At 31.5% G+C, this 52,124-nt stretch overlaps 2 protein-coding genes across 7 annotated transcripts; one reads left to right on the top strand and one right to left on the bottom strand.

Moving 5' to 3' along the window:
* The first annotated feature begins 1,826 nt into the window (after positions 1 to 1,826).
* Positions 1,827 to 38,699, top strand: LOC143240524 (uncharacterized). Of its 5 annotated transcripts, none has more exons than XM_076483081.1 (7): positions 1,827 to 1,953; positions 6,255 to 6,380; positions 10,433 to 10,596; positions 12,854 to 15,641; positions 24,749 to 27,967; positions 33,200 to 33,324; positions 35,350 to 38,699. In XM_076483081.1, exons 1-6 carry the CDS (start codon positions 1,938 to 1,940, stop codon positions 33,301 to 33,303), a joined length of 6,417 nt encoding a protein of 2,138 aa, XP_076339196.1. In that variant the 5' UTR covers positions 1,827 to 1,937; the 3' UTR covers positions 33,304 to 33,324; positions 35,350 to 38,699. The 5 variants fall into 5 exon arrangements, with proteins under 5 accessions (XP_076339196.1, XP_076339197.1, XP_076339198.1 ...); XM_076483082.1 differs by having other exon boundaries at positions 35,335 to 38,699; XM_076483083.1 differs by having other exon boundaries at positions 1,845 to 1,979.
* A 165-nt stretch (positions 38,700 to 38,864) lies between these two features.
* Positions 38,865 to 48,425, bottom strand: LOC143240525 (cytochrome c oxidase subunit 6C-1-like). 2 transcript variants are annotated; one of them, XM_076483087.1, is made up of 4 exons: positions 48,275 to 48,425; positions 43,184 to 43,351; positions 40,906 to 41,004; positions 38,865 to 39,031 (listed from the first exon to the last, which is right to left on the bottom strand). In XM_076483087.1, the coding sequence occupies exons 2-3, from the start codon at positions 43,348 to 43,350 to the stop codon at positions 40,926 to 40,928; spliced, it is 246 nt and encodes an 81-aa protein (XP_076339202.1). In that variant the 5' UTR covers position 43,351; positions 48,275 to 48,425; the 3' UTR covers positions 38,865 to 39,031; positions 40,906 to 40,925. The 2 variants fall into 2 exon arrangements, with proteins under 2 accessions (XP_076339202.1, XP_076339201.1); XM_076483086.1 differs by having other exon boundaries at positions 38,865 to 39,007.
* Positions 48,426 to 52,124: the final 3,699 nt, after the last annotated feature.

The following is a 52,124-nucleotide window of genomic DNA, read 5'->3' as shown; positions in this document are numbered from 1 at the left end:
ATATCCTTCTTTTCACAAACTGCTGATAATTCTTACAATGTTTTATACTATGTTATTTATAACAAATAGGAAGACAAAGTCTTAATCAATCAAATGACATATAATGTTATGTTGATTTCAGTGCAAAGTATTACCGGTTTTCTCTTCAAACTGAAAATTTATTTGGTGGATTCAGATCGAGCAGCAAAAGAAATTAATTTAAGCACCTCTTGTGATAGTTAAAAAGCCAGTTAGTTAGTTAGTCGCTGTCCGATTTAATAAGCTCGTTGAAGTTACAACAAAACTTGGCCTCCACTACTTTTTCGTATTTGTATTTCAAGTCTGCCTTTTTAATTTTCAATTTAATATTTTAGCTTTTTAACTGAAACATTATTCTGAGTTTTTATTTTATAGACTTTTATTTTTTATTAAAACTGTTTTATCGTGCTTGTTGTTGACAAAAACAAACAAGCAAATTAATGAACATAGACTGTTGTTTTTCACAAATAGTGTATATGGCTTTGCGACTTAAAATATTCAAATTATAACCCATGGAAACACTCTCTTTCTTTATTTCTGATGTTTCATACGCATGGATAGCAGTAGTTTAAGTATAATCCTATCAAAAAACATTTTTTCTCTGCGACATTGCTATTGGAGGTATAATATAGTCACCTAGACATTGTTATTTACCTTTTTTTCTGAAGACTTTATGATATTATCAACTTTTATGAGCTTTCTTTATTATGGTATGCCGAGGTGATTAAGGCGCTCGATTCGTAGGCTGAGGGTTACGGGTTCGAATCCCCCTCGCACCAAACATGCTCGCTCTTTTATCTGTGAGCAAATATTCTTCGTTAGTAAGAATAGCCCAATGGTTGGCGGTGGGTCGTCCCTCTAGTCTTACACTGCTGAATTAGGAACGGCTAGCGCAGATAACTCTCGTGCAGCTTTGCGCGAAATTCAACCAAACTGTTTATTATTATTGTTTATATCATTTTATAAGTTATTTATTACTGTTATTTTGTTGTTGTTTTAAAATGCTTTTAACATTTTAATACAATTAATCTTATCATTGTTTTATACCATTTTAGTGGGCATTATAATATTATTAAATGTTTACGAATTGTGTGTGTGTGTTTTCATTTAGCGGGGGACACGAGTTATGTTAAATACTATAGTTAATAACATTTGTTAATTTATATTGTTGTTGCTGTTTCAAAATGATTTTAACATTTCAATTTGTCTTTTTATGTCTTGTTTGCCTGCAACGGATCCAGGTTTTCTTGCGCCTTTAAACTTCAAAGTATTAGGGTTTTAATAAGCTGTTTAAGATTGAAATGAGGTTCTGCATATTTAAAACCGCGAATCAAACGTAGTGTTTCTCTTTATATGTCACATACCCTGTGGCTTAGCGGTAAGTGTGAAGGGTAATAACGTTGAAAATCGTGTTTCGATACACTTGGCGTGAAGAGATGAGTTAACCAATTGTGTAACTTTCTCTTAACAATAAACATTAGCTAATTGTGTTAATTGTAGGATTTGACAAATCGGTTAAAACCGTTATCACAGTATTTATTGTAATATGTACAAAATGTTTGATAAAGTAGGAGTAAAAGTGATAACACTGAAATTATATAACTATCCAAATATATTTCAATAATGCAAAGTTATAAAAGATAAGCTATTGTTAAAAATGAATATTTTAGGTATAAAAGTTTTGAAAATTGATAAAATTTTCTTATTAATTTCTATTAGTTGTTTTCATACAAATTGTTTATATATACATGGGGCGCTTTTTACGAAAATTGTTAGTAAACAATTTCTTCTTTGAGCATGCGTGTGAAGGCTTGAAGATTCAGAAACTAAGTTTGGGTGTAACGTTAACTCTTATGTGAGAGCGTGAAAAGGTTTTTAGAGCGAATTAAGATGTAAAAACATCACAGTTTAATTAGTACATGTATATTTATATTGGTAAGTTAAACTTTTTTTTCGTATAGGTAAGTTTGAGAAGTCTTCGAGCTATTGTTTTTTGATAATTTCATGCAATGAAGATGTGATTGAAACAACAATAATCACTTTTACTTTTTCACTTTCAGTCAGGTTACATTATGTTAGTGACGGTAGCGAGTCGTTTCGTTGCTTTGTAGGGTTTCTATAATAACTTAGTAATAGTAGTGCTATCTGATGTGTAAGCTAGTTAGGCCTAAAGGCTAAATTGTATTAAACATAAACCAAATATATTTATTTATTCATTTTGATAACTGTGGTTAAGAGAAAAAAAATCGACCCAATATAAAACCAAAAGATTGTTTAAGAAGACAGATTCGGAAGTGTGTCTTTGAATTTAATATTTAGATAAAAAAATACTTTTGTATTTAAATTTTAGTGCTACATATAGCATTGCTGTCGACAGCCTGTAGTATAACTGGTAAGGTTCATATGTATGGTCGTGTATACTGTGACTCAAATATGCTTTATATGTTTTATGCATAAAGTCTTCTTTTAACCCTAATACGAGCGTTTATTTATGTTACGTTGTTTACAATTCATACCCAGTGTAAAGGCTTAAGTATAAAAGTGTTAGGTCTTGTGATGTATTTTCCTGTTCAGTTAATATTGCTGTTACAATATTAGGTTAAAGATATGCAATAAACAGTGAGAATTTGTATTTTAAGCTGCATTTTTCTTCAGAGAAAAATTAGTTTCGTAAAGAGAATTATTTATTTAAAAAGAGTACAACTTGTGTTATGCTACATTAGAAAGTATTGCAAAATGATGGGATTCTTTCACAATAAAAAATAATGGTTTCTAGATTGCTGGAATCCTGTATTTGTTTTGCTTTGGATTTTGCATCCAATGACAACAAAAATAACCAAATGGTAATATGAATTTAAGAAGAAAAGAGCACAGTTTTACTCTGTGTGCTGGTAGTTGATTTGAGAATAATATATACTGTATATATTATTACATAGGAAAGATAATTTTCAATTATTCACATGCTATACTGAATTTAAATACCATAATATTGGAAAGTTGAGTAATGTATGTCAAGCATCAGTATTATTTCAGTAGCTGTACCTTGGTTAAATGTAATTATTTTCTGCTTAATTTGTTAAACTAACAACGTTTGCTCAAAAATAATATTTATGAGGAATTGTTCTGTTAAAAGTTGGGAAGAATCCACACCATTTTTTTTTAAAGTAACTTGTGTCTGTAGAATCCAGTAATGATTAATACTGTTTACTGTGCATAAAGTATTAAGGCAGGCGTGCATACAAGAAAGTGGTACTTAGAAGTTACAAACATGTACCCTTTATTATCTGTTTTTTTCATGACTTGTTTTTGAGCGAGTCTTAGGTTATGTTTGGAAATGTTCACAACTAGAAACACATACATACACTCTTATAATGCTTTTACTTTTCAAATACTAAATTGCAATCTGTGTCAGCTAGTTAGGCTGCATTTACATTTGAATCCTTGCCTTTAATAAAATATTTTTAAAAAACTAAGTAATTTTGTAATATGAAGCAATGTTGTACAGAATGTCAGTTATAAGGTAGTAAACATAGTCATACATTTTCTTTTCAATTCCTTAATTGAATATAAAGTAACAAAAATTGTATTTGTTTTCAGTGTACAGATTGCTATTATTACTTCAAAATGCAATACATATCATACACTTACAAGTAGGAAGGTCCTTATTTAAAAATTCTGAAGCTTTTACAGTGCATAAAAATTATCATAAAACATGCACTTAAAAATATAGATTCATATTTGTTATGTATAAAGAATGTTATTATTTTATTGCATGTATAATAGTGTAATTACATAATTATATGATTTTGGTGTTGTTAGTCAATTTTCTAATTTTTGTTTCCCTTTTGCTGTCAAGAAAGCAACTTCAGTGACAGGAAGATTTTAAAAAGTATTATTTATTTTTTATATTTATTTCTCTTCTCAATAGCTGCTAGTTTTGCTCAGTTGTGGACACCTGCTCGCAGACTTTAACAAGAAAGCAGAAGGGGATTTCTGTTCATCCCAGGCCTGTCATGGACAGGTGGTTAAGGCACTCAGCTCGTAATCAGAGGGTTATGGGTTTGAATCCCTGTCACACCAAACATGCTCATCCTTTCAGTCATGGTGGCATTATAATGTAATGGTCAATCCCACTATTCATTGGTAAAAGAGTAGCCCATGTGTTAATGGTGGGTGGTGATGACTAGCTGCCTTCCCTTTAGTCTTACATTGCTAAATTAGGGATAGCTAGTGCAGATAACCCTTGTGTAGCTTTGTGTGAAATTCAGAAAACAAAAAAACTGTCCATCCGTGCTGATCTGTTGATAGAATATATCAGGGATGATCTGTTTTTTAAAATAGATAAATGTGGACAGACATTTTACTTTTTCCAATGTGACATTGCTCTGGAGTCCCCACTGTATTTACTTCTTCATTTTCTGTAAGTGGAGCAAGAGAGTCCTTACTAGATGGTGAGGGACCATGGAGACTTTTTCCTGGTGCATTTTAGTTTTTTAACTTTTTATATCTCCACTCAATGTACCTTGGATGCTTATTCCTATATGAATAGTTGTCAGCTAGAGCAGGACCAGCACACATAGGATCCTCCTTGTAATATCTGGTTTTGAAAAATATTTCCCTGTTTCTACATTTGTGTGTAGTAGAGGTCTCCCTTCGTATTAATTTCCAAGTGGTTCCTTTCTTGTTGAGTTCAGAGGATGACTTCTCCCTTGTAATACCTGCAACAGGTCACATGTACACTGTTTCTATGTTTGAGCAAATTTTTCCTATCCACAATAAGGAAGAGGATGTCTCTTGCTAACATTTATTGTTGAGTGAGTCAAGATTTATGCTCTTACTATTGGGCCCCCTGCTAGTACAGCAGTAAGTCTACAGACTTACAACGCTAAAATCAGGGGTTTGATTCCCCTTGGTGGGTTCAGAAGATAGCCCGATTTGGCTTTGCTCTAAGAAAACATACACACACACACTCTTACTATTGGTTATAAATATTGCCCTGTTCTTGTGGTTGAGTTGAAGCAATAATGCAACTGTGTAATGTCAAGTTTGGTTTTTTTTAATACATCTTCCTCTGATGGTTTTGAGAATTTGTATAGTTTCGGTCACTTACTAACTTCCTCTTTGTAATTCTGTTTACTTGACATACAATACTGTTTACTTACAGTTGCAATTTCTATGTTTATGTTACACTTCAATTTTCTAATCTCAAGGATAAGTTGTGGAGCATCATCTGTATGACTGCGATTAGGTGTCTCCATAACTACTGCAGGATTGTTTTTTTGCTGTGGACTACACTTCTTGAAATGAAATACACTTGTGTACATCTTTTTTCATTACCCATGTCAGGTTCATTTCCTTCTTCAAAAGAAAAGGACTTACATGTTGCAGAAGTAATGCAGAAATCTTGTGTGCTTCAATTCATAATGGAGCACACCTCTTCATTTTAGGTGATTACTTTTGTCTTGCTTTCAGTGTTGTGCATCCAAACCAGCCCTCCACCTCTGTAGTGTGTGTGTGTGTGTGTGTGTGTGTGGAGGAAAGACTCTTGGAATTTAGCATTTTCTTACACTAAAAATGTTTTTACATAAGGAACTTATCTCCTCTCATACACTTCCCACTGTAGGTGTTAATTAGTTTGGATCCTGCCAATTCTTGAAAGTGAGAATTTTTTAAACTGGTCCCTCCATCATTTTATTGTGAGAATGCAGTTATTAAGTGAGCGAAGTTATCATATTGAAAGTTAACATTTTCCTACAGTGAAAATGTAATTTCAATATAAACATATCTTTTTTTCACACTTCCTATCCATTGTTCTCACTTCTAATGCATCTTTTTTTTGTCTAATCTTGAAGTGTTAATGATAAAGGAGTCTGCTGTGCTAGGAAGTTGTGTTGTGCTCCTATTGCTAGAGGGTTGTCATATGTTTATTTGCATACTTCATCACAACTACACCACATCTAAGCATGTTAGCACAAGTGGGAGAATCAAGGTTAGTGTCAAGCAAGAATTATGCATATAAAGGGCAGCATAAAAGAAAGGGCATTATACAAGGAAAATTAACTTTAAGAAATACAGTTTTAAGTGTAAGAATATGTTGACTCTAAATAACATGATAGATCTTTAACTTAAATATATTATTATTGTTAGATGGAACTTTTCTGGCAAAATCTTCATTGAGTACTAAGCTGGAGATGACTTTGGGTTTTCTGATAAAATATACATTTGCTTATTGCTAGGTATGGAGAAGAAGGAACAGACTTTGGTCAACACAGTTTTAACCTGTGAAGGAGATCTACATGCAGAGGATTTTCCTGTTAGACTAAATTACTTGATCAGCAAACTTAAAGCTCTTATCTGTAATGGTATGTACTGGTCTTGGAAGCTGGATATAATAGATAATCATATAATAAGTATGTGTTTCAATAAACTATATCACTCAGGTATGTAGTTCTTTCAGCATTCTTCATCTCATTTTGCTTTCAGGTAGAATTTTGGTGTAACTCTTTTCAGCTATTATCTCTTGCCACTATTAAAACATTTTTGTACATGCACGAAGCCTTTGGAGAAAACTCTCACCCCTACACGTAATAACATGTACAATGCAAGTCTGTGATGTTACTACCATTGCTTCAGGTTCTCCTCTATGTAGAACCATCCACACAACTGGTGTGTGTTTCTTTTGTCCTTATGCTGCATAAGGAGGATATATTGCCCTCCTCCCCTTCTCATGAAGAGCTATAGACTAATGCTGATTTCATCATATACTAGTACACTACGTATTTTTTAGTATAGGGGTGGGAGCTTCATTCAAAGACTTGTTGCAGGTAATGTAACAAATAGTTGTCTGTTCTGTGGAGTGATGATTGTCAATCTGAAATACATTTTCCAGTCAGAAAAATGTCAATTTTCTTAATTTAGTGTTCTGAATAACACATTTTGCATTTCATTGATTTAAATGAAAAAAACTTAATTTTTTTGTTTCCTAATTGGAAAATAATGTTTAAAAAAATGCACAAAAAACAACAGGTGTGACTTGTCCAATCAGTGATACAAGATTTTTTCAAGTTTATTGAATGGACTCATCATTATTCTTATATGGATGTAGAAATATTCCATCGTTTATCCGTTTTTTTCTATTTAGTAGCAAGAATAATCAAATACTGTTTGGAATTTAGCTGTAAACTCATTTCAAATAACATAATTATGCAAAGAAAATTCACAGATGAAATTATTAGGTAAATCATCAAATAACTGGTACTGAATAAATAAGACATACAAAAATTATTAATCATTTCTTCATCTAAATGCTTTCCTTATTTTGAGAGATGCTGTTAATCAAATATGAAGTGAGTAGCATTGCATGATGTATAATTGTTTGCTTGATATTTCTTGTAAAGTATAGTAAAACTGTGGAACGTAATCAGATTTGAAAATTGATATGCTTACCTTTAACAAATTTGATTAATAGGTTTCAACATACCTTTTCTTTTCTAAAGTTAAGTAATTAGGATAAAAAGCAGAACACGTGCTGTAGTGAAAACCATTATAAATTACAACGTCATGTTAAGAAATGCTCATTTCTGTGTGATGATCCAATACCTTGATGAAACAAAAATGAAGCTCATTCTTGGCTGATTGGAATGGACGTGACTTTCTTCATGCAAAAATTCTTTTACAAGATATATCAGATACAGTGTGAGGATGGATGATAATTGTCTATCAGCTAACTGGAAAGTTAATGTAAAGGGTGAGACACTTAAGTTTACAGTTATTGAAAGCTTCATTGGTATTTAATTTTTAAAGATACACTTAAATATAACTAATAATTTAAGTCTGACCAATTTATTTGTATTCTGTGTGTACCTATATGTGATTCATAGAAAAGAACTAAGCTACTTGTTGCTGTTTGATTGTTGGCTATGACATGTAGCCAATAACTCGTATATATTAACCTTTTCTGAATGGACTTGGTAGATACATGAGTTCATATACATATTTGCACACATTAAGTATTTATACTATAACTTTTGATGTAGTATATGTATTTTCACAAAATTTATTAGATTTTTAGTAAAGATTACATGTTCATTCAGATTTTTTTTAATAATGATTTGTTTGTAAAGATATTGATTCTGTTTCTTTTATAGTCTAAGTGAGAAGTAATTTTCCTGTTCATCCCAAAAATCTCAAATATTATTTGTAAAATCTCTAAAACCTCCTAAATACAATTTAAATGTTTAAGTTTTGTCTGTTATTTTCTCTAACCTGAGAGTTATGCTATTTTTTGTTCTAGAATAACTACAAATTATAACACAAAAATACAAATGCTTAGTCTAAGCAGTTTGAGTTTCATAACATTATATATTTATATTTATTTATTTATTATTATATTGACCTTCCAGACTTACTGGCTAGCATTACATAACTTGCATTGATGTAGTGCATATGCACTCATGTTATCATATCCAATAATAATAAACTGACCATTAGTCTTTCTTTACAAAGTGACCCTGTCTTGGCTGTGTTTTAATGGACTAGTATTTCATAATATACAGTCACATTTCAATAAGATTTATGTTGTATGTAGATTATTACATATAAATAAGTTATTAAACTTGTTATTCTTAAATATAGAACAATAAATAAAGAAGTAAAGCAAACAATTATTTCTTCTAGCTGCAACCTTTGATATAGGTTGCTAAGCCTTTAACACATTGGCTCCCACACTACCCATCAGTGGGTCATGATAGTCTTTCAGTAAGACCCACACAACCCACTGGTGAGTCATGCTGTTTTTTTTTTTTTTTTAAGGAACACTTATTGGCTGGGACATAATGGCTACATGTACACTCTTCCTGAAAAAAAGTAATTGTAAAATGACTAATGAGACCCTATAAAGTATCAGTAAAATAGGTGTGGGAACTAATTTGTTAAAACTTCACACATGGAAGATATGAACCTAAATATATTTTTAAGGTTTATATATACAGCTGAATAACCAAATAATCATAAGTTACTATATTGATACCATATAATTCCACTTTAATTTATCAAGTTTAGTAATTGTATTGTATTTAGGTCTAGAAAAACATGAAACTTTAGCAGTCCAAAGATAAGACCTACTTCCTTGAAATTTTGGTTCAAAAACACATGGTAGGCCTTTAACAGATTAAAATGACTGAGAAAACCACTAAGGGACATTCTAAGCTGTCAGTTGGCTAATCACATGTCATGTATCAAAGTAAAAGTATAAAAGGATCTGTTGAGGTGAAATATGCCACTGTGTTTGGTTCAGTACATAAGCCTTATCTCAGCAAAACACAAAGATGTATGATTCTTAATTTATATTTGTTCTTGTCAGTACTGGTAGTTTGTAATTCATACAAAATTCTAGACTTAATGTTTTGACATGACAAACATCTAATTTTAACCACGGCTGCATACAATGTACCACATCACTCACAAAAGTCAGTGTTTAGGTGTGTGCTTTGAACATTTATTTTAAAGTTAAGAAATTAAATAATTTATAATTATAAAGTTTGAATTATAGTTTGATACCAAAGTTATTGACACAAATTCATAATTACAGTTGAATAAAATTTTGAATGCAAGTCAACAAACACAATAACATGGCCTTTGATTTGTGACACATTGTAAAAGGGTTAAAGTACTTTTAAGCTGATAAACTGGTTCAGGTAAGCCATAGTTGTTATTCTTGGTATCCAAGCAAGTTAAACTAAACATTCAGCATAAAGAACCAAGTTTTATCACTTGTCTCAAGCATAATTTTTTATTAAGAAACCGATGCAAGTACTTAATAAAAATTGTTATCAGTGATTTTCAGGCATTATTATTTGTGATGAATCAACTTTTATCTGTTTTTGATAAAACATTTAATTAAAAAAAAACTTAAACAGTTACCAGTGAAAGAAATGTATCAATTTGTTTGAATCTCTTGCTGAGTATGCATACTAAGTAAATGAAATGTAAATCCAATAATTGTGAAAAGTTAATCCCATACTTGTATATAGGTATGAAAGATACTGAGAAAAAAGTAATATTTATTAACTAAGGCCAGCTTTATCAGATTTCAACTAAGAATCAATCACCAAGGATACAGAGGACATGAAGTCCCAATCATTTTTCAACACATCATTGTTCTGTTATAGCATATTGTTCTAAATTAGTATTACCTGAATTACCAGTTGAAACGATTTACACATCGCTTGTTATTAGAAACACTCATCACACAATTCTCCTAGCAAATAGATATAATAACCTGCAAACACACGATCATTAGTTCATATTCATTGTGATATCAGGAATTATTATTGTTCACATAAAATAAATTTTTAATAGATTTACTAATAATGTAAATGAAATACTAATTTATAGTTGGTTTTTTTTTATTCAGATGATAAACTGTTTAAAGTGAATATAGTGGAACCCTGGAACAGTGTTCGGGTAACTTTTAGTGTGCCTCAAGAAGCTGCACAGCGATTGCGTCAGTTAGTCGAGACAGAACCCCATGTTCTTCGAATGTTGGGCATTCTCTCAGTCCAGGTTGAGGGTAGTCAGGTATGTTCATTGAACAGATAAGTAAAATTAATTACACTTGAAAGTGTTAATGTTAGTTTTTATTTTATAATGCACAGAGTTCATACTGTCCTTTTCAGTGTGTTAGTGTTTATTAGAGGTAGTACTAACAGTGGCAACGTACACTGATATTAGTGAGATATTATAATTATTTGTAGTAAATACAAAGATATTTTCAGAATAAAGCATGTATTTTGTGCATGTTGATTATGGTGCTTATTCAGTGTATAAGTGAAAAAGGAAAAAAAAATCCTTTATTTGCAAACTGTCTTAATGGTACATATTATATTCCATGTTCATTAATACACGATTTACACAATTTGGTTATGATGTGTGTTATGTTAGCTAAGTATTTGCACCACATTCATCTGAAATAATGAATTTCACAATTTGGAATGAGGATGTTGAATGAATGTATTCATACACTTTCCAAATTCCATATCTACGCATAATGAAAGTAGGTTGTCTGGGTTATTGCTGTGATGAGTTATTTTCCATGTACTACTTCACTGTTAGGTTTTTTTCATATTTCCACATATGCCACATGATAGTAGTTTCCAATATCCTTAAAGTACCAGAAATCTGTCATTGCTATTATTATATAAGACTTACTTTTGAACCTTTAAAATTGCTTTATAAAGTCAAATATGGCTACTTGTTTGCTGCTGTAGAAGTTGCTTAACAAATGAATAATTTGACATATTATTAGTATTTGTATATTTATATTGTATTGCAACTTGTGCATGCTGCAATCTAATTCTCAGGAGAAGCCTTAACAACTTTTGAACTCTAACTAGAAATAATTAACAACAGTTGTGTTATTTAATGTATAGTTTCTACTAAACTTATTTTTCAGCCAACAGATAATGAATAATGTTAACAACTAGCTTACAGTTGGTTTAGCTACACAATTTTGTAACCAATTAATGTTTCATGTTGTTGAAGATATCAACTTTAATGCAGGCTTTTGGTGACTACACTTTACCATGATGAAAGGACTAGCTAGTTCTAGTTTTTCCATTATTTATGTCAGAGGCAGTACTAACGTTTCCTGCATTATTATACCACCAGTAAAAAAACAAGCAATTTATTTAAGTGGGGTATAATTTTTATGTCCTACCTTCATCTTTTTTAGATTTATTGGCATTTCCAAGTTTGCTTGTTTGTGAAAATTATGCATTGTCTTTTGTTCTATACCTACATTTTTAGATGGTAAATTGCTGTCATAATTTTGATCAGATTATCACATGTAGTGTTATCTGCAGTGGTTAAGTCCTTCCAGAACAAGTAAAATTAAATTTTAATTCTACTGGGTTTTTTGGGTTTTTTTTCCCAACAAAGTTAGTTGCACATTATCCAACCTAACAAATTTAAAAGTATGTTCATTTAGATGGATAGATTCCTTTACATCTTTTTGATTTTGCAATGATATATTACTAAACATAACTTCCTGTTTTAAATCTGGGATAGATTTGAAAATGAAAACACAAAACATAAATAGGTTAGGCACGACCTAGTGGTTAGTATGTCTAAAGGTTTGAGACTTGGAGCTGCTAAATATGTTTTGCACTTACATTAGTGGATGCATCATAAAAGTAGCTGTTTATCCCATTATTTGAGTCAAATAACTGGAAAAAGACCTACTTTGGTAGCAAATGCTGCTGGCTAGTTACCTTTCTTGTGGTTAGTTGTTTAAAATTGTGGATAGTTTTAAGAGAATCTTAAGGTTGTTTAGTCCACATTTGCAGAGTATGCTGTTTCAGTTGGAATTCAATTCCATAAGATAAATTGTATGTTACTGGCAAAAGATTTGGAGCAGTGCGGCATCAAAAGGTTATGTCGGTTTTTAACTAAAGTTCTTTTTAAAACTCATTTCAGATGTCAAGGTTATGAAATAAAAACTTGTAAAACCATGTCTGTAGAATTCAGTTTAGCAGCTTCAAAGTGCAATAACTGGATAGTTTTCTGTGTATAGGCCATTGAAAATTATAGACATATCAACTTCCTTAGAAGAACTAAAATAATCCTCATGAAATTTTGGAAAATCTTGTGGAATAGCTTAAACATGAATCAAAAATGGAAAAGTAGTATACTACCAATTATAAGGCTTAAGTTTTATTCAGTATATGAGACTTTTTAATCATTGTAATTTACAGAAACGTTTAAAAAGCTTTTAGGCCAAACTCATGATTCAAACAATAATGTGAACTGTAAAGTGATTTTTTTTTTTTTTTTTCAGCTAAATGCATTGAACTTGCCCATCCACTATAGAAATATGGTGGATCAGGTATCTGAACAGTCTCAAGTTTCATGTAGTGCACAGGCTGACCATAGTCTTACATCTTCTGCTGTTGTAACTTCAGCTAGTGATCTTTTAGCTTTAACCAGTTTTGACTCTGACATTGCTGATTACATACAGCAGCAACCATCTTCTACTGGGAAGATGTCATTGATGACATCAGAAACCTCTGTTACATGTCAGTCTCAAATTTTGGTGAATGCCCATACTATGTCTTGTACATCACCTTGTGAAAATGTGTTACCCTCAACAAGTTTACAGATTTCCAGAAACAATACAAACAACACCCTTCAGAGTTCAACTATCAACTCAAAATTAAATAATGATAGAGTTTTGGCTTCTTCTCAATCTCAGGTTTTCTTGAATGCCCAGACTTTCTCTTTTTCAAGTCCTTGTAACACTATTTTACCTTCAACAAATGGTCTTCATATTCCCATTTGTCATGTGAATAGTATAAACAATGTAAATCAGAGCTCCAGTTTTCCATCTTCTAGTTTTAGTGTAGTCACCACAACAGCATTAGCCACATCTCAGTCTTGTGAATTAGTGGATGCGTGGACTCACCTTTCTCCACCATCTACTAGTATTTTCTCCTCAGTTAGTGAGCCTCCAGTTTCAAGGTCAGAAAGAAATATTCAGTGTCTAAGTTGGCTATCAAGGTCCAATGTGAATACATTACAAACTACATCAACAGCATGTGGACCATCATCAAACCATAGTAGTATTGGTTCTTATTTGTCTACAAACTTGCAGACATTAACAACAACAACAGCAGTGGAAGGGAGTAAGAAATGGCAAAAACAGAATCCCATTGTTCATAGCAGTTTTTCATGTATAAACATGGATGTTTCAGAAATAGAATCACGTGTCAAGAATTACCAGAATATATATAATATTCCAGTTTGCACTTTTAACTCAACACATGCTTCACTTTCACAATGCCATCAAAATCCAGTTTGTCAGAATTCAAGTGCATTTTTAAATTCGTTCATTGATAGACCTTGCAGTCCTAAAATAAACATACTTTGTAGCCCTTCAGGTAACAGCTACTCCACTGCTATGACAACTCCAAGAACTTTTCAAGATCCAAGGTACCTAAATCAAGGCATTGCTGCATCCAGTCCATTGTTAGTTAGTCTCCTGCAAAATTCAAAAGCAAACTCATTAATGCCTCCACCAAATACTGTTCAACCTTTAAAACGCAAACGTAGGCAGAAACGAAATTCAAATGTTAATGTTGGAGCTGAAGTTTTTCCTCAGGAATTAAATTCTTCACCTACATTATCACTAAAACAGAAATCTCCTGTGTGTTCTAGAACACCTGAAACATCAACTGTTACAAGTTATGATTCTGATAACATTCATGGTTGTGTTGTAACTCCTTCACAGTTTCAAGTGCAGAATCATTCTCAGATACTTACCGAAAGTCTACATATTAAAGGAGGTCTCAACAATTATGCACAAATTGAAAATCACACTTGTGGTTCTTTTTCTTCAGTAGGTTTTAGAGGAATTATTGAAACATCAAATCAAGTTTCAAACACCCATTGTGATGTTTTGTCTAGTTTACCTCATATTCCTTCTACTTTAACACAGTCTGGTTTTCATAACAATTCACAATTTCTTAAACTGCAATCCACATGTGATAAAAACACTAGATGCCATATAAATCCTTGTACAGAGAAATTAGAAGCCATACCAAATGATGACAAAGGCTGTAAGAATTCTGTCAGTGAAAAATTAGATAGCATGCAGCCTAAACCTGACTTGTGCAAGGAATATCTACAGTCTATCCCCATAAATAAAAATGAAAATAATAAATCTGACACATCTATAACATCAAAAAATGTAGAGAAAATTACATTGGTACAAAGAGTAGGATGTCGTGAAAACATTTGCAGTAATCTAGATACCTGTGGAAATATGCAGGTGGATATATTAGATAAAGACAAAGGACAGTCTCTGAAATTCATGGAGCCATGTAATTTACAGGAGTATATGTTATGTGAAACAAGTACAGCTGTGTTAGAAGATCCCCAAAGGAATTGTGATACATATAGTATGTATAAGAAAAGTGATGCAGTTTCATTCTCTTCAAGTATGAGTAAAAATATTCAAGTTTTAGAAAGCACTGGAAATGTTAATAATATTTTAAGTGTTGTGAATAATGAAAAAGCAACCAAAGAAAAAGATATTCAGAACATAGAAAACCTAACAGCAAAAACTGAGAAAACTGTGAACAAAAACATGCACCTTCAATTATCTACTTCTAAAGCTGATGGCTGCAGTTTTCTTGGACAAGATAACTATAACAGCTGTAATAACTTTGTCACTAAACAAGACTGTCTTATATCAAGAAACCACAATGTTCTGTGTAATGATGCTGCAGCGAATGTGCTTTCTTACTCCAATTGTACAGCAAAAAAGGAAGTCAATACGTTTGAAAACGTAGAAATAACAGAGATAAAAGACAGTATTCGAAGAGCTGTTTTGAAATCGCACACTTCCCTGCTACAGTCCTCAGTATTGCTTCCAAAAACTATGCATGAGAGTTTATTACCACCTCAGGATCACTGGATTGTCAGTGAGAATGGTGGAGCATCTAGCAGATGCAAACAGCTATGTGATACAGAAAAAAATAAAAAACCTATCAACTTCAACCATCACGAAAATAGTCCTACTGAAAAGGAAAAGAACTTTTTGGGCACTGGTGGACTAACAAGTCACAGTAAGTATATGTTCTACAGTAGAAAAGCAACTAAACATCTGTTGTTGATATTTTGTGTTAATTACATTCTTGTAAATATTATTTTCAGAATAGAAGAGCCTCAGTAAAAATGATAAACTTTATATAATTCAGGACTTCATCAAGGAAAACAACACAATCTCAGATTACTTTTCAGGTATTATCTTACCCATAGAGCAATGGGAATCTAACATAAACAGAATATATAGATTTTATAATTGTATTTGTTGATTAATCTTTCTATTTCCTGTTTTATTTAATACATGATTTTGATTAATCAGCAAAATAAGAAGCTAACCTCATTAGCTGTGATTTTCTCCTTCAACAAGGAGAATCTTAGTGTAATGAGAGCCAGTCATATGTGATTCTCATGTTTGAGTTTTCAGTCCAACCAGATGAATTTTCTTTTTTTACATGTTCTTGTGACATCTTATTGGAGTGTTAACTCAGCCAAAGCAAGTTCCAACTTTTTCACTGTTTTTTAGTGGTATTTGCTATAACTGTGAGTTAGATCATTATTTTTGCCATTTTCTGGCACTTTAAGCTCTGAGTGCATAATAAAAGTGACAATAAATCTTGTTTCCCAAACAGCCAGACAAAGCATTCTGTTTTTTCCATGTAATTTATGTTTGTATAACTAAGGTGCCATTTAGTTGAAAATTCCAAACATTTTTCTCTACATCAAGGAATAAATTTATATTAAAGCTTATCAAAGTTTTAAGTACAGTGGTTCCTTGGTTCTCGAACTTAATTCGTTCCAGAAGGCTGTTTGAAAACCAAATAAATTTTTCCCATAAAAAATACTGTAAATTAAATTAGTCTGTGTTACAGACCTCCAAAAATTATGCATTATGAAGCATTTTAAGTAAAAATATTGCTTATTTATACCTGTATAATAATACTTACATGCATAAAGTCAACCACAAAAACTATAAACACAATAAAAAAACAATAAATGAAAATTTAACTGCACTTTACCTGTGCTGAGAAGAGCTGATGGCGTAAATGAAAGGTGGTGAGGAACGTGGTGAGTAGGAGGGTTATTACTGTTTGGAAGGTGAGTCACCTTCTATAAAAATGTCAGTTAACTCTCCTTCTGGGTTCTTTCTCTTTTCTGTCTCTTTGCACTGCTACAACCTGCTTGAGACTCACTGGACCTATTTCTCACTAAAAACTTGTCTAATGAGGTTTGTTTCTGCTTGGCACCCTCCCCATGTCTCACCACACTATGTTTGCCACTTCTCTTCCTAAATTTTTCAAACTACCCCCTACTAGCCTTAAAGGCATCACTTGTTCCAGGGGTGTTTTTCAGGAGGTCAGCATGCAACTGCTTTGCTTTCTTACAAATGATGGTCTCAGAAATGCTATCACCAGCTAACTATTTTTCATTTACCCAAATCAACAACAGTTTTTCTACCTCTTCCATTGTTTGTGATCTTTGTTTTGTAAGCACTGTCACTCATTTTGTAACATCAGTGCCTTTGATGACCTCTTTATTTTTCAGTATGGTGCAGACTGTAGACTTAACCATACCAAACTGTGTAGCAAGGTCAGACAAGTGAACTCCACTCATACTTTGCTATGAGATCTTTTTTCACCTCTATTGTGTCTCTAACAACTTTTTTTTTTGGTTTGCTGCTTTCATTATTCTTCTTTGACCCCATGGTGGCTTATTTAATCAGAATATTTAGAAAAACAACAACAACAAAACAAAAAATGAGAACGTTCACAGCAGATTTTAGCGGGGGTGTGGACAGGTGCGGGTAAAATGTTTTGGGCAAATTTAGCGTGGGCCAAAAATGGTCGAAGGGTCATTTGGGTCATCAGTTGGATTATTTCAGGGGTTTGGGCCATGGCAGCTTGGTTTGGGAACCGAGTTTATGTTCGACAACTGAGACATTGTTTTCTCAAACAATATGTTCAAAAACCGATTTGTTTGAGAAGGGAGTCGCTCGAGAACCAAGGTGCCACTGTATATTATATACAGCAATATTCATGATAATAAAGGATAGTACTCTACTTAACTAAGTTTTCAGTAATGAAGCAAAGTGTGAAAAATTATAACATTATGATCTAAAAGATGGAATTAAAATTGAGATGAAAAGGAAAGTTTAGCATATAAAATCATTATAAAAGTAGTTATAACAGTAGGATTAAGTATTACTATTGTAATGCTGGAAGTTCAAAGAATAAACTAGATGACTGATATAATTGGAGTAACTGAAACATGATTAATAGATGATTTTGATGGCAGAAATGTCTTTGAAATACATGATCATAGGTTATTTAATAGGGATAAAATAGTAAAGAGACTTTATATGTAATATGTGAGTTACATTCTGTTAAAGTTAAGAATATTAAGGAAAATAACAAGAGATTGAATCCATTTGTGTATCTGTTAGTGGATATCAAGGGAAAAAAGTCTTAGTAGGAATCTGTTATAGTCCACTGGGTGAAACTGAGAAACTTAACAGTGAGTTTAAGATTTGAGCTGTTGTTATGGGTGATTTTAATTTCAGATATATTGGTTGGGAAATGATAGTCAAACAATGAGAGAGAAAGGCTTCTGAAAACTGTTCAAGATGGATTTCTTCACTGATTATTAAAGAACCTACCAGAAATAATGCTATTTTAGATTTATTCTTAATGTGTAAATGGTTGAGAGGGTGGAAATTGGGGAACACCTAGGTACAAGTGATAATTGTTATATTAGGTTTGGTGTTTTGCTGCATATGGAAGTCAGGAATGATATTTTGATTCCAAATTAAAAAAAAAAGCAACTTTTGAAGGAAAGCAACAAAGATTATCTGTTGTGAATTGGGCAACTGAGTTATTTGAAGACATTGAGCAAATGTAAAAAATTTTCAGTACTCTGAACAAATATATTCCTCACAGAAAGAAAAGGGTAGCTGCAAGTAAAACAAAAGCAGATGGAATCACAAAGGGTATAAGAGATAAAATTAAAGTAACATAGATTTAAGAAATATAAATTGTCTCATAACATAGAAGATTATAAGAGATCAAGAAAGTGGTCAAACAGGAACATTCATAAAGATGTATGAAAAAAATTTGGCTTAAAACATAAAAATTAAGAGCAAATATTTTTTAACAACATTAATGGTAAACACAATGTTACAATGGGAATAGGACCCTTGAGGGATGACAAAGGAAGACTTGTATCTGATTATTATGAAATGGCTAGGTTATTAAATTCTGCTCTTTCTTCAGTTTTTATTAATGAAGATTTAAGCAGTATTCCTCATCTTGAATAATTAATAAATGAAAACAAAGATGAATTAGACAATTGGATAAATTTTGAGCTTGTTAAAATAAAATTGGAAATTTTCAAGAATGACAAGACTCCTGGGCCTGATAATATTTCAGGGTTTTAAATAAAATCAAGATTAGATATGTGAGCTACTTATGACAATATTTTGCAAGTCCATTTATAGTGGTAAAGTACCAACAATTTGAAAATTAGCTAATGTTACTACTGTCTTCAAGAGAGGTGATAGGTGTCCCAGTAACTATAAGCCTATCAGTCTGACATCAGTTGTGGGAAAAGTTTTTGAAAGACTGATAAAAAGTACTTTGCAAAGTTATTTAACACAGTTTAGAAGTTTACTGAATAGTCAACATAATTTCACTGAGAGAAAATCGTGTCTTAATAATATTTTGAAATGCTTTGAAAATGTTACTGCATAAGTAGATGAAAGTAAGGATTTAGATTTGGACTATCTGGATTTTCAGAAAGCATTTTACAAAGTGCCTCATAAAAGGCTTGTAAAGAAACTTATCTCTATAGGTGTGGTGGATAACTAATGGAACAGAAGAGTGGCTTGATAGAAGAAAGTAGAGGGTTGGTATATATGGAGTTCAGTCAAACTGAATTAATGTTGCAAATGGCATACCTCAGGGTCAGTCTTAGGACCATAGCTCTTTTTGATTTACGTTAATGACACAGATGAAGGACTGGTCAATAAATTACTTAAATTTGCTAATGATATCAAGGTCTTGGATATTGTTGGCTGTAAAGAGGATGCTGCTGATTTACCAAAGGATTTAGATCATTTAGTGAGTTGGGCAAATAAATAGCAGATGGGTCCTAATTGTAAATGCAAGGTATTGCATGTGAGTTATCATAATTTGAATTGTAAGTATAATTTGGATGAGAATAATCCAGGAAAGGATCTTGTTATGATGGTTAATTAGGTTTTGAAGACATCTGAGCAATGTGTTTTTGTTAGTTGTAAGGCAAATAGGAATTTGAATTATATCTACAGAAATACTGAATACAAATATAAAAAGGTTATATATACAGGCCTGGCATGGCCTAGAGCGTTAAGCATGCGCTTCATAATCTGAGGTTCGTGGGTTCGCACCCGAGTCGTGCCAAACATGCTTGCCCTCCCAGCCGTGGGGGTGTTATAATGTGATGGTCAATCCCACTATTCGTTGGTAAAAGAGTAGCCCAAGAGTTGGCGGTGGGTGGTGATGACTAGCTGCCTTCCCTCTAGTCTTACACTGCTAAATTAGGGACGGCTAGCACAGATAGCCCTCGAGTTGCTTTGTGCGAAATTCCAAAAAAACAAAACAAACAAACAAAAGGTTATAGTTTCATTGGTTAGGCCACATTTGGAGTATTGTGTTCTGTCTTGGGCTCCTTACCTTTGGAAAAACATTAAATTATTTGAAAGGGTTCAGAGGATGATTAATATAATGGTACCTGGGATGGAGAGGTTGTCATATGACGAGAGGTTATAATCCTTAGAATTGTTTTCTCTTGAATAAATGAATAAGAATAGTTACAGGGGATCTGATTGAAGTGTTTAAGATTGTAAAAGAAATTGATAATGTTGATGCATCAACATTTCTCATACTTAACAGCAAGAACTGTAGAACTAGAGTGCACAAAAATAGACTTGGGCAAGGTAGAAGCTGTATACAGCTAAAACAGTTTTATTTTTCAAATATGGTGGTTGGTCTATGGAATAGGTTGTCTTTAGATGTTGTGGAGGCAGTAAATTTGAATGAGTTTAAAAGAAAGCTTGCTAGATATATGAATGATAAAGACTGGACTTATTTTCATTTTTGAGTTTGTCTTAGCTGATGGGACAGTGAAGATAGACCAACAGGTCTCTTGTTCTTCCTGGATATTGTAGTTTTTTTCATTTTGGATACAAGTTTTAATTCATACAATAGAACATTAAACATAAGATATACTGTTAGAAACATTTTACCTCATTAAATAAATTAATGCTTTTCTTCCTTGAGCTATTTATTACACTTTTTCACCTTGTATTAATGAACAAGTCAATATTAATAAAAAAAAAGTTCTTAAAAGTCACTGTTATTCTGATTGAAATATGCTAATTTCACATAATTAATGTAATAACTGTGTTTGTCCTTGGTAGTGAATAGAAATAAACTATATTTCCTAGTTGTTGTAAGTTTAATTTAAAAAATAAACAGAAGTCTGTTTTTTTACACTTTTCCCAATACAACATTTTAAGATTAGACCTACAACTACTGTAGTTCACACTGTGATATGTTTAAGAGGTAAGTGTTGTCTTTTCCTGTTTCCTCTGATAATTGTAATCTTCAGTGTATGATGATTGTATCTAACCTAGTAAGTTTTTAATTTTATATTGAATCACTTGTGTAATAGTAGATTAAAAACTGTACATAAAAGAAATTAGTGTTTACAGTCTGGATTTGGTCTTTTTGTTGTCAACAGACTGAGTTATGTAGGCCACCTTTTCATAACAGTATTGGTGATCCAAAATATAATTAATTTTTATTTCAAATATACAAAAAATAGAAAGTTCTGAAACTATTTCTACTTAATTGGCTTTCTACCTAAGCTATATATAAGGTATATAATTCTGTTAGCTGGTAAAACCAAACACTACAAAAACAATGAAACTGGAGTCAAATATTCCAAACCTGGTACATTATACAACTAGCCTCATTAGTAATTTTTGTAAAGTAAAATCTAATTTGTCTGTGTGATTATAAATAATCCAATATGAACTGTTGGAGAGAATTATTGATATATATTTTTTCTTGAAAGACAAGATGGTATATAAAAGTTTTGGCATTATATTTTTGACTTTCTAACTTAACCCTTTCACAGTGGATCATGGGTCATGTCATCCCATTTGTTGACTCGCATTCAAAATTTTATTGAACTACTATTTTATCATTTATATCAATAAGTTTGGAATCAAATTGTAGGTTATATTTCAAACTTTAACATTGTATATATGAGTTAATTTCTTAATTTAAAAGTAAATATTAAAAGAACACATCCAAATATAGATTTTAGTGAGTCACATACGTTAAATGCAACATTGTTTAAAATTAGGTGTTTGTGATGTCAAAATATTAATTCTATAATTTTGTACAAATTAGGCACTGAAATTACTAATGTTGACAAGCTGTAATATAAAATAAGAACCTTGTATGTTTTTATTTTGCTGAGATATGGCTTATATACTGAATCAAACACAGTAGCCCTATTCACCTCTTTACATTTTTGAAAACAGTCCTTTATATGCAATTAATTCAATATATGACATTAATAACCAATCAATGACTTAAAGTGTTCCCAGAGTGGTTTTCTTAGTCATTTTAATCTGTGAAAAGGCTACCACACTCTTTCGATCAAAGATTTCAGTGAGGTAGGTTATGTCTTTAGTCTGCTTGAAGTTCCATATTTTTAAAAATCTAAATGCATCTCAGTTGCTAAGCTTGATAAATTATAGTGGAATTCTGTGGTATCAATGTCATTATTTATGATTTTTTTGGTTATTGAAATGTATACATGACACCTAAAAAAATTTGTTTGATATCCTCCATGTGTGAAATTTTAAAAGGATTAGCAACCTGTCAGGCAGTAACCTAGTGTAAAGGTCATAGGAAGAAGAGATAACTGTTTGCTTTACTTCTTGATTTATTGTTTTATATTTTAAGAAAAGTAAATTTAATAATTTATTTCTAAATGGTAATAATCTATATACATATATATAATAATAATGAAATGTGACTGTATATTACAAAATGCTAGTTCACTGAAACACAGCCAAGAAAGGAAAGACATCAGTTTTATAATGTTGGACATGTAACCTGAGTGCATGTACACCACATCAGTATAAATTATGTAATGTTAACTAGTTAGCTTGGCATGACTGCAAGGTCAATATAATAAAAAGTAATAATCATATAGCATTATGAGACTTAAGCTATTCAGACTAAACATTTGAATATTTGTATTATAATATGTAGTCATTCTATCACAAAAAGGGCAACATTTACATTTATTTCTTTTTTTCATGATCAAGTGACAGATGCACATAGATTACAGAAAATAACAAAATACGAAGTCTTACTGAAAACAAACATTTGAGATTTAATTACGAGGTCTATATAGAGATTATGCAAAAAATAAAGATTTTTGGAGCTAAGAATAGTTATTTAATCATAATGTGAAATCATTTTGCACTCAGATTAGTAATGAGACAGACTCTTATTTTCACAAACAAATATTTAGTAAAAATATTTCATTAAAAAATATGATTTTTTGTATACAAAATACTTGCAATCTTTACTAAAAGTCTGCCAGATTTTTTGAAGATACACTTACTGTATCAAAAGTTATAGTGCAGATACTTAATGTGTGCAAATGTGTAGACAAACTTGTGTATATTATACTGAGCCAATTGTGAAAGGGTTGAGTAAGGAGCTTGGAGGCTATAAATTTATACAGTGGCTTATCAGTATCAATAAATTGTGCAATTAATGGCACCCTTGCAGCAATGAAGCATCACCTTATATGGAGAAATAATGATTGTGAATTTTCTTGTATATTTCTATTTGAAATTAAGAAATTGAAACTTGTATTAAAATCTGTATTATGAACTAAATTTTAGTGCCTTGTTTGTTAACATGCATTAGATTTGGGTGAATCAAAGGTGTTATGCAGAAAAAAAAGTTTTAATTTTAGAATATTTTCATTATGCACTAGTTACAAAATTATTGTTAAAAACACTGAAATATATTTATTTTATAATTGTCCACCATTTGCCTAATTGTACAACTTTTTAAATGCAGTTTCCTTACAGTAAAAATTTTACCTTATGTACATAACTTTTATTTCTCTTCTTTCTAATAAAAAGTATTTCTTTGCTTTGCCTATTTATAAACATTCTTGTAATTTGTTGAGAAATTTGGCTGTTCTAACTATTAATAGTGTTTTATTGCTAAACAAAGTTTGTGTATTTGCAGTTGTTAAAATAGCAGTTTTATTGAAACATTGTCTATTGAAATTATATTATTGTGTATACTGATTCAGATAAATATGTGAAAGATCACAACATAAGCTAGTGCCTCAATTCAGCATGATACTTTAGTCATTAATACATCATATGTGTAGATGCATAATTTGTTTATTTTTTTAGCATAGAAAGTGTGTGATTTTGTCAATTGCAGTGCACTTCATGGTTATTTTTTCAGTCTGTTTTTATTGTTTGTAGAGTTATTAAGAAAGTACAATTTGCTGTTTATGTTACTGAAGAAGTATATTACCAAAGGAGTGACAAGGAGTTTTTCTTCCTTTATTTTTGTGTAAATGGAAGTTATGACTTCTTAGAGATTAATATAATTAGGTGACTTTCACATGTGAAAAATTTAACTGACAAAGAAGGTTGTGGAAAATTTCACTAAATCCTCGAAAGTTAATGTGTACCATATCTTCAAGATGTTACTTGAAATACAATACTTTAAACCCATTTTGTAATCTTAAAGCTTTGTTTGACTTTTAACTTCTGTTGTTACATCACTGTTTATCACTGCTCAATTGCCAACTAGTTTAGTGATGTGGCTTATTTTATAAGAGGAGAAAACCATAAAGCTACCCTCCTTGGTTAGTTTTTCTTCTTCTCAATCTCAATAGGTTTTGAAACTGAACTAAGGAATATGAAATTGATCCAGTGTATGAATTGTAATGTTTACATTCAACTAAGTATAAATGAATCAGTGTATAATCTTAGATTAATGTGATTTATTATTTTATTTTTTCCTCATTGCAGCAGACGAAACAAATTCAATGCAAACTAATGAGAATATCTGTGATACATTTGTGGAAGACCAAACTGATGAAGAGGATAATGGAGCAAGTAAGAAACTGAAAGTCAGCAATGATGCTACACTAACAATGGATGAAAAAAATATAATTGAAGATACCAAACCTCATCAAGATGATCTTAAGTTGCAAAGTAACCAACTCTCTAAAATGACAGAAATTGAAAAAATGGATGATATGGAATTTGTAAAGTCTGCAGAGCAGATTCAAAATAATTCAGCAGTAAAGAAGAAGCCTCAAGGTTATCCTTTAAAAAATGAAGAAAAAGAAGTGTCATGCTTGAATACTATTGTTAAACATTTTCTGGTTGAAAAAGAAGAAATAGGAGAAAATGGCTTGTTATCATCCAGTTCTCCTGCAATTGAAATGAGTGCTGAAAATGGCCAAGCATCAGGGTCTTGTGGAACTAGTCTTAGCAGTGATCCCAGTTCATTACTGCTATCAAGTACATTTTGTAAGAAGGATAGAGATGGACAAGGGCAAACAATGTCAGAATCACTAAACAAAGGATGCTCAGAAACCAAACTGAAAGATGATAAAAATAAGGCACTTTGTTTAGATTCCAAACCAAATTTCAATATTCATCAAGATATCTCAGATTTCTTTTTCATAAATCCATCATCTAAAAATAATACTTTCATTACTACAGAGACACCACTAAATACTGGCCACAAAAAGCAAGCCTGTGTAACTAAGAAGGTGAATAACTGTATTCCAGTGTTTGAAAATTCAGGTGGAGAGCAAGGTGTTTGTGTATTATGTATCAAAAGTAAAACCTCAACTCCATTGGTTGGAATTGTTTCACTGGATAGGTCTAGGTATAGAGAGGATGACAGTGAAATGACAAATACTTTTTCTGTAAGAAACACTGTTGATTTTTTCCCAGGTAAGGAACAGCAATTTGTTAAAGATCCAAGCATGCCATGTCTGATATCATCAAGTGGTGATGTACTTGGTTTAATCAAAACATCTGCTTCACTGTTCAATACAGAGTTTGATGCTAGTAAACCAGCAAATTCTCAAAAGGAGACATGTAAAGAGAAGTTTGAAGCATGTTGTGGAATAGGAAAGGCATGTTATTCTAAACCATCATCAGAAAGTAATATTAATAAAAAATGGCAGTTGCATAATGAAGATGGAAGTAGATTACCTATTATGGACTTGAGAATGAGCAACAGTCAGGATAAGAAGAAAGGTGCAACTTATGATTGCCATGCAGAGATGTTATCAGATGTTTCATATGGCCAGGAGGATGTACATACATATTCAACCCAGAACAGTATAATACCTACAGAACACCTACTAGATTCTGTAAATTCCACACTTCAGTATGCTCATAATGGAAACACAGAGAATTCAGATCACTTTGTTGTAAGCAGTGTGTCTAGTAGTAATAGTTGTAGCCCCAGTAAAGGTCATCAAGGATTTGAAAAGGACATGTACAGGGGCAGTGATATGACACAAAAAGTTGTTCATGCTGCTCTGTTTCAATCAGATATTAATTTAAGAGCCGAGTGCTGTGATAAAATATCAACAGATTGCAATGTTAAGAAATCACTAACTGATAAATTACAGTCTACATCAGCAGACCAAGGTAAATCAGTTAAGGTACACAAAGAAAGAAGCAATTGTACTGGTGAGGAAATGCATACAGAACAAAAAAGTGCTCTGACAAAAGTACAAGAAAATGTAATCCTTTCTGACCACAAGACACAACTGGCTATTCCAAACAAATCATTATATACTGCATTGAATAAATTTATTAATAAAGAAGCAAGAATTCCTAAATATGATTTATGTGTTTGGAAAAATGAGGTTATTTGTAATAACACTGCTCCTGTTGATTTATCAGGCCTCCCTAATACAGTGACTGAATATGGTACTAATGCATTAGTTAAAGATTACAGTAATATATTAAGCTTGCAAGACAGAGTAGCTGTATGTGATAATAATGTACCAGTGATTGATCAAAATTTATCTTGTTTACATGACAGTAAGACATCACAGTCCAAAGAAAGTTGTTTGTTAAACATACAAGGCAAGACTACTAAATGCGATAAACCTTATAACACATCAGTAATTAACTGGGTTGGTTTACCAAGCTCCTATGACAGTGTTACTATATGTGATTCTTCTCTACTGCTTTCTGACAAAGATAACTTTTCTATTATGCATGACAAGGTGTCTAATTGTAATGATGCATCACTTAACAAAGGAGGCAAATTTTCTGACAATCAGTTTTTAAATAACTGCCACTATAAAACAAATATTGTGAAAAATTTAATTGATACACATTTCACAAGAAAGATATATAATTCAGAAAACACTTCACTTATGAAAGAATCCAAAGAAGCAACACTTCTTCCAGTGTTGAAGACCACTACTAGGGATGAGCAACTCATCAGAAAGAACCAAAGTTTAATCTTCCAGAAAATGTTTAAAGAAAGTGATATTGGAGTTATACAACAAAAATTGGACATTAATAACTATTCTCACATAGCTATTACAAAGAAAGGGTCTAAAACAGACTGTGTGCAACAACACTGTGCTCAAAGCAAACAGTGTAATAGCATAAAGGAGTCTCTTACAAATTGTGATTGTGAAGCTCTTGATAATATAACGTCTAGCAAACTCCGTGCTATTGAAGAAACAAATAAAAAAGGTAAAGTGAATCATGTTGATATGGAGAAAAAATTCAGCCATGCCCAGGACATTGATTTTAGCCAAACCAGAAATAGTAAAAGGCATATAAGGGTTCTTAATAAAGAACAAGATAAATTTTTGGTGAGTGGTTCAAGGTCAGATTATCATCAAAATAGCTTACAAAAACAGAGTGGAGGAGAAACACAAATAGTCATTATGGAAGAGCATTATTTAAAGGATAAAAAAGATGCTTTGAGTTTTGGTCACAAATCTAAAAAAAAAGAGAGTTTTTGGAGTTATGCTTTGAATAAAAATATTCCATGTATAAAGCAAAGAACTGCCAAATTCCAAATGCCAGTCAGCGGTCATGAAAAACACCTACAATACCACAGAAAGCCAGTTATTAGATCAGCCAACTATAAACACTTTCTACAATGTAGTATGAAAAAAAGAACATTTTTCAGTTTTAAAAGAAAGGTATACCTTAGTAGCCCACAAGGTAGAAAGAAATGTACAAGGAAAAGTAAGTATGAAACTTTAATAGCAAGAGTAATATGGAAAATAAACATTGTATCTGCCCTTAAGATCTTGTTTATGTCTAATAAATGTATGTATTGTTTGTGTAGAATTATAACTACATAGCCAATAACTAAATGCACTGACTCGTTGTTTGAGCAATAATTGAATGTACAGATTAAAAATTGTGATAATAGATATCTAAGGTATTGTTTATATAGAAACAGTTATTTCTGAATCAGTGTCACTTCTAGGATTTTTTTCTCAAATGAGTCAAGTTCTCCACTGACTTCCAGAAAGTGGGTCATCCATGTAAAGAAGTAGTCATAAAAGCATGAAATGAACAAATAATCTTTATATGAAGAACAAGTAAATTGATTCCTTGCAGTTTCTTTCATTTATGTATGTACCAAGAATATCTACACATTCTTTACAAAACATAGATTGCAGTTATCTTCTCTGCACCTCTTTCCTTTATTTCTATTTTTACATTTTTTGATAGGAAAATGTATTAATTTTTGAAATGCTGCTAGAATATCTTTGTACCTTTTGTTTTTTCCTGTCGATTTTAATCCTCGATGTCCCATAAAACCAAGTAAAGTTGTAATGTGGTCAGTCACGTTCATTTTCATATCAGAATGAACCAACTAATGTTCAGAATTTTATGGTTAAGATTGAAATCTGTAATTATGAAATAATTCATAATACATTATAAAGGGTGAGCACACATGAAAAATTAAAATCCATACTTCTATTTTTTAGCATGAACTAGTATGCCTGCAAATGATTATTTTTCACCAGTGGCAATCAAAATAGTGTAAATATTTAAAGTACACAACCTAAAAGCAACATTGTGGCTGAACTGATCTGTTTTGTATAAGACTGTGATTTATTTTCTTTAACAACTAGATGTCTTTATTAGCAGGGTAAACTTATGTATTTAAACTCAAAATACTGTCTAATTTATTAAATAGCAAGATGAACTGCTTTCTTTTCACTAATAACAAAATATATTGACACTCATTTGCTGAGTTGATGGATATATTTATGTTTTATTATTTGGACTTGCTAATCTGTTAATTTTAATATAATAGCTAAACACAATGCTATTTTTCGTGACAAGCTACTGGATTATTGTAATCTGGCAGTCGGAAGTTAGAAATTATAAAGAAGTTACGTTAGTAATTTGATGTGATTTGTATATGTTGTAATTAAGGAGGTAAACATCTTATTGCCTACACAATTATAGCATGATCAGAAATGTCTTTTCAGTTTGTTTTCTTCTGGAGGTTAGAAGGATTGGTTTGTTTCACAAGTAAGTTATTTCTTTCTAACTGTATTTTCTCCTCTGTTGTACACTAGTAACTCCTCAAGTTTGTCCATGTTGGGTATATACTTTCAAGTTATATACTGACAACAAAATTTCAAATACTGACTGTTTTTGTGGAGTACACACTGTGATATTGGAAAGTCCTTCCCTTCTGCAAAATTATATAAAGCATGCAGTGATGTTTATGATTACAAGAGCTCCATAAAGCCGTGACATCAGCAGTGGTTCATTTAGTTGTGCTGACAGTAGTAGACAAAAATTGTTCGAGCTTGAGTGTAACTGTTTTACAGACAGACATTTTCAAAAATCAGTTTGTTTATGGTGCACTGAGAAAGGTAGGCCAAAAAACACAAACAAAAACTTCTACAAGTGCCTGGAAAAGTAAGTAGCTCCAAAAGGCTGGTGTTAAGACAGAGTTTAACAATAAACAGAGGTGAATTCAATGAGTTCCAGGCTGAGGTAGAGAAACAAGTAATACTCACCACATAATATTTTTTAAAAAGTCCAAGTTGCATTAATGGGAGGTTGCTGTGTGAGAAACCTCACGAGTCACAGGACCCAAGTTGTGTGGTATCCACTGCTTGGATGACAGGTGAAGATGCAATGGTTAAAAGGGACATTTTCCTTGACACATCATGAATCCCTGATCCCTTAGGAAGGCTGAGTGAATTCTAGGGATAACTTTTTATATTATGACTCCTTAGGTTCATTCACATTATATTCAATGTATATCTCAATAGCATTGGCTTTTTCCATGATGATATTGCCTAAATTAACTGTTTGAATAGCCTAGGATTGATTCCTGGAACATGATGCATTTGTTGGACATTTTTCCTGGGCATGCCAGTTGTTAGATCTCATTCCATTTTTTTAATACCACTTACGGATTCCTATACGTCGAAAATGGACCTTCCAGGAAATATTTTTGCGTATGCATCTGAATGTTTGTGTTCCATGCATTCATGTACATGTTTGCATTTCTTGTTTACCTATGAAAGGGAAGAGACAATATTAATAGTTGAGTATTGCTGTGGTCACTAACATACTACTTTGACCTTGAATTCCTCTGTACAGGAATTTCTGGGGAGATTCCACAAGGATAATTTTGCTGATAGTTGTGGCTAGAACAAGTGCCAGTGTGAGAGGTGTTTTGAACACTGTATCTGTTACTAGTGTTCAGATTGGTTGTCCATTAAACCTTTGCACTGTCCTCAAGATGTTGAGCTTTTTGCAGCATAACATGTCCTGTTGTAGGACTTTTTTTGGTAGATGAAGACAGTGTGCACCCAAAAGTTTTAATTTCTTTATGCATTAAAATAACTATATAACAATCAAGGAACACTGCAGAAATAGTTTTGTAAACCTTTTTTACTTGTATCTCAATTTTTGCTTCTCCAATTTTTTTATTAAAACAAAAAGATCTAGGGACCTTTGAAATATCAAGATGACAAAACAGTGAAGTTAAGGCTGTTGAAGGAATGAATAGCCATTGATATAATCTCCACAAAACTTTGCATTTCTCAAAAGGAGGTAATAGTTAAGAGGGATTTTCTTAAGATCCTCAAGATGTAGATTCCTGCTGAACTTCCCAATACAAAAAGTGTCAGCTCTCAGAAGAATCTCCACTCAAAATAATGAAATATTGAGCTGACTAGAATGACAATACTGACTTCACCACGACAGCCTTAGCAATGAATGATCACATAATATACTTCTAACCCTCATTGATGTTTTTACTACCTGTACTTTGGAAATTTTTAAATACACATTGTTGTTCTTTAACCCCTTCTGGACCAAAAGGGTACAATTGATATCCCTTGATTTTGTCTTTCTCACATTGGAAATATTTAACCAATATTTAAATTTTAAATATTGCATTAAACATAGGACAAACTTATCATACAGTATCTTGTTTTGGGTTTCAAAAAATAAATACATTTTATTTAATTTTTCTATCAGATTTTGTAAAAATTTGTTCTGAATCAGTTTGAGAGGAAAAAATTTGAAATGTTTCCTTTTGTCTTAAAATTTCTGTCTTTTTTAATGTTGATCAATTAACTTCTACTTAATTTATGTTTATTAGTATACTTCTTTTTCAACTTCATTTTGATTACTGAAGTAATCACCATTTCTGGCTATAAATTATGAAAAACTGAATAAATTGAAAAAGTTTTATTGATAGCTTAAGACTTTGCAAGGTCAGGATACTTGGCAGTATTTTTCATTTATAGTATTATTGGCCAGAATAAATTTATTTAATAAATGTGTACCTCCTTTTCAATAAATTGTAAGATATTTATATTCATTGAATGCATTAAAGTTAACAGTAATATCCAAGAAACAAGAATTTGAGTCATAAGAATATTTTGCCATCTTGACCTGATGTTTGGTCATAAAAGATTGTTATAACTTTCAAACAAATGAAATTTCCCATCTCAAAACGTGTTTGTAAGTCTTCTAAATATTACATTTTTCTTCTCTACAGGAACTTCATCTGATCACTTTCTCAGAAAACCATAAATTAGTTCTCAATCTACTTTTTTGTCTAATTATTTTCAAAGCTATTTATTAGTTATTTCCACACTTGTATGGTTTCAGAGCATGCAATATGAACATAACCTCCATCATAATGTTATAGAAAAGAAAAGGAATAATATGAGAGAAACAAGATGATGGGGATAATATTTTATTAGCTAATAAAAACCTATAATTTAGGAAAGGCAGAAAAATTCTGAAACAACCTATGTGCTTTGTTTATGGGTAAGATTTCTTGAAAGAATGCAGGATTGTATGTTTGAACTTTTTTTTTACAATTATATTTGTTAATTACACAAAATTAATATCACTAAGTAACAAAATATTTATTCTAATATTTTTTTGAGCAAAACAATATTTAAAATAGAATAATTACTTGCACATACATTTTGCAACCATTGGCATGTGAAAAATGCTTGTTGGTACTGAAAGGGTTAATTCTGAGCTAATTGCAGAGACAGAAAGCATTGAATGTTGGAAAGAATTACACTGCCTTTCTTATCTGATTCACACCTCTCTTGTTCTATACCATTCTCAAAATGGGTTGAAGAAAAATAGATACAGAGAATTGAGACTTGGTACATTAGGCCCTGGACTCAAAAATCTTCATAGTATTTACCAAGTAAAGGCCTTCTTAGTGATTCATGTACCACCTGGTTAACCTCAAAATAATAAAGTAGCTGAAATTTATTACAATTGTATTAGAGTGACTGTTTCCACAGTCTTTTCTACAGACTTATGGTCAAAATAAACATATGATTGTAGGCTGTTTTGTTTTGTTTTTTCCAACTTGGACATTTGTATTGCTTTTGGCATGAGGGAGTTTTTAACATTGCATGATAAGTACATGGCTAATGGCTAGAAATTTCTTGAATATTGGAAATGATTTGAAGAATATCAAATTTGAGTTTTGGATCAAACTACATTAGACAGTTCATACATTATTTGGTCAGCCAGTTTGTTTACCACTGTAAGTTTTGAATTTATTTTCAGTAAAGTCCTATAAATGTGAGAAATACTCCATGTTTTAAAACAATTTGTAAGCGGAATTTAAAATATCTTAGATATAACTTATTAATGTAGTTAGGCCAAATGTGAATGTTGGTTATGTTAAACATGGAGTTTGAAGTTGAAGAAATAAAATGGTTTAATTACTTTAACAGTATACTGGACTGTCAGTTATCCTTTATACTAAATAATCAAAAAGGACTTTCTTGACAACAGAAATCATTACAATAACAAATATGGTATTTTATAGAAAAATGAAAATATATTAAAACTACAGTTTTCAGAAACTTAAAAACGTTTTCCAATTATTACTGGGAAAGCATTTATTTTACTTGTCTGAGTCTGCTTTCTTTATTTAAAACTTAGAACAAAATGAAATTATCTGTGCTAAAGCAGATAATGAGAGGAAAAGTCAAGGACATGGTACTTCATCAGCAGTGTGGAAAACTACTGACTCATCAAAAATATGAAAACAGCTGTGATTCAAGTTGGTATGTATTTTTTATGTATTTGTTTACATATATACATGTTTTCTGTGTATGTATAGATACACAAATAGCCAAGGGAACTTTGATGAAAAAAGACAAAACATTTTGACAGTTGTACATAACTATGTAATTATTGTATACTGAAAGAAACTAAAAACTAATGTAACAAAGTGTATCATGTTTATTTGTCCCAAGGTGATTTAATATGTTGTACATTATATTTAAAAATAGTATTTCGACATAAAATAATCTCTGTCTCGTTATTTGAACCAAGGACTTGGACAATGTGGCAAAACAGAAAGTCTTATGTGTTATATAATTACGTACTCATGCACAAAGTACAGGTAGAACCCCCTTTATGTGTCCTCTGGTGACTCAGAGGGCTTGTAATACTGATAATTGTGTTTCTATACCCACAGTGGGCAGAGCATATATAGTTGTGTAGCTTTTTGCTTAAAAGCATGATCAGTCAATGCAGAGTTAGATTATTAGGCCCAAAATATGAAAGACAATTACCTCATCTAACTAACTATTCAATGACAATAAGTAAATTTTATAACTTTAATGAAAAATATTTTTAAAATAGAGTATAATTAACTGAATCTAATTTTGTAAAAGTGTAGAATTAAAATCAGGTTATTGTTGATTTTAAAAGGTTTAGTTTGTGTTTTTCCACTCCAACATGGTATATGTATTTGTACATATATATAGTGAGTTAACCTATATTTATACTTTTGTAAGAGCCATTAAGACCTATGGAAATGCTATTTTGTAATACAGATATAGATCCTGTGGTTTATATTGATAAATAAAAAATAGTTATACATACATATATTGGTAGAAATGAGCCAAAACTGCTCTTCTAAATGTTTCATTAGGTTACTTCTGCTACTAATGTACATTTTGGTCCAGTACCTTAAAATAATTATTTGAAAATTAATTATTAGGTGACTTTCATTTATTCACCACAAATGTATTACTTAAAAACAATCAAGTGATACATACATAAATCATTTGACTATATGTGTGTTTGGTACCATGGTAATAGGAGAGTCAGATTGTATTCACACATTGAACAAGCTGCACCAGAACATCTGAGAGCATGCCTTATGTACATGTGCATCATCAGTACTTGATTATTAAGATTCACTGTTTTTCTGCCTCCTAGAAGTTTTGTAAGTATAAATGTATGTAACTGTTTCGATATGTGACATCATTTTTTGTGCATTAAAACTGAAAACATTTTTAAAATGGGGTAAGCATATCATAGAAAAAAAACGTATCTATTTGTCAATCAAATAACTCAACTTAAGCATAACAGACATTAAAGTTTTGCTTCATTATTAATGCTAACCCCAACTTGTGCATAAGAAATGGAGACCATTTTTTCAAAATTCCCTCCTAATTTTTTTTGTAAAGGTTAGTATTTGTATGCTTACCAGTAGTAAAACTACTGATGGAAATTTCCTACCACAGCCCATATGGCTGTACAGAATTCTGGTTTATCCACCTTGTAGTTTGTTTGTTCCTCAATAAGATGTCTAACTTGTGTTTGCAAGGAAAGGAAAACGTTTGTGAAAATGGCAACTGAACATATTATTAATTGGACAGTAGAGACAATGCCATGGACTGTTAATTTGTAATCAAGCTGTTGAGAATCATTTTTAATAGAAACATGAATACAATAAAGTTAGTAAACAACAATCATTACTCTCCAGGTAATGATAATAAAATATTTATTTCAGTTAATGATTTGTCATTGCAACTTTGATGAAGCTAGTAATACAAGTTCTTGTACCACCATCACTGTTAAAGTTGTATATTTTTATTACTATTATTAAGAGAAGAATAAAGGTTGTTGTTGTACTTTTCTTTTTAACCTAAATGTCTGAATCTCTCCATTATACCTTAGAAATTTTGAAAGTGTCAGATATAGTAATTATGAAGTGTAAAAGGGTGTACAATAGTTTTTGTAATTTAATATTTTTGTCTCTAAGCATATTAACCTTTTAGCTTTGTACAATTTAGGCCAAGGTTTTCTCCAGCTAGCCAAGAAGAAGCCATCATCTATGCACTGTTAAAATATTATAGTACTTATGAAGACTGTTAAGTTTCTTGTACTTTATCATTATGCACATAATACGTCCATGTTTCATCCATTGATGTGGTAAGAAACTACTGTTTTTTTTAATGACCAAATAGGTGGTGCTCTTTTAAGGAAAGTAAGTATTGTTGTTAACCTCATGCATGATTTCATATCTGAGGTATGAGAGTAAAGAAAAATAAGTTTTTCATTTTATTTATGCAGAATATTTCAATACATTTTGGAGGATGATACTTAGAGAAAAGGAAGAGTATTCTTCAAATTGTTGCATATTCATGAAAGAGCTTTTTAAATATTCAGTTAGTTATTAATATACTGTGTAGAGAATGTATCTCATTTTAGCAATTGTCTCTAAGAATAATACCTAAATAGGCACAAATTTTAGAAAGATTAGTGACGTGGATTGAAGTGCATTATATTTAGTGCCTAATCCATACGAGTACCTGAAGCCACCTTTAATATCAGGTGCTTTATTTTAATAAGATTTTCTTAAGTGTTTCAGATTGTGCTTTACTTAATAAAGCCAAAATGGAAGGCTGTTTGAAATGTACATAAAAACATTATCATTAATTTACAATTTATTTTCTGTAAAATTAGATACATATTTTATTTGTGTTTTAAAATTGTTAAAAATTGCATTGAAAGTTCATATAACATCCCAAATCTAGAGTAACTTGAGTTCTGTATATGAAAGGTAAGAAACCAAAGTTTTTTTGGCACAGTGAAAGATACAACTGTTTCAAGAAGTTTGGTGATACAGTTACCATAATCAGAACTTGCTGGTTGAAACAACTAAAACACTATCTTTCGTTGTGCCAAAATTATTTTTAAGCTATCACTCTTAATTTAAAATAGCAAAATGTGCCTGAAGAGAAATTATACTATTATGTGTATTGGATTTTTTTCTCTGTGAAAAACAACAAATGCATATTACCAATAACAAAGTAAAAATTTACAGAAATGATTATAATAGCATTTGGACAATTTCAGTATTAGTATAACTTTTATGGTTTGGTCACCTTATTAAATAAAATCATTTTAAAACTTCTTACTTGAACCACTTGTGAATCTTCTGAGAAAAACTATATATATATATTTTAGGGAACTTATATAATTATATCTAAATGAAGTTAAATGAATAAACAAAATAATGAGGAAGGACTGTGTTAAAAACAGCAAATCCCAACCTCTTAGTAATTATACTATAACCATAAAATTTTCAAGCCATAAACCAAAACACATTAACATGAAATTAAAAAAAACAAAAAACAATTTTTCTTTTAAATACGCTGCACACTTTTAAAGAAAGGATCTTGGAGCACAAACTAAAATATGGGATTACAAAATGTATCTTAGGTTTTGGAGGTTGAATGCAGAAATAGGACCCACATTGCAGTGGGAATACACTGTCTATCAGTTTTAACTTCTGATTTGCTAGTCTCACATAAGAAAATTAGAAATTAGGACAACATCCCTCATCTATATCACCCTTCACTGCCTGCATACAGTTATGGAAAGGTGATTGCTCTACCAAGTTAGATAAATATAAAAAGAGATGAAAAATAATAAATAAAAAATCTGAAAATAAGGTTATACTATTTGGGGGTAAGCGAGATAAAAACCTCTTGAAGTTAGCATTCCTGCCCCCAATATGGTAGAGGCACTAATTAACACGACATCAGCAAAGTGATAAGTTACTGTGACTCATGCTTTTGTATGCAGCTTAAGGTGCACATCAGCATAAAGTAGTGCCAAGTTCTAAGATGACCTTAGTTTTAACTAAATTTTTTGTAATTTTTGATAGAATTTCTCTGATTTTACTTTATTTATTACAGAATTTACTAAAAATGTACAGAAGATATTTTATTTTTAATTTAATGTTAACGTGTTTGGGTTTATGGCTAAAAGTTTATGGCTAAATAAATGTGTGTGTATATATATATATGAATTACTGGCTGCTAGCACCTTATTTAAATTAAACAAGTTACCCAAGATTGGTTGCCACTTGTGTTCTTTTTTGTTTGTTTTATATAGTTAGATGTGATAAACTTAATGTTGTTATTGTTATTGACACTTTGAACAATCTTAATTATTTATCAGTGGTTTAAACCAAATTGAAGAGTAGGTCAAATTTAGTTAGTAGCTTTATCTTTGTTAATGTTTTTATATTTTAATGTAACAAGTCATGTATTATTTGTACATATGTTTATTCACAGGTTTGGTGTTTTTTTTTTTTAAACTGTGTACATTATTTTTCTCCCATCAGAATGGGAGGATTAATTTTTGTCAGAAACAGTTTGAAGTTATGGTAGTATGTATGTATGAATAAGCAGTGATTTCTATGTATCACCTACCTTAGCTATTAAACATTGTGTTAGTCTTATCTGAATACACGACATTATAAAGTCAGTGGACCAAAACTAAGAAGCTATATAATTTGTTATAACTCATAAGATTTTTAATTACTTGATTGAACGAGCATGTTTTGAAACAAATATTTGTATGTTTGAGTGATTATAGTTTTATTCCACTCCACATTATATATATATATAATTATATATATTGTCAAATGATAAGTTTTCATTTATTTACAAGATCCTTTCTATGTCATATATTGTTTTTATAAAAGATCCAAATCAAGAATATGGGATGTGTTTTTCTCATTGTTTGAGAAATACAAATTTTCATTTCGTTTTCATAGTGTATAATTGTTTTTAGGAAAGAAAGTGTGATTTACAAAACCATAATGAAAGTGGACTTGTTTTTAAACAGATACCTACATCAGTATTGGTCACTAAATTAAAAATGTCAAATATTTCCAGTCTTATTGTGATAACATTTATTTATTTTATCTGAGAATGCTCTTTCATAAACATAGCATTTTTAGCCCTATTTGACAACAGTTTTGTGATTTGAAAATGTCTATAATTAACAAGTAATTTCTAATCACTTTTCTTAACACTAACTTTTTTTGGGTTTTATTATATACTTAACACTTGAATTCTAGCCCTAATCATGAGCACAGTGATTTTACTTGTCTGTTAATATGTTTATTATAGATTGTGTGTGAAATTAATGTGAAGACACCTCTGAGGTAAAAATTTAAAATATTTGTAGTAAAAGATATTTTTCTAAACATTGCACTTCATGTTACTCATCAGGGTACTATGTAACTTTAAAACATTTTCATACATTAACCTCATTATCTAAGTTTTTCTTCTTGTCCTACATTTTGAGTAATTATAGAAGATTAAAAATGATTTGACTAGTAAAACAATGGAGTTTTTATTTAAAGTACAAAATGAACTATATAGAAACGATTACAAATAGTACATAATTTAGTTTTCACTCTTGTTGCCAACAATAAAGGTGTTGAGTGATTTTTCCACTAAACCTTCTCATAATGTTGAATCTCTGATAAATTCAAATATTCAAAACACACTGTGGAAGGTAATTTATTTTCAATTGATTTATCTACTGTACAACTAAAAATCAATAACTTAATTTAATATACATCTTTCTCAGCTACACTTTTCTTACTGGCTGCTTTCTCTTCCTTCTTCCTATGAACTAAGTCAGTGTCTGAAAAAACATTTTTACCAATACCTATTTTGAGATTACTTAAAGTATTTTATAAAAAAAACACCAAATTATTACTAATCTCTTGGTAAAATAGCCAGTGTCCAAAAATCACTTTACCTGTGTTCATAATAAAATAACAGAAAAAGCAGAGCTGGAGGGAAAATATCCAGGATGGTCTCAATATGTTTGTAAACTCCACAAAACTACTCACTAGTGTTAAGATGTTCATTTTTTACAACAACTAAAAATGGACAAAGTCAGGTTGAGCAAAACGTTTGGGAATGAACCAGATATGGGGTTACAAATATCTAGTCAACTCCAAAAATTATATGGGTAATAGATACACAAGTATTGCTTAAATGACAAAAAGTAGCGTGTCATTGGAATCAGCTTGCACTATACTTTCAACTGGTTGTATTTGATCACATAGCTGTTTGCATGGAGTTGAATCTTTATCAGTAGAGATTAGGTGAAATGGAGCAGCATAACCAATTTACATAATAGAAATAACAACACGCATGTCACGATTGTCTAATGATGAATATTTCTCAAGCTCTTAAACCAAAATTCCTAGTGGCTTAGAATTAAGTGTGCAGTAGTTAACCTTTCATTTGTTACTGTCAAAATGTCATATCTGTCAATACTGGTAGGAGTTACCAACAAGTCCAATCAAGACAAGTCAGTATTCCATGCTGAACTTTTCACTGTCTACAAAGTATAGCAAAACTGAAATACTTTTAGATTTAGTCACATCAGCTTAGTATGTTGTTAAAGGAACTGACTAAACAAGGAAGAGTTACCACATTTTTATATATGCTTTACTGTTTCACTGGTATTATGGGTTCATTTTACTATTCGTGTAACTTTAAGACATTTATTGTATTACAATTAGATAGATACACTCCAAGGTTTTTATTCAGTTAAATAATTATACACTAAAGGGGCTATGGCACTTACTATCAAAAATTAAAAGGTTTAAAATAGTTGTGACAGCAATTTGGCTTTTCAACACCGTTATATCACTAAAAAGTTTCTAGTTACTTTATAGTTCTTATTACTAAGGAATTTAAAAACCAGTAAAAAGCACAGTCATGAAACCAATTAAGTTACTTTTTTACACTACAGATAACTGTTATCAGCTATTTATAACATGATTAAAACATTCTGCCAACAGACTCCAGACTTGTCCATTTCCTTTTTGTCACCTTTGTCTCGCTCAGCATTCTCACTTTATTGCCTCAAATAAGCCAAATTAAAATACAAGAAAATTCTCAGGTACAGATAAATAATCTTCCATGAGCAGGGATGAAGAGGAACTACATCGTTCCCGAACACCCCTGTTGGGGAGAGAATTCCTCAGACTTCTCTCTAAACTAAACCCCTGCCAAGGTTTCGTCATCCTCAATGGTTATATTGAGGTTAAGATATTTATAACTTTTGTTTAATATATTTTCGAACTGTCCAGTAGTACTGTCCTAGTATTGTAGTAACTTTTTCAAAACTTTAACATTTTAAAATATTTTTAAATAGAAATGGGAGCAGGTTAACAAAACAGTGGCTACTAAAAAACTTGATAATGGGTTTAAATATGTTGACTAAACTTGTGATAGCCAATTACTTGACAGCAAAAGTAGCATAACTACTGTTAGAGGGGGAGAGTGAAATTATTCGTCTCTTGATAGAAGGAATCAAAAAAAGGAACACAAAAATGTGATTTTAACTAGAAATACAACTTCATTGTAAATATAACACTGTTAAAAACCATTACGAAGGAAGCACTTAACTATGAATAGTTCTACAATTTTTTTTTTAATGTTAGACTCATTAGTGTCAAGTCATAAGTAAACAACTAAGTTTTTCAAGTAGGCTAATGAATTAAGGTCAGAGGCAATACTTACATAAATACTACAGGGAGGAGTTATTCTCCATCGGGACGACATGACTGGAAAACTCCCGCTTGCCTCATCCTTTCAAAATCTTTTTCTGCATCATAGTTCCTACAGAGTATTATACAATTAAATTAAGTTCTTATAAGGGTATGTGGGTCAGTAGGTTACACAGTAAAATGTTTCATGAGTACGATCTAATCTCATTTTTTAAAAGTTCAAATTTTAAGTGGACACTTCCAGTAGTTATGATGATAACCAACTAGGTTGGTCCATGAGTGATGGAAAAGCTGTTATCTAATCATAACTTGTCGGTGCATAATTAAGATCATATGAAATGAAATTTTAGTTCCTAATGTTCAGAAAATCAACTCTGAGGCTACATAAGAAGTTAGTAAATTGGTGTAATGGATTAAAAGTATTATGGGAGGGTTTGGTTAGTTTTGAATTTCACAAAAAGCTACAGGAGGGCTATCTGCACTAGCTGTCCCTACTTTAGCAGTGTAAGACTAGAAGGAAGACAGCTAGTCATCACCACCCACTGCCAACTCTTGACTGCCACTTTATAATGCCCCCATCGCTGGAAGGGCGAGCTTGTTTGGTGTGACAGGGATTGCAACCCACAACCCTCAGATTATGAGTCAAGTGCCTTAACCACCTGGTCATACAGGGCCTATGGAGGGACTTAGGAAATTTTAAAAAATAAATTTAATTTTAAATCAGCATGCTGATATAACTAAAATGATAATGAAAGTTAACCTGATTCCAATTTGTACTGATTGAAATAAAATAAAAATTACAGTTTCCCAACTTCTTACATTTCACACAAAAACAGCTGTTTGAATAACTAATAAACATCTCAACCATAACTATCTGTTATATCCCAACCTGCCTGATGAATTCTGGAATTGAACACAAGATGTTTGGTGAACATACTGCATTTTGTTTACTTTCAGAACTATTAGAATTTAATGACACACAGGATGGAAAATTTAGAAAAATACAGAAGAACCAGGAAACTGTTTGAAAAGAAAGTATGAAATTGGAAAATGATTTATGAAACACAGTTGACTGATAATGTTAAAACTAACAGCAAAGAAGTTCCTGTTTTTATTAGCACAAAGCTACACAGTTAACTGTGTGCTCTCTCTAGAGTTTAGGGTTTTAAACTAAATGCTGACTCACTAGGGCACTTTAAGTGTGTTAAAGGTAACCAAAATGTTAAGTTAGATATTGGACCCTTAAAAGATGTTGATGGCAGGTGTTTTCTAGAAGAGCTTAAGTTGGTTGAGTTTTTAAATGTTCCCTTTATTAATAACAAATATTTCTAACTTTTAGCAATTTTATGTAAAACAAAGTAAATAATCTGGGTCATAAAGATATTAAACCCTTTAGTGGCAGGTGGGAAAGTGATTGAAAAAACAGAATCATACTTTTCCACAGGTTTTAAAAAGCAGTTTAAAATATAAGCCTCATCATTTTTGATAGGTTAATAGCCTGAGGATATAGAGTTGCTAATGTTATCACAATATTTAATGGTGACAAGAGTTGCCATTTAAGTTATAGGACAGTTGTACTTTCTTCTGTTGTGGGAAAAATTGATAAAATTCTGTTGAAGTGTAAGGGTACACCAAACTATGACAGTAAGTATGAAATACATAGGTTTGTGTGAATTGAAGCTTCTTATATATTCAACAATATATCGGGCTACTTTGTCATTTTGTTTGTACTTTTCAGTTACAATAGTCAACATTTCAGACTTCAGTTACTCTGTATGCCTATTATCTGTTGTAAATCTATTATAATATCAATAAGAAAGACTAGCAGCTGTTTATCTGCACAAAGGTTTGGAATACAGTTATGACTAGATGTTTTTAATTTAGGTTTGAAATCCATAAATCCAATTAACATTTTAAAAACATTTCTTCAGGTAATAAGACTATGGAACACTAGTTTAAGGTATAAAAACATCCTTTGACTCGAATCAAGACAATACTTTTCTAACAAAGTAATTAGTCTATGAAAGAGTTTGCCTTCACGATTGTTAGAAGGTAAAGCACTAAAGAAATAAGAAATTGGATATAATATTGGAAATTAGGGTTAGGTAAAAGAAAATGGTTGATGTATTTCAAAGCAAAACGGTTGTAGAAAAGTAGGAAGAACTAGCAGGGTAAAATGAGATAATGTTCTTCTGAAACAAAGTGAAATTAGAAGTATAAAAATGACTTTTTACAGTAAATTTCTACATCAGTGTTTGTACAAACTTACATGCATTTTACTCGGTACTTACTTGTAAAACTCAGCGTATCGTTTCTTTCTGGATTCTGCTACTGTATACTTCCATGCCAAAGCTGCACTAATTGACAAAACTCCTACAATAGCCAGGTGCTTACGTAGACTAGAACGGAGTAGGCCTCTTAACTGAGGTTTGGAAATCTTTTGTAATTCAGCAGACATACTGAGGAAATACAGATAATTATAAAATAATATATTTATGTTGTTTTACAGTGTCAAATACATGTGTCTTACAGCATTTGGCTTTCTACATCCAAATACTAAAAAATAGCACAAACAAAGGATGCCCCATTCACAACATAATTAAGAAAAACTTTCATGCAAAAAGCAAACATAAATCAAGACAATTAATAGTCAGTTTTATTACTTGTACATATTTTGTTTCACAAACTTCAAGGAAAACAAATTACAGTTGTTTGTTAATATCTTCAATATTAACAACTGTTTATTTTGTTGTTAAATAAACACAAAGCTACATGATGGATTATCTGTGCTGTGCCCACCGTGTGTGTTAAGCATATTGATAATATAAAAACAAGTTTCAAGAATAGCTGTGTTTTGAAAAATTTACTATAAATGAATGTGCTTTTCTTAGAAGTCTTGAGTATCTGATAAGAGTAACCATATTAAAAGTCTGTTCATATTCTGTTTATGATGATAGTTTGTAGGACAAGATTATTTTGTGAATATATTAGAAAACCCATAACACATTTTTAGTAACTAACACTTCTAATGAAAATGATGTCCTCAGTTCCATCTTATCAGTTAATACAAACTAAGCACTCTAGAGCAGTACTTTGTTGACATAAGCAGCCAAGTTGGAGAACTACAGCTCCCACTACGTGTAGCACATACACACACAACTTTCTATACAGGGTTATATTAAAAGGTGGAATGAATAACTGAGAAGAGAACACAGAAACATGTAAAACTGGAACTGATTAAGAGATTTAACCCAACAAGAATATTTAATTAATACTCTTCACATTATATGATTACCTTAACTGTTTTTGGACTGAAAAGACAAAATTAAGGGTAAGATAAAATCTTGAAATGAAAATCTGTAGTTTGCATATACAAAAACATTTGTGAAAACAGCACATTTTGATGTTTTCAAAACAGAAGCTAATTTCTAGAAAATACTAAAAGCACATTCACCTTCCACACACACTATATCTGATCACTAATAAATAGGGTACAATAATCTGGAAGTATCTCTGTTCCATTCAAGAGTCACAAAGGTTTCCCCATGTAAAAAGCTATGCATGACACAATGAAAATATCCCAAGAAACAACAGGTAAGTTCCTTGTCCTGTCGAGCTATAGAAATACATTGGTCATTCTATACAATCTCAACTGAGTTTAGCATGTTTCAATATTACAACTTATGAAAATCTAAAAATCATGCAGATGAGAAATATATACAATGGTAAAGTAGTACATGTGTATCTCAGAAGAGAGTTCACAAATTCTCTCTTTGTTAAACTGAAGATGACCTAGGAAGGTCGGAACATTGTTTCCTCCTTATCAGTAAGTGTTAATACCCATACCGGCCTTTCTGAGACATTTTTATTTCAAGCAGGTTTCTCTTCATCAAAAAAGTAGTACATAAAAAAATTTCATACTACAACCACCACATTAAAAGTAAATACTGAATACAAAATGGCATCTCTTCTGCTTAGTTCCATAACTGTGTGAATCACTACAAGAAATTTCTCCTTTTCAATACTTAGCTCCAAGCAATCCCAGTCAGTACTTAAAATTGGAGCCTCTCACTATCACTGAACCAGTTATTAATAACTGCTTATTGATAGTAGCTGCCTTGCTAGATGTTCTGTAACTACTGCCAATTAATATTTGTAATATTTTGTTTTCCGTCCAAAAGACAGCAGCATATTCCTTACAGTTTTACTTTATCTCTATCTTTAAAAACTTATCAATATGAAATGAAATTTTAACCAAAATAATCCCTATTATTAAAACTGTCCAATGTGAAGGATCAAAATATTACATTCCCAAGGAACTTCATCTTTTTACCTGGCTTTCCTGATCAGAAATACAATGGTCCCTCTGTATAGCACAAAGTTATTCGAGGGCTCTCTGCACTAGCCCTCCCTAATTTAGCAGTATAAGACTACAAAAGGGAAGGCAGCTAGATATCACCACCCACTGCCAACTCTTGGGCTACTCTTTTACCAATGAATTATGGGATTGACCATCACATTATAATACCCCCACAGCTGAAAGGGCAAGCATGTTTGGTGTGACAAGGATTCAAACCAGTGATCCTCAGATTATGAGTCAATGACCAATAAAAATGAACGTGGCACCAACTAAATAAAATAATCAATAAGAAACTACAACTTTACATGAGGGAATGTAATTTCATTTCATTATTTCCATCTCCAAATGTCCATTTTATTGAAATGTTGTTAGAAGTGGCCATAGAACATGGATGGCTATTTGTGATAAGAAAACCCACTTGTAGAAAAAAAAAAAAATGTGTAAAAACGGCTGGTGTGGGTAGAGAAAACTCTGTAGAGGAATGAACAACATTTTGACCTTCTTTGGTCATTTTCAGGTTTCCAAAGAAAGAAAGAGGTAACTGAACACATATTTGAAGGATGTTGTGTAATTGAGTGTAGGAATGTGCTTAGATATTTGATCATATTTAATAATATAGGTATAAAGGTGTTCCTTTGCATTGTTTTACTTTGGGCTTGAGTTATTGTATAAGTAAGACTTATTTAATTTTGCATTTATGTCTGTTTCTTTATTTAGTATTTGGGTGTTTTATATGGTTATGTTGTGTTTATTTGACTTGCAGTGTTCAAAAATGTGTGAAGGTGACTTTTTGTGCTCTTTGAATCTGGTTTTCATTTTTCTACTCATTTCTCCAATAGAGAAGTTGTGGCAGTTATCACATTGTATTTTATAAATAATGTTGGTGTGGTGTTTGTCAGTGTAGTTTTTACATAGTATAGACCTTAGTTTTGTGCCTGGTTTTTGAATAAATTTGGTATTAACTGGAATGTCATATTTTGTTAGTAGTTTTTGCCAAATGTTGGTTATTTTTCTGCTGATGTCGAGAATATATGGTATGCAGCAGTATATGGTTTTGTGATTTTTTAATTCATGGGATATTTTAACTTTTGTTAGTTGATTTTGCTTTTTGTCTAGGTGTGTGTGTATAATGTTTTCTACAGTTTGTGGAGGAAACTTATTGATGTTGATGATGTATTGTTTTATTTTGTCTAATTCGTTGTTAATTTTATCTGGTGAGCATAGTTTTATGACTATTTATTTGGTTTCTTAGTATGTTGAGTCTTTGTTTTGTTTCATGTGCTGAGTCCCAAGGAATGTACAGTCCATTATGGGTGATTTCTGTTTTAAATTGTGTATCGGTTCTTGTAATTTTGAGGTTAAGAAATGATATTTGATTGCTTTCTTCCTGTTCAAATGTGAAGTTAATGTTAGGATGTATAGAGTTAATGTGATTGAAAAAATTGTGTGTTCTGTAGATGTGAATCCTGCAATCTTTCTTTCTTTGTCAACCTAACGATGACCGAACAAGGTTAAAATGTTGTTCGCTCCTCTACATAAAATTTTCTCTATCCATACCATCTATTTTTACATATATATGTGGATGGCTATTACTGTTCACATATTAAATTTAAAATATGAAAAGTAAAATAAAATGTTACTGGTATGAAATCTGAAAGCTTTACATGTAAGGAATTAATATGAAAATTTTTATCCTAACAAACAAAAAGATATGTCTAACTTGTTTAAACTACATTACTTCATTAAAACATACAATTATCAAAGTTTCTTACACTCCTTAAAACTTGTGTGTTTATTAATGGTTAATGTAGAAATGAAACAATAAAACTGGTACTTTTTATGGAGATGAATGGGAACAAGAAATAGTTTGTTGTGAAAATAATATCATTCAAGGGGTTAAAAAAGGCTTACCAGACATCAAATCCTGTAGTTGAACTAAAACTAATCCCAAAGTACCCAGCAAATGGTAGCCTAACACAACTATTGTTAATGGTAACAATAGTGTAGTAATATTACCAGTACTACTTACTATCAAAATCTACTCTGTTTAGATTACTTGGTTAAGTTCTGAAATGAAAGTTCTATTAACTTAACAAAAATATCTTTAAAAAAATGTTTGTAAATAAAATTAGTATGATCTGAAATAATTTTACTGTATTGTAAATGTATAAAACACCACTATAAATCTGGCCACAAAGTTTATTTACTCCACAATCTAATGCTTAAAATTACAAAATTTGCCATCTGTATTTAATGACATATGGCATACACTTGCACTAAGTGTGTATTTTATGTAATAAAACTAAGGATTTATAACAAAGTCACGACATAATTAATTTAAACAAAACAACCTCAATCATTCCTTATTATACTTTTACTGAAATATCACTTTCCCTGTTACAGTTATAAACATTTCTTTAATGAGGAATGATGACCTAATGGATTTCTTTCACTTCGCCCTTTCACACTGCATTCTGTTCAAAATCAAGCATTTGAATAACGTACACATATTATCAGTATTGTGGGACCTATGCTGAATACCTTCATCTGGAACCCTATATTTTGTTACACTATGATATATCATGTATGCTTTTAATGTATTAATAAAAGTAAATGTATTATTAGCGTAAGCTTTAAAGTTTAATTCGTACGCTAATAATAGACGTATTTTTATCAATAATGATAAAATTACTAGCGATTTCATACTACTAATACCTTCTACAAATTCTAATCAAGACAACTGAAATATCAATTAAAACCAACAGAAATTGAACAAATAATGTATACTATAGTGCGAGGTACAGGTGATGTTATTTGTAGCTAGTTAGTAATATTAATATTGCTAATTCAATAATTCTGAAATACTTAAGTTTCCGCGTTATATCAATGTTTGTACTGTATATTTATACCAAATATAAATATAATCAGCATTATATTGTAAACTTTAAATTTAGCCCGGAGAAATTATCGAGTTTTCTCACATACACAAAGTTTTAAAAAAGGCAAAATTAACATTAGTCACCTTGCGAAGTTGAAGGTCTTTCCGGGATAGAGTAAAAAGGTAGCAAAAACGAGTATGCGCAAAATTGATCGCCAAAGCCCTCTGTAAAATGTAAATAAATATTTAAAGTGAGAGAGAAGGAAATTTAGTTTTTGGACATTTTTTTAATATAAAAATATAATTGCTGTCTTATATTTTGCGTGGATCTTCCTCGAAAATGAACAAGAGAACCTTCTTAAATTCGCCTAAGGGAAGTTAGTTTTCTTTGTACAGTACTGTTTGTTTTTGTTTTTTGTTGGCTGCTTTGTCAATTTATTGTTTGTAATATACGATCTATTTATTTAATCTGAACTATATTATTCATAAGACATTATAGTGTTAGGCTTATTCTGTTTTTCTTGTTTGTTTTTGAATTTCGCACAAAGCTGCTCGAGGGCTATCTGTGCTAGCCGTCCCTAATTTAGCAGTGACTAGAGGGAAGGCAGCTAGTCATCACCACCCACCGCCAACTCTTGGGCTACTCTTTTACCAACGAATAGTGGGATTGACCATACATTATAACGCATACACGGCTGAAAGGGCGAGCATGTTTGGCGCGACAGGAATGCAAACCCGCGACCCTCTATTATGTTTTTGGTTTCACCAGCTTAGAAAAGGTTCTATCACTGAATCCGGGACAACTAGACATCTAAAAAAACAAACAAACAAGGAGGACATTTAGACACAACTTGCTTATTATAAACCAAAACGATATTTACATTTTTTTTATTATATGGCCTACTACATTACCAGTTTAATTTACTACTTCACATGAACTGTATAGACTTATCCTTATTGACCAACATAAATCCAGGTTTATTATTTGTTAAATTACTCCATTGTATGGCCTAGCATGGAAACTGGACAATTATATAGACATATAACTAGACAAATATGTTGTGTACCAACAAGTTCTTCCTTTAAATATTTTGCAAAGTTTTAACACTCTTGGTGTCTAAATGTCCTCACTTTTTAGGTGTCTACTTGTCAGTTGCTTGTAACGTTCATTGCAAGAGTTAAAAAAAAAACGAAGTAAAAAAATGCCAAAAAAATTTAATATTTTAGTTATAAGCCAAAACACTTTTTCAGTAACAAAATTCAATCCTGTTGGTTTACATCACGTTCAGGTTTCACACACTGAATTAACACAAAGTTTATTTTTGTTCATTATCAAAGCACAAAATTTTTTCCGCAAAATCTTACAATGCTGCTCGATTCTCCATCGTGACTGTTGGTAAAATGCTATAAACACTAGGCTGGTTTCATGCATCATTTTTCAAACATTAGTTTATACAAGTGAAAACAGAAGGATAATAGCTGGTTTCATATAACAGTAAAAACACCAACGGTTTATGCGTAGCCATGTATTGGTTTTAAACAGTAGCGAAAAATACTTTGCTTCAGTGCTTAAAATCTTTATTTTAACTAGCTAGTTAGTTTGTTTTGAATTTCGCGCAAAGCTACACGAGGACTACTGTATTAGCCATCCCTATTTTAGCAGTGTAAAACTAGATGGAAGACAGCTAGCCCTCACCACCCACAGCCAACTCTTGGACTACTCTTTTATCAACAAATAGTGGGATTGACCGTCACATTATATTGCCCCCACGGTTGAAAGGGCGAGCATGTTTGGTGCGACGGGGATTCGAATCCGCGACCTTCGGATTACGAGCCGAACGCCTTAATCTACCCGGCCATGCCGGACTATACTTGCATTATACTCTTGTTTAGGTTAATTCATAGCAGTTGTTCCAGGACTTATAATTGGTTGGCCGTGTTGCTGTGTCATTTCCCCGTGAAATGGGAGCCTTTTGTTGCTTTTTTGAGTTGGGGTTTACGTTATATTCAATAAAAATGATCCCTGACTTATGTAATGCAAGGATTGTGAAATGCTGCTGCAGGACCTTGATATAACTTAACACTGTGAACATTGTCAGTGTCACTGTTTTTGTTTTTTAGCGAAGTACATTAAATTTCAACCAGCTCTCTACTCCAACAGCTGGTCAAAATTGTTAAGTAAGTCGGTTTCAAACTGCCCAATTGAAAGTAAAACATGCTCATTTAACACTATGTAAATAAACACTTTGTTTATTTCTTTACTTGTTTTTCTTTCATCTTTCGTTGTCGAAGTGAGAAATCATACTCTGTTTAGCATCTGCGGTATCTAAGTGTTGTGAATACTTGCAAGTTTTTCTCACGTATATTAATGAAACTGAATACCATACACACAGTTACATGACTGCAATAATAACATGTGAAATGAGCTTTTTTGTAAATTATTTCAAACCCTCGTGCTCGCAATTAGGAACAAACAATTTAATTAAGATGGCTACAACTCCCGAATCGCTAATTACAAAACTGTCTTCATTGTGTTTATGTAATAAATTTTATTTATAGGGTATAGAACTAAACTTTTGTGCTGATAAGCTACAAGATGAATAAGAGAATTAATAACTTTTGATAAACTGAATGAAAATGATAGAATCAGTAAAAACAAACGGATTTTATATGAACAATGAGGTCGGAAATGTAAAATTACTTCTAGACTTTAACCATCGCGATGATATAAAATTTTAAACGGCGTAATAAGTGAAAAATCAATAAGTAATTTTTTTTTTAATTCAGAGAATATTGAAAAGTGACGGGTATGTCTTTTCAATATATTTTTAAAGTGTGCATTCACATGGATATTTAGGGGTTTATTTTACAAAGACAAAGTAGACTGTGTTTATCTTACAGCAAAACCACATCGGGCTATTTCGAAGGGAAATCGAACCCCCTTATTTTAACATTGTAAATCCACAGATTTATCACGGTCCCAGCGAGAAATCAGAGCAGAGTGAAAATATTGTTGTTATGTTGCTTCTGAAGACGATCTTGTGTCCTATAGGAAATTTAATTTCCACTTATACTATTTACACGGCCCGGCATGGCCAAGCGTGTTAAAGCATTCGACTCGTAATCCCAGGGTCGCGGGTTCGAATACCAGTCGCGCCAAACATGCTAGCCATTTCAGCCGTGGGGGCATTATAATGTAACGGTCAATCCCACTATTCTTTGGTAAAAGAGTAGCCCAAGAGTTGGCGGTGGGTGGTGATGACTAGCTGCCTTCCCTCTAGTCTTACACTGCTAAATTAGGGACGTCTAGCGCAGATAGCCCTCGAGTAGCTTTGCGCGAAATTCAACACAAAAACAAACAAACAATTTCCACATATTTATTTCAGGTATTACCTTCGCATACATTCCAAAAATTGAAGTAGCAGCGCCAATAATAATTTATCAATTAATCTAAACTCTAATTATAAATTGCAATCAGTGTAGGCGAAAAACGTCGGAATACGCTTGAAAAAAACTGACAATATTATGTACGCTTTACACATTTATTGATGAATCAATAATTAATTCCTTTTGCCTCCATAACGTAAGTTAATTGTTCATTACGATGATGAGATATAGATGTTGACGTCCCTGTCCATATCGCCTCTAGCTGTTGTTTTAAATTTTGCTTAAACTGATCACCTGCTGGCTACATTTTGTATCATTACATAGTTCTCTTATCAAAAAGCATTTTATGGTCCATGATGTCAAGATATAATAATTTTCTAGAGTAATAATTTTCTCCCACGTTTGTCCTTTACCAAAGCGTAATTCCATCGACGCTGTTGCCTTAACAACATTTACATCAAAACACGTATATATTATGTACATACACTTGAGTTTGGTCGTTTTTTACTAACTGCATAACATATATATATATATTTTGATTGTGCATTAATAACATTTCATTGTCGTGCAAGTATTCTAAGTCACCGTAGCAGCTTAACAACGGAAT

This window comes from Tachypleus tridentatus, chromosome 13 (genome assembly GCF_004210375.1).
Source record: "Tachypleus tridentatus isolate NWPU-2018 chromosome 13, ASM421037v1, whole genome shotgun sequence".
Taxonomy (NCBI): Eukaryota; Metazoa; Arthropoda; class Merostomata; order Xiphosura; family Limulidae; genus Tachypleus; species Tachypleus tridentatus.
This window is presented reverse-complemented; position numbering and strand designations above follow the sequence as displayed.

Bases quoted from the DNA above. Each gene is read 5' to 3' on its own strand.
- LOC143240524 (XM_076483081.1), top strand. The intron at 6,381-10,432 runs GTATGTACTGGT...TTTTTTATTCAG, and splicing joins TAAAGCTCTTATCTGTAATG to ATGATAAACTGTTTAAAGTG. The intron at 15,642-24,748 runs GTAAGTATATGT...TCCTCATTGCAG, and splicing joins TGGTGGACTAACAAGTCACA to CAGACGAAACAAATTCAATG.
- LOC143240525 (XM_076483087.1), bottom strand. From the start codon at position 43,350: ATGTCTGCTGAATTACAAAAGATTTCCAAACCTCAGTTAAGAGGCCTA. The intron at 41,005-43,183 runs GTAAGTACCGAG...AATACTCTGTAG, and splicing joins CGATACGCTGAGTTTTACAA to GAACTATGATGCAGAAAAAG.